Here is a 72,089-nt window from a genome sequence, read left to right as displayed (position 1 = left end):
TAGATGACTAGTCTTATGTATTTGTGCTTCTGTGTGCATATATATTGGTGATTTACTAAGAACTCGGTGTAGGTGAGGATCTACCCGCCAACCAGGTAATTTAGTTTCTGTATAAATCTCGGCATATGCTGAAATTCATATAGTACATATAGTGTCATATTAATGATCATTTCACATACAGATGACCAAACTGTATTTTGTATCAATGTATAGCATAGGCCTGTGAAGAGAATATATTACCGGTATAAAAATATACTCTTGTAACACCTGATTGATGTAGGTGGGAACCAAATACCCTGTAAGGTATAAATATTAATACATGACATGTATAATATACATTTGGTTGAATCCACATTACTAATGTGTGACCCTAAGAAACACTTTTATGTATTCTACCATATATCTTGTTTACATACTGGACATATATATATATATGTGTGTGTGTGTGTGAATTACAGTATATATATCGATTGACTAGCTTGATATATAGCAAGATGGATGATATGATCTGCCACACTAGGTTTCATTTTTGGTAACACTAATATTATAGTAGTACTGCTGACTTCCGGTTTCAATTCTTGATGTAATGAATGTGGTGTGGCACATTGTGAAAGTGTGAACAACTTCTCAATAACAAAGTTGTCCAGATGGCCCTAATGCATGCTAGGATGTAGTGTTACAAAATTTGTTTAAATGAACGACCTTGACCTTCATTTGTAGGTCATTAAATATGCTAAAATCAAAGACATTTAACACCTCAGGTGACCATTAAGGCCCATGTGCATCTTGTTGTTTTTATTCAAAAAGTATATTTGGAGCTGTATATAGTTTCTGTCTTTGAAAATGTTGATCAATATATATATAAATACTCACCTCATTACTTGTTCAATTAAATAAATACAATTGACTTCATCGTATGCCCCAATTTCAACAGAAACTACTTTTTGTATCAGACGCAGTCGAATCCCTGCTAGTTTAAAGTTCCTTGATATATCTTGTGCAATCTGATGCCAAGTAAGATGTATATACAGGTACCAGCAAGTGAGAATCTGAGAGTCATCGCTTTAGCTTGTTCAATGTATCTATTTCAATACATGTACTTAACTTTTCTGATAATAAATTGTTTTAATTGCAATATTTTAATTCATATAGATGTACATGTATTTTAAGTAGATCCTTGTTAAATGTCTGCTATATATAGTTTAGAAATATAAATTCAACACGACAACTGTATATATATACACACATATATATAGCTCCATATAGCTTGACAATGAAGAATCCTAAATATTCACAGGGATTTCATTATCATTCAATTAATTCAAAGTAATTAATTGTTCAAAATATCAACTGTTTGCATTATGTAACTGCCTGAATACTGTTGATCTAGGAAATCATTATCAAATGCCACCAATGATACTATATACACAGTAATCAAATAAATTGTCATATGTGGACTCATTAGCAATAAATAAGTGACAAAGATTTTAACTATAGTCTGATTTTTCCTTATTAAGTTATAATAACTTTTATGTAACGATGTTGCATTGGTGCAATTGAGTCGTCTGTATCAGGTAGTAGACAAGAGTCTCCTGTCCACATATTCTTTTGTATTGTTGTTAGCCATATATATCACACTGCGAGTTTCACCAATCATTAGTGTTGGTATGATTATTGATTATAATCAATAAGTTAATCCTGCTGAACCAATGGGAGGTGTTCAGGTGGCACATTGGTAACACATGCACTTGCCTTTCACCTAGGCGGCCGGGGTTCGATTCCCCCTATCGGATGTGGGAAGGTATGAGGTCACCTGTCCGACCACATGGGTTTTCTTCAGGTACTATAATGGTTTCCTCCCACAGCAAGACCTTTCGTGCGCTTCCATCCAGGCCAACAAGCGTGTTTAATATAAGTTAATATAAATTGTTTCAAAATTGTTTTAAATCAATTACAAAGGTTAATGATTGATTATAAATTTTAATAATCAATTATTTAAAAACAAAAAAAAAACAAATACCATTTTCAGATTGCCAGTGATTCTGTATTCTTGCCCTTTTCAAAGGACATGCAATTGCAAGATGTCAAAACATAAATATGACAGAATGATTTTACATAATAATTAGTCCTACATGGCATGGGTAAATACCAAGCTAAATAAAACAAGCATTCTGTGAGTATTGCTAGACCAATACATGTCCCCTACCGGTGCCCCCAAGTTAAAATTTTAGCCAAATTTGAGTAAAAAAGTTTAGCCACAACTGAAACATTATCATTTTATGAAAATAAGTTCATTCCAAACAATGTGTAAATTCAGCTCTATTGGGGTGAATAAACAATGTTTCCTGTCCATAAAAGATATTCAGGTATTTGTTTGGTATGTCTACTGTCCAGAGTAAAAGAATCTAAAGTGAATTTAAATTGAAATGTGTAATAACTGAAGTATCTTGACCACAAACAAAATTCAGTGATTCCAGATCTAACAATTGGTGATCGGGCAGTTTATATCCATCAGATCAAACAAATGAAACTGGTGTTATTGAATGGTTTCTCACAGGAAATAATCTCTGCAAAAGTGATCATGACATAGTGAGAGTGTCACTATACCTGGCATTAAATATAATCCCTGTGAACAATTGTCTTAAGAATCTACTTTATACAGCAACAGAATCCACAAGAATGATGTGTATGTCACTAGATGCAGCGAGTTGCTTAAAATTACACTTGACGTGAGAAATCATATATACAGTCAGTAACGACGAGTCATTTTCTGCCACAAATGGGGCAAAAATGTTCCTTTGGTCCTGAAAAAACAACACTTTCAAATCCAAAGTAATTCACAAGAATAATTCTATAACATGTTTCACTTTCACAAAACTTTCTCATTTCTTCCGTCATACCCATTCTGTTTTTTGCAATATAATTTTTGTTGTAGTAAAGAATTGCCACTGACGGTTGTCCAACACGTCCAGCACGACCGATTTCTTGTAGGTATTTCTCCAGGGTTGTTGGGGGCCTGCAATGAATGATACGTGAAACACTTGGAGCATTAAGCCCCATTCCCAGTGCAACAGTTGCCAAAACTAATCTGACTTTAGGGGTTTCTTTAGTCAGTTCTTGAATAGTGATTTTCTTCATGGACTCTGCATAATCTTTGTGGTATTGGGCATATATTCTATTCTGTGGAATTTCCTCACCATCATAGCTGGCACCCTTAAGTTTACACGAAAGAAACTGATAAAAATAGGACAATGCTTCCAAACTTTCCACATACATTATGGTTACTGGAAAATGAACTCCTTTTTCCAGCAATTCTGTTGCCACTGGTTGTATCAAGTCATCAAATTTGTCAAATTTATGAAAGTTTGGCAATCTGGTTCTAATGTCTATAAATATCTTTGGACGGTCCACATTCTCACTGATAACAAGTGGATTTTTCAAATTCAGCTGTTTAGATAGACTTGCAATTGATTTCGGTGTAGCAGTTGCTGTGAGAATTAAATGCAAAGCTTTCTCTAGAATGCACATTAACTCCCCAAGCTTCTGGAATGCAGGACGGAATTCTTCTCCCCTTCAAAAAAAAAAAGGAAAAAAAAGATTAATTGCGGTTGACATTAACAAATATAGAACAAGATTAATTCGTAATTGTTTGTCACCTCTTTCCTGCGCATGCTTTGTCGATAAATTTCCCAAAAACGGGCTATGATTAGATATTCATTAATGTGATGATATCAATAACCCTGCAAAGTTTTAATTCAATCCGACACCAATGAAATTATAACAATTTTAATTATAATACAAATTATCAAAATTTACCATTTTCTTAAAAATATATTGTTGAAGGCAAAGACTGGTTATTGCAACTTGATTTCTTTTTCAATAAGGACTGATTATACTCTAAAATATGAATTCTACCTCATTTTATTTTGCAACATTGCCCTTAATGCTGATTTAATTTTTTTTTTGCAAATTTGTATTTATACATACCATTCTGAAACCATATGGACTTCATCTATGACTACTGCACAAATGATCTCTTGGTACAGTTGAGACCTAAGAAGTCGACTCTGGATGACAATAAATTATGCAAAAGTCTCCTCTCTCCACTTGCTCATATGGAACATCAATTTCAACATATTCATGATCCTGTTCCTCATCGTTCTCGCAATCCGCATAAGTTGAGCCATGAGTACCTGTGAAATGTGAAACGGAGATGGGTTATTCAGGCTGATTTCACACTAGTCAGAACAATAGGTTATGTCATGCCTACTGGTGGTTTCAGTTGGTTTGGGTTATGTAAGTTTGAAAAAGGAAAAAGTACTGGTGAGCTGATAACAATTGTCAAAGCAATGAAAAATGAAAGGTACCATACATGTTACGGGAAAGAGTATTATTCAATATTCATCTTGCATTTTGGTACATGACATTTTAAATTTGGTTGTTTTTAAATACGAATGAAATTGACAATTAAAGCATTCTACTTTACAGAGATGCATAGCTAGCCAAACCAACAAAGCCAGACCATCAGTGGGAGGGGCTAAACTGGACACAGGGACATAACTTATCACTGTATCATGTGTATGAAAGGGCTGATATGTATTTCAAACATTTGTAGTAGCAATTGTGACAGTCACACGTGCACCTGTTTTTGTGTTTTAAATGACTATTATAAATTTTTTTATGGTTGGCTGTCTTAAGTATGTGCTTTTACTTACATCGTAAAATGTATCTAAAGATGTATGATCGATTCCCCGGTGTTACAAATTTAAACCTACAACGTTAACGATTTCTTTCCATACTTTGACCAGATCTATAACAGACATGAGGGGATCCAAACATACAATACATAAAGCATACAATATAACTGACACATACCAGTGAAGTTCAAACTGCAAGCAGTAAATCCCTTCTTCCTCATTGTAATGACTTGGTCCTGGATTAGGGAATTCAGCGGGGACACGACTATCACGCTCATTGGTTTCCGTTTCTCCATTTTCAGCTGATCATGACAAAACCACGGTAACAGCTGAAATATCACACTTTTGCCGTAGCCTGTGGGTAATACCGATACACAGTCATGATCTTCGTATAATGCTCGCAACGTTTCAATCTGTTTCTCCTTCAAAGTGATGTTGTTTTCTTTAAATAAAGGACAATTATCGAGAAAATACTTAAACACTGTTCGAACGACGCCATTTTGGAGATCTATATGCACAGCGGAGACTCATCCATAATGAGTGATACGGCGACCGCATCACAAATGCACGGCGTTTATACATATCAAATACCGTGATACATCCGAGGTTAGATGACCGTAGAGAATCGGCCGAGGTGTTCCGAATGATATCAGATGTCATTCCAACAATGTATCCAATAGAATTAATGGTCTTGCAACTTAATTAGAAAAATACAAAAATAAGTGATAATATTGTGACTAAAATAGATATACATGTAAGTGGTATCATTGTGGATAAAATAAACAAGACTTATCAGTGATGTTATTGCGACTAAAACAAACATTAGAAAGTACGTTCACAAGAAAATATACAAAAGACGTATAGCTGGGATGACATTATTAAATAAACAATAGACACTTCACTGATGACATTCAGGCTAAATTGAAATAAAATTGTCTTAACGGGATAAACATATCACCGCATTGCGCAAACGCCAAAGACATTGGTGAACGCTGTTTTTATGTACATCTTATATTGCATCAATATAGGGCTTACTTTCACTTTACAAGTTCTACTGTATTACCAGGGCCCAGTTGTTAGGATAATCACAATTTAGCAACAATTACAAAAAGCTCATAATATAATTTGTGGTAAAACTAACTTGAAAAGATTTTATGAAACTTTTAACACTCGTCAATCTCTTCCTACACATGCAATATTCCTTCACGTGAGAAAATTTGTGAATTTCACGTGAAGGAATATTGCCTGTGTACCTACCTATTTTAAGGAATAAACATCGAAGGTTTTGAAGCAAGGAGGAAATGAGTTTTTACTTATCACGTGATTAAGCTAGTCACCTTTTGACTTTTTGACTTTTGACCTTCTGGACCCTGATGTCATACTTGGTATCTGGAGCCTAACTGCTATACTATTGTTTTAGTCCTTTTTAAACTGCTATACCTATAATGAATTCACAAAACCAATTTGAAATAATACCTACATATGGTATATGAGGAGTTACGCTTACGAGATTTCTAATCAAGAATTTCTAAATGTCAAGTGTCTTAAACTCAGTGGAATCATCAAATCAAGTCCTTACTTCACGTGATGTGTTAAGTTACATTGTATAATGAGATTCAAAACACGTTGTAGGAGGAGTTTCATTTTTAAAGGTTTCAGGGACAAATATTCAAAGTATCGTAGGGCCAATTACCACGGGAGATATCATCAACAAGGAAATTAGTTTGTTCATAAAATCTGCATATGTTGTACTTTTATGGTGTAAAATGCCAATTAAAAATACTACTCACAGTATCCCGACTACTTGTTTGAGGGAGCAGGCGGAGAAGAGGTTAGTTAGGTCATGGAGTCAACGCCGTGAGACTTGTACAAAAAAAAAAAATTATCACTGATATTATTCAGAATGATAATACGATTTGGTTCTTATCTTTTGCCTTCTAAATCGTTCTGATTTACAGTTGATTATTCTTGTGTAACATTTCTGCCATGTTGTTGGCTCACACAAACGTTCCCTTTCTGGTAGAGTTGAATGTTACGCAAGAAATGATCCATTATTGTCTGTCTCTAGATTTCTGCCCATTATTGGCTGTCACGGTACTTGTGGTCCATTATAGGTTGTGGTGAGATTTGTGGCCCATTATTGGTTGTGGTGAGATTTGTGGCCCATTATTGGCTGTGGTGAGATTTGTGGTGCATTATTGGTTGTGGTGAGATTTGTGGTGCATTATTGGTTGTGGTTAGATTTGTGGTGCATTATTGGTTGTGGTTAGATTTGTGGGCCATTATTGGTTGTGGTGAGATTTGTCGGCCATTATTGATTGTGATGAGATTTGTGGTCCATTATTGGTTGTGGTGAGATTTGTGGTCCATTATTGGTTGTGGTGAGATTTGTGGTTCATTATTGGTTGTGGTGAGATTTGTGGTCCATTATTGGTTGTGGTGAGATTTGTGGTCCATTATTGGCTGTGGTGAGATTTGTGGTTCATTATTGGCTGTGGTGAGATTTGTGGTCCATTATTGGTTGTGGTGAGATTTGTGGTCTATTATTGGTTGTGGTGAGATTTGTGGTCCATTATTGGTTGTGGTGAGATTTGTGGTCCACGGTTGGTTGTGGTGAGATTTGTGGTCCACTTTTTATTGTGGTGAGGTTTGTGGTCCATTATTGGTTGTGGTGAGATTTGTGGTCCATTATTGGTTGTGGTGAGATCTGTGGTTCAATATTGGTTGTGGTGAGATTTCTTGACCATTATTGATTGTGGTTAGATTATTGGTCCATTATTGGTTGTGGTGAGATTTGTGGTCCATTATTGGTCGTGGTGAGATTTGTTGACCATTATTGGTTGTGGTGAGATTTGTGGCCCATTATTGGTTGTGGTGGGATTTGTGGTCTATTATTGGTTGAGGTGAGATTTGTGGTCCATTATTGATTGTGGTTAGATTATTGGTCCATTATTGGTTGTGGTGAGATTTGTGGCCCATTATTGGTTGTGGTGGGATTTGTGGCCCATTATTGGTTGAGGTGAGATTTGTGGCCCATTATTGGTTGTGGTGGGATTTGTGGTCCATTATTGGTTGTGGTTAGATTATTGGTCCATTATTGGTTGTGGTGAGATTTGTGGCCCATTATTGGTTGTGGTGGGATTTGTGGTCCATTATTGGTTGAGGTGAGATTTGTGGTCCATTATTGGTTGTGGTGAGATTTGTGGTCCATTATTGGTTGTGGTGAGATTTGTGGCCCATTATTGATTGAGGTGAAATTTGTGGTCCATTATTGGTCGTGGTGAGATTTGTTGACCATTATTGGTTGTGGTAAGATTTGTGGCCCATTATTGGTTGTGGTGGGATTTGTGGTCTATTATTGGTTGAGGTGAGATTTGTGGTCCATTATTGATTGTGGTTAGATTATTGGTCCATTATTGGTTGTGGTGAGATTTGTGGCCCATTATTGGTTGTGGTGGGATTTGTGGTCCATTATTGGTTGTGGTTAGATTATTGGTCCATTATTGGTTGTGGTGAGATTTGTGGCCCATTATTGGTTGTGGTGGGATTTGTGGTCCATTATTGGTTGAGGTGAGATTTGTGGTCCATTATTGGTTGTGGTGAGATTTGTGGCCCATTATTGGTTGTGGTGGGATTTGTGGTCCATTATTGATTGAGGTGAAATTTGTGGTCCATTATTGGTTGTGGTGAGATTTGTGGCCCATTATTGGTTGTGGTGGGATTTGTGGTCCATTATTGATTGAGGTGAAATTTGTGGCCCATTATTGGTTGAGGTGAGATTTGTGGTCCATTATTGGTTGTGGTGAGATTTGTGGCCCATTATTGGTTGTGGTGGGATTTGTGGTCCATTATTGATTGAGGTGAAATTTGTGGTCCATTATTGGTTGTGGTGGGATTTGTGGTCCATTATTGGTTGAGGTGAGATTTGTGGCCCATTATTGGTTGTGGTTAGATTTGTGGTCCATTATTGGCTGTGGTGAGATTTGTGGTCCATTATTGTTTGTGATGAGATTTGTGGTCCATTATTGATTGTGGTGAGATTTGTGGTCCATTATTGGTTGTGGTGAGATTTGTGGTCCACGGTTGGTTGTGGTGAGATTTGTGGTCCATTATTGGTTGTGGTGAGATTTGTGGTCCACTTTTTATTGTGGTGAGATTTAAGGTCCATTATTGATTGTGGTGAGATTTGTGGCGCATTATTGCCTCTGGTGAGATTTGTGGTCCATTATTGGTTGTGGTGAGATTTGTGGCCCATTATTGATTGTGGTGAGATTTGTGGCCCATTATTGGTTGTGGTGAGATTTGTGGTCCATTATTGGTTGTGGTGAGATTTGTGGTTCGTTATTGGTTGAGGTGAGATTTGTGGTCCACGGTTGGTTGTGGAAAGATTATTGGTCCATTATTGGTTGTGGTGAGATTTGTGGTCCATTATTGGTTGTGGAAAGATTATTGGTCCATTATTGGTTGTGGTGAGATTTGTGGTCCATTATTGGTTGTGGAAAGATTATTGGTCCATTATTGGTTGTGGTGAGATTTGTGGTCCATTATTGGTTGTGGAAAGATTATTGGTCCATTATTGGTTGAGGTGAGATTTGTGGTCCACTTTTTATTGTGGTGAGATTTGTGGTCCATTATTGGTTGTGGTGAGATTTGTGGTCCATTATTGGATGTGGTGAGATTTGTGGTCCATTATTGGTTGTGGTGAGATTTGTGGTCCATTATTGGTTGTTGTGAGGTTTGTGGTCCATTATTGGTTGTGATGAGATTTGTGGTCCCCTTTTTATTGTGGTGAGATTTGTGGTCCATTATTGATTGTGGTGAGATTTGTGGTTCATTATTGGTTGTGGTGAGATTTGTGGTCCATTATTGGTTGTGATGAGATTTGTGGTCCATTATTGGTTGTGGTGATATTTGTGGCCCATTATTGGTTGTGGTGAGATTTGTGGTCCATTATAGGTTGTGGTGAGATTTGTGGCCCATTATTGGATGTGGTGAGATTTGTTGTCCATTATTTGTTGTGGTGAGATTTGTGGTCAATTATTGGTTGTGTTGAGATTCATGGTCCACTTTTTATTGTGGTGAGATTTGTGGTCCATTATTGGATATGGTGAGATTCGTGGTCCATTATTGGTTGTGGTGAGATTTGTGGTCCATTATTGGTTGTGATGAGATTTGTGGTCCATTATTGGATGTGATACGATCTGTGGTCCATTATTGGTTGTGGTGAGATTTGTGTTCCATTATTGGTTGTGATGAGATTTGTGGTCCATTATTGGATGTGATACGATCTGTGGTCCATTATTGGTTGTTGTGAGGTTTGTGGTCCATCGTTGGTTGTGGTGAGATTTGTGGTCCAATTTTTATTGTGGTGAGATTTGTGGTCCATTATTGGTTGTGGTGAGATTTGTGGTCCATTATTGGTTGTGGTGAGATTTGTGGTCCATTATTGGTTGTGGTGAGATTTGTGGTCCATTGTGAGATTTGTGGTCCATTATTGGTTGTGGTGAGATTTGTGGTCCATTGTGAGATTTGTGGTCCATTTTTGGTTGTCCCGAGGTCTATCATTGCCGTAGGAATTGTTGAGTGAAACTGTTTCTACTCCATTTTTCTACTCTTAACTGTTGGTATGTTTTATGTAGGGACGAATTCTAGCTTTCTGTTAATAGTTCTTGAATATGTGTTGATGGAACCATTAAATATTACGTTATTTGGGAACACATAGGTGTGTAACATATAAGAAAAACTCCTGTGTATTGAACTTCAAATGTATACTAGTTGAACAATAATAAAATATGCAGTAGGTAACTAGAATTTCAGACTGAATAATAGTAAACAAACGTATGCATTTTGAGTGCTTTATGACAGACACGCTTGATTGCCACCTGCGCCATCTGTTGGCAATGTGACGTCACTGGCGATTATCTACCGTGAAGTCGACTTAGCCAGTCTTGCACGGTCGCGCGCGCGTTCTAGACAATAAAAGCCAGTATTTAAATGTTACCTTACGTTTTATCGCTAAGCTGTGACAGAAAGGCAATTTAATCAAGTGAAAGTAACGAATATTATTTCAAAGGAAGAGCAAAATTATTTAATGTCAAAGTAATGAGCAGAATAAAATGGCATTTTATCGAAAAAAAATATATAATTACGTCGAATATGGCATTTTATTGTCCTTTTCACTCCGGATAAAACAAATCCTAATTATTTAGATTAAGCTGCTGAGACTGAACACAGCGTGAACATAAATTCAACTACTCAGTGGCGCGTGAACCAATATGCTAGGAAACGGGTGCAGGATTGGTCGTTATGAGAAAAATGCGTTATGACAAGATATGAAAAATCTTAATACGAATTCCCAGAGGGATCTTGAGGCTCATAATCGTATTTATTATATGGTTTTAACTTTTACAACTTTTCTCTTCTTATTTTTTCTCTTCGTAACACGACTGTTTTTTTTGTTTTTGTTTTTGTTTATCTCTGATCAATTCCAATATTAAACGTGCACCGTGATATATTAATAGGAACTTAGCGTACAAAAAAAAAAAAAAAAAAAAAAATAAATACTTTTGAGAAAAGTCTTTGTGCACCTATCAGCAATTTCCTTTATCCGAATTGTCTAAAATACAAAACGTGCATTTATATTCAAGTGGAGTTTGAGACAGATCCGTTGAGTTCTTTAAGGCAAAATAGCGATAACGATCGAATTTCGAATGTAGGAAAAAAAACATGGGAACAAGAGGAACCTAGATTTGAAACTTGTGGAAGATCAATGGATACTTAACGAGAAAATGTGATAGCAAACTTCAACTACAACAATCATATATAGACATCTGTCGGCAATTTGACTTCTCTAATCAATCTCCAAATACAACACACACATTAAATTTGAAAAGATCAATATAATTTTCGAAGAAAATCAATTGCAAGCTTTGCCATCAAAATACAAGATGGCCGCATGCGAATATATGGCACAAGGGTAACACTTACATATGAAATTTAGGTGTAGTATTGTTTGTGAATACTGATAACAAACTTCAACTGTGAAAATTCAAGATGTCCGTCTTTCGGCCATTTTGTTCGTCCAAACAAACTTTAACAGTGAAAATCCAAGATGTCCGTCTGTCGGCCATTTTGTTTGCCCAATCAGTCAAAAACTAACCATTTTAACTAAAATCCCACAGTTTAGTACAAGATAACGCATCTTTCTAGAAACACTACCGAAAGCAAGTTGGGAATGAATAAATACAATTCATACTCAATATCTATCATTCATACCTTCATACGACATAAACATCTTTATAAATATAACACTCATTATTTACGCAACATTATCCATATAAGTAGGACGGGACGGTAAATTTAACCTCATCCACGTGGTCTGTTTACCAAACAAACCCTTTCACATTTCTGTTACATCGCGTCGGTGTTTATCACTCTAACAAAACTGTATAAGGAGGGACGAAAGAATCCAGTACTAAAAATTCTCTATTGTAAAAGATCTCATCTGCGATCGGAGGCGCGAAAGCTTATTCGTGATACTTTTTTAGAAGGAACAAAAATGTTTTTGAATGTGGTAATGTGTGAAGTTGCATACAACTATGGCAAAAGGGAGACCACTCTTACATTTACGAGATCGAGAAGGACAGACACAGCCATAACAGGGAAAGATGCTTTTGTGATGGTTGTAACCTAAGTTTTATTCTTCATAAAAACACCAACAAACAAAAAGTCCATACCAACTAAATATCAAATGAAGTTAGACTGTTCTCACACGACTGGTTTTAAAAAGTGTTCACTGTCATGTCATTTACTTTACCCATATATATATATAAGGAGAGTCATTTATCACAACAGGTAAAGTAGAATCAGCGTGAAAGATGACGTAAGAACATTTCAGCGACAACACAATTTTTACTCAGAGACGGATGATCAAGATGTAAATGAAAAGAAAAAGATTAGAATTATATGATCTAGATTCCATAGCAGTCTACATATTACTTACGCTGTACCTTCGCGCGGTGAATCTTTGTCACAGAACAACGACGGCTCAGACACAAAGATGGTATTCATATACCCTATAAATGTCAGCTGATGAATATAATGTACAAAGCTAAGCTGTATGTATCGGGAAGGCAATCTCCGGAGTAATATATCTAAGTAGACACTGTATCATTAATACGTTATATATTCTGATGCAGTGCAATGCATGTTAATTCTGGCTAGTTCATGATCAATCTCTATTCCCGGAATAGAAGCCACGGTATATAACGTTGCTATATAACTAGATATTTTGATACAAAATATTGTTGTCAAAATTTTCAGAAATATTCCGAGATTTCTTATCGAATAGGCAGATTTCAACAACGCAAAGAGTGTTTAATAGGCACATTTGTCAGAAATCTAACGAGCAATTCTCTTTTGTCGGTCGGAGATGTAGATTTTTTTTTATATAGCAGGTAACAATATAATAAGCATTCTTAGATGTATATTCATTTGCCTGTTTGTGTTTTGAATAATGTTGTCCGGTAGATTGAAATATGAAAGATCGAAACATAAGTGAGATTATTTCTATAGAATGGACACGTGTACAGGGCCGTTACAAATACTAAGTATTGCACAGTTCAGCGGAACTACACCATCACGATCCATTTTTTCCCGAACATCATTTAGTTTTTCAAACACTTTTTATAAATCCATATTGCGGGGCAGTCCAAATAAGTCCGACTATACCCGCTTTGATATACTACCCATCCGCCCCTGACAGTATATTAAGCGATAGATAGTCAGAATAATTCGGACTAATTACAGGAATGTGACGGAATTGTCCTAGAAGTGTTACACTATTGGACGACGCTTGTCCCTAAGGAGTCTTGTCACTGTCCCGTTTCTAGTGAATATAAAGAATATTTTCTAAGTGTCCGATATATTTTCTATAGCCATGTAAACTCTTCGATAAATAATAAATAAATAGAGGTCATGATGAAGAAACTCCAATTAAGAAGTTCAAGAATAGTAACAGAAAATAAATAATCTGAAAATACGAATATCCTTCCAGGTCACGCGAGTGATCCTGGGGACCGCAAGTTTGGAAATCCAGACGGGAAAAAAACGTGTCATCCTCTGGGTTCTCTCTCTCATTTGTCGTTAGCTAACCTCGTGGAGCAGTTAAATATGCACCCATTTCCGCAATATTCAGTTTTTTTTTTGTTTTTTGTTTTGTTTTTTTTTTCAAAATACTCACTTGACGTTCGCTTTCTGTGCAGAGATCATAGGGTAACAGGAGAAAACGCTAAAATTACGTTCATCATTCCTTTCAATATGGCGCCGTCTAATTGACGTTCCAGTAACGTCACAATTAGACGACGTCATAATAGTGTTATCGATCCGCTGGGTCTTTTTTTCACTGCGTATACGCTAATTTATTCGCAGTCAGAGTTTACTGAACTGAAGAAGGAAGAAATGTAATATATATACATATATGTATATATGTCAAGTAGTAATAACGACAGTACACACACACACACACACACACACACACACACACACACATATATATATATATATGTGTATTTATTTTCACGAACTGAAATCATAGCATCACAGTTGGACCCAACAACAAGAGGCCCAGTGGGTCTGTAAAGAGATGAATTTGCTGGGGCCAGTAATGCACTGGTTTGTTCAAATGAACAAGCTTGATCTACTTTCAAGGTCACAGGAGGCAAATACTTCAAAATCTTAAAACACATTTTTTAATTAACCAAAGGCCTCAGGGTCCTGATAATAGACTAGTACCATGCTAGGATGAAGGGCTGTCCAATTAAATTAATGACCTTGACCTACTTTTAAAGCAAATGATAGAATTCAGCAAAACTTCAATGAAAAGATATTGCAAAGATAATCAATTTGATGATTTGATTCACAAGTTGTCATACTTAAACTTAAAATATACAATAAAAAAAAACAAAACAAACAAAACAACAAAATAACAACAAAAAAAACACACTAACATATATTTTTAATATTTACTATTAGCACAAGATATCCTAATTACATAACTACTTTGTTATATCAGACACGTTTTAATCATTATATAATCAATCAAGAGACATAAATTTGGTTTGGTTGGTTGTTCAACAACCCAGAAGTTCAGAAAACTTGGCACATGGGCCGGGAACACAGGTTTCCAGATTAACACAGGTCCCTTGTACAAGTATTACATACATGTATGTTAATGCTTGATGCAGATGACAAACATATTTGTTGATTAATCTGATTTAAATGTTTTTCAACTCAATACAATCTTCTGTTGAAGATGATGTATAATGATGTATAGACATACCCTGTATCAGACAACAAACACATGTGTCACATGACGTTAGCAAGATTTCAATGGCACTAGTATGGACCCATTGCTGCATGTGTATTATAAACGAAATTCTACGAACATACCTGGATTCCAACCCCTGACTTCAAAACTGGATGGATCTTAATTACATATCAACTGAGCTACCTGGTTGTTATTCAGCAAAGTTTGCCTTCAAAGTAATGCTGTATGACAGGAAAATTTGATTCTAAAATCACATAAGTATTTAATCATTTCTCACTGAAAAATTATTTCATATGCTGCGTATCATACTGAATTGGTCCATATTTGTAGAAAATCACATTAAACAGTTTCTGTCCATCATAGTTTATTTCCATTCACATAATGTTTAGCCTTCACGTCGAAGAACCACATGAGTGCGTACATCATAGATACAGGTTTGTTGTAAGCCTTATCTGTGATGAAGGACTTCCCCTCACTCAGAGGTATCTCCACTACGTCAATCAGCTCCCCTTCCTCGGCCACACCCCCTCCCGTCCCTACCCTCATCTGGTCCGTCACTTCGGCAAAGTAAAGGTTCTGTAGCGACCCTGTTGTGCCTACCCCACTCCTGGAAAAAAAGAGGGAAGATATTAACAAGAGTTTCAAATAAGTAGATGTGAAGAATTTATAAATACTTGAAGATATTTTTCAAGATAAGTATTTAAGTTACATCTTTTACTTAAACAATAATTCCAGAATCATTACCAGAATTGCCAGGTTTATAGCTTTGATTGTGTTATATGACACCCTATCAACAGCTATGGTCATTATTTAAGGATGGCCTCCCCTGGTAGGTAGCAAACCCTTGAAAACAAGGTACATTTGAATTCGGATGACAATAGATTCATGCACTGAATATGTCACAACTATGGGTCAACTTCAGATTGGCAAACAACAAAAATGATCAATGTTTGGACACCTGGTAATTAGATTTACTTTTAGGAGGTGCAGGTTTACTTAGGGGCTCAATGTAAGTACATTTACCTGTACATTATCTAGTAACCATGTTTACCTGTATGAAATGACTTCCTGGTAACAACATATACATGTACCTGTATGTAGTGGGTAAATGGTTACTAGATTAACCTGTGTGAAGTAACTACCTGGTAAACATATGTACCTGTATACCTTAAGTACCTGAAAAAATTATCTTTACAAAGTGACTACCACGTAACCAAATCTACCTGAATAAAGAGACCAACTGATATTTACCTGTTTGATTTGCTAGTATTGATATTTACCTGTATGGAACAGCTACCAGGGTACCTGTTTACCACATTTACCTGTAAGTAGTGACTACCTAGTGACTATATTTACCTGTAGGAAGTGACTGCCTGTTAACCATATATACATACCTGTATGAAGTGGCTACTTGTTAACCATACACACCTGTAGGAAGCGACTACATGTTAATCATATTTACCTGTATCAATTGACTACCTGATAACCACATTTACCTGTATTAATTGACTAACTAGTATCCCTATTTACCTGTATTGACTAACTGGTAACCCTATTTACCTGTATTGACTACATGTAACTGGTAACCCTATTAACCTGTATGAATTGACTACCTTGATTTAAACCACATTTAACTGTATGAATTGACTACCTGATAACCATATTTACCTGTATAAGTAACTGGTAACCCTATCAACCTGTATGAATTGACTACCTTGTTTTAAACCACATTAACCTGCATATAGTGACTACCTGATAACCATATTTACTTGTATGAATTGACTACCTGATAACTATATTTACCTGTATTAAGTGACTACCTTCTAACCAAATTTACCTGTATGAATTGACTACCTGATAACCATATTTACCTGTATAAGTAACTACCTGATAACCATATTTACCTGTATGAAGTGGCTACCTGATAACCATATTTACCTGTATAATTTGACTACCTGATAACCATATTTACCTGTATGAATTGACTACCTGATAACCATATTTACCTGTATGAATTGACTACCTGATAACCATATTTACCTGTATGAAGTGACTGGCTCTATGCCTTCCAATGGAACCTTATAGCCACATTCCTCCATCACCTCTGCCTGAGCTATTCTCTGGTTGTCAATGTCCTTGTCCACGATTCCAGCACAGAGTTCATAGGTCACACCCATATTGGGTGGATTTTCACTTGTCTTTATCTGTCTACTTCCATTTTCTTCTGTTATTTTGGAACTGCTAAGGTACACGGCTGTTAAAACAAGGGAGATAACTCCTGTTTTGAGTATTTGTAAATATACAATGTATAATGAAAAAAACAAACCTGACACTTTTAGTGTCATTCAAAATACAATCTCAGTAGGCTTAACCTGAGTTTGAACATTATTTTTTTTCAGTTTTGCATAATATATTTATATGATACTGAATATGAAGGAATGATTCACCTACCTGGACGGAACTGTTTAACAAAAATGAAAACATTTCTGGTCTTGTTGAAGATAATGATTACAACACTGCAATGGAAAAAAATGCACTTTTTCTTTACACCTTAATGAGGAAAAAGATCACAAACACAAAGATTCTCTGATATTTTCAACTAAAGTTGTTTCCTTTCTATCTCTGTTTTTATCTCTTAGCTCAAACACTGCAGTTTTCTATTCATTAAACGACATGTACTCTTAGTAGCTATTACTGAAATCAAGTTAAAAGGACTAATCATTTGTGATGTTGTTGTACAATCCAGTTAAATATTTACCTATTACCGACCCTTGTGGTGTTGTTGTACAATCCAGTTAAATATTTACCTATTACCCACCTTTGTGGTGTTGTTGTACAATCCAGTTAAATATTTACCTATTATCTCCCTTGTGGTGTTGTTGTACAATCCAGTTAAATATTTACCTATTACCCACCCTTGTGATATTGTTGTACAATCCAGTTAAATATTTACCTATTACCCACCCTTGTGGTGTTGTTGTACAATCCAGTTAAATATTTACCTATTACCCACCCTTGTGGTGTTGTTGTACAATCCAGTTAAATATTTACCTATTACCCACCCTTGTGGTGTTGTACAATCCAGTTAAATATTTACCTATTACCCACCCTTGTGGTGTTGTTGTACAATCCAGTTAAATATTTACCTATTACCCACCCTTGTGGTGTTGTTGTACAATCCAGTTAAATATTTACCTATTATCTCCCTTGTGGTGTTGTTGTACAATCCAGTTAAATATTTACCTATTACCGACCCTTGTGGTGTTGTTGTACAATCCAGTTAAATATTTACCTATTACCCACCCTTGTGGTGGTGTTGTACAATCCAGTTAAATATTTACCTATTACCCACCTTTGTGGTGTTGTTGAACAATCCAGTTAAATATTTCTCTGTTACACAAAGTTGTAAGTATAACTCACCTATCATGCACCTCCATGGCATCCCATATCTTATCCCTACCATTCTACAAATAAAAAACTATCATGGATCAGACTACAGTAGATTAAGTACAATTTAGTACCATACAAATGGAAAATTGGGCAGATTCATAAGCTGACTCAAATGCTGGCCAAGCCTTGAGATTGTCAATTTAAGAGTCTTTATCTACAGCCGAGTACAGCAGGATACTAACACTTGGTATTAAGAGATCCACTGTCCTATTATAGTCATAAACAAGGAAATAATGTATAAATCCACAAACTTTAAAGAAGAGCTTTCTGGTATCAATATATAAAATACATATGATGACACAGTATTTTTTTTTTACAGCATGTAGAAGTGTTGGTATGAGCTCTTTAGGAATTTGATAAACCAGAATCAGGTAAGTAATGTGGTGAAAGGTCATTATCACCAACTCTCATGTGGATGATTTATATTTAAAAGAAAGAATGATGAAGCCGACATTCATAATTGTTTCTTATTGTTCACTATTGTCTGATATTTGTAAATACAGGGGTATAGAGGTATGTGGAAATTATCTTTCAGGTGACATTTTTATGTTGGGATAATGGTAAACATATTTACCAATTAAGAGCTACAGTTGGATTTTGGCACTGTGGTTCAGATAGATCTTTTAAGGAATTTACAGCGAGACTAAGGATGAATTCAACCATCAAAAAGGAAAAGCCTTACTGCTGTGAAACAGCCACAGTAGCTGTTGGAAGAATGGGATGTTCAAAGGAAGACTGCAAGCTATTAAGCTCAGTCTGATTCAAATACAGATTATTATTACCCACTTCATATTGAAAATCTTCATAATGTTGTGTAATGCAGATCTGTATTTTAATCAGATTGACCACAAATGTATATTTTATATATGTTTATAAGCTAGGAAACAGCTACTCTACTTATAATGAGGTAATGTAGTCAGTTGCGACTAAAATTCTCTAGTGCATATGTATACCTGAACTTCTATAATAGGTAAGTATGATTTGAGATAACAAAATATAAGGAGTCGTCTGAAAAGAATTGTTCTGCTTTTTGCATTTTATGTCAATGCTTTTTATTACCCTAGTTTGGTGAGGGCTTATTAAGCTTAGTATTTTATACTTACTGAATTATTATTCTACAAAAATAAGCTGGGCTTAAATTATTTGTGGGCAATTAAAAAGGAGGCTTATCTATTATGAATAGATATTTAACAATAAAATTGTTTTATTCTGCACTCAATCTGATTAAAATCATATCTTGATCTGCACTTAAATAAACTACACTCCACTACGTTAGTTTATCATAGAATTCTTATATTCTTAACCTATTTACATAGGTATAAACTTATTTGTGTACACTTATCAAATAACTTTTTTTTTTTCAAACAGAAACACTTTTTTATTATCAGTAATTCCTTAGTCCTAAATATGTAAATATTATTTATACTAAGAGTTTCTTTGGGATTAGCTTCTGTATGTACAGGCTTTACCAATAGCCTGCAGGGGCCGTCTTATTGAGTATATATAAAGAGTCTATGTTTTGTCCTAATGAAGCTGACTGTACGTACGAAACCGGTCGACAATAAATAGATGAAATTGAGGTCTCCATTGCCTGTTGTGATTGACCCCTCCTATTCTGCATTGTTTCGTTACTTCAATCACCCAATCCCTGCATACTTTGGAGTATCCAGCCTATAGGGACCAAGGAACCCAGAATTCCACCAATACATAAATATAACCTCATCGGCGTTGCATGGTTTTACCCCCTGTTTACTTTGTACAGTCTATGTGATGATATTCTATTTAATTATGCTTGCAACTCTAACAGAAATTAATTTATTTCTTGTTATAACAGGACATCCTAGGTTTAAACCATATGATGATATCATTATTATTATTAACAAAATGTATTTTCAACTACATGTATAATGATCACTAGATATTAAGCTAAAATACATATTGGTGACTTAGTTATATTTATTTATTATTTTGTGATATGATTGAGTTTTAAAAAGGTGTACCCACAGTATTAAAACAATGATGACGCACAAATGTACAGTCGGTATACATTGTAAACAGGCATACATGTATAATATGTACATGTAGCTTACAATGTACATGTATGATAATTGTATTGGTTTAATATTGAATAGAAATAGGAACATGTTTATTAGCTCCATTTTTATAATAATATCATATATGAAATCTTACTTCACAACATCTTAGGAAAACATGATAACTAATGCTGAATGACGAACAATACCCCATCTAATGTTTTGAGACAAAGTGAAAGTAGGTTACCTGTATCTTATTTTTAGCTTCCTTATTTAGACTAGCACGATGATTTAGCGATCACGTGACACATTCTTACCTGTTTAAATAGCATTCGCAGTGGTTTTATGAATCCTGACTTTTCACATGGAACAATTTTTACGTCAGATATATCTTCCATGATGCCTTCCTTCGAATTAAAATATTATTGCAAATATTGGGTAATGTCTGGAGAGAACCCTTGCATTACAAACATCTACAAAACAAAGACCAACGGTGTGAGGGAAAATTATTGTCGATACCCAGTAGTGATGTATCTAAAAATATATAAATTAAGTGATGAAAAGTTCTACATTTTCTCTGTTTCAAGAAAAAATTATTGAGGAAAGTCAGTACTGAATCTATGAACTAATGCAAAACTGAATTTATTTTGTTCCTTAATAATCCTAGTTGTCGTTATACGGAACAATAAAACTAGTACAACATCGTCAGCATGCACAATTCAGTATCAATGAGAAGCTTGAATTTGAAATAAGACTTCGCAAATTCGTCATGAAGTAAGACCTTTCGAAATAGAAAATAGAACATAGATGATGGCATGATGGCACTGAAATCAAATGCTCCAACACGAGCATTTATTCAACAAGTTTTAGTTAAGGTAAGTTGCCCAGTAAGCGTGAAAAAATGTTTAATGTTTCCAGGAATGACAGTAAAAATCAATGCGCATTCGTCTGCAATATTTCGCAGAATCAGAAAAATACTATTTATGGTTCCTTCGTAATCCAATAACTTCGTATATAATAACAAAAATATTTTGATAATAGTAGTGTTTTTCAACTGATTATGTTGCATAATTGTATAGATTTTTAATTATGTGTAAACATTAATGGAGGAGATATTTTGAGACCTTGAGCACGAGTACAGCTGGTATTCTAGTTTGCAATATGCTGATTATATATGGCTTTATTAAGATTCCCATTTGGTCTGTATTTCATTCGTGAATATATTCTACTATTTTGGTATAATATACAATAGGAACTGTGAAACAAACTAAACATGTCAGAGCCCTTCTTACAATGACAAACATAGGTTGTGTAATGTGTATTGTGTTTAGTCAGATGCACATGTACTAGAACCTTTCACCTACATATATATGTAGGCCATCAGGTTTGATAACATAATTGAACCACATGCACTTGTTTCTATTGATTAGTCAAATAATATTTAAATCCAATATTGGAGATATATACAACTAGTGTTTTTTACCCTGATTTTTGGGCCAAAATTCAGTCCCATTTCCAATACAAAATTATATTTTTTTCCCACAACTTTTTATCCTAAATTCCCAATTGGAAATGTGTGGGGGCATATAGTGTTTCCAATGTCCATCCTGTCTGGATGCAATGTAACTAGCTAATCCCAAGAACTGCTGATGCGATCCTCACAAAACTGTGGCAAATTGGCAGGCCTAGGGAGGTCATTTGTGTATTGCAGACATTTTCAAGTTTTATGTGCTCTTTATAAGGGTCATGTTCTCCCAGATCTTTATTTTGTACTTTTTTGCTGCACCTAACATTCTCAATTTCTGCCAGGTGGTAATAAGATATAGAAAGTCCAGGAAAAATACTGATGTTGTTTTGTTATAATGGTATAATTAGCTAATGGCTGTTGATTTGCACTTTAGTCCAAATTATGAATCAGAGAACAGGCATCACTTTCAGCCATTCAAATAAATATATGTTCACTGATGATAACAAGTTTCATATGATACTCACCATATATTTCAGTCTCAACTTGCAATTGGTTTAAATGATTGATGTTACACATACACCCGAAAGTCGCCAAGAATTGATTGTCAAATTAATTATACTTCTCTGATTTTCAGCAAATTTAATTTTAAGTCTAATTGTTCATAGTGATGTGACATATCTACACCCATGAATTGGGATAATATATGAATACATAAAGTATTCATTTTGGACTGCAATGAAAGAAGGGATATTCAAGTTATATTTTGTGTTCTTTTCCAATTGGCACGATATGTACTGGTGTCTTCATCAATGTTGAGAAGTTAAATCTAATTAAGCATTTAATTAAAAGTTTGTAACTTGGATGTAAAAAAGTGTTTTCATGACAAGTCACCGTACAACATTTAGTCTTATAGCTTGTATTGTGTTTAAGTATCTTATCAACTGTGTATACGTAGGCCATTGGCAGTGTTAGTTATAGAAACTGATCATAATCACGAATTAATCATGGATTTTTTTTCACACCAATTTTATAGGAATGGCTAGAAAGTTGCCACAAGGGGGAATTGCTGTCTGCTTTAAAGCAGCATTGGAAATGTTATGTGCTGGTTGTGTTGGGTCATGGTTATGACCCTGCCAAGGAAGACCGCTTGGCAGAAAAGTTCCTGTTTCGGCCAATGGAATATTTCCTTTGTAATGGTGATCCCGAGGTCAAGTTTAAGGAACTCAAGGAAAAAGACTGCCCAGCTCAGCTCTGTGGCAAAGTGTTTAAGTATGGCGAGCCCACATACTCATGCAGGTAAATTTACTACCATATTTCAAGAAGCAACTCTTGAAATCAAGTCCTTTAGTGACCTATATTTATTATACTATAATTATAAACTGATAGCAGTTTTTGGGATGCAGGTAATTGAGTTGCAGACTTGTGTTTTTCCTATAGAGACTCCCTCTACTGTCCTGCAGGTAGGGCGTAAGAATTGTACCTGCTGCCCCCATTGCATGATCGTAAGAGGCGACTACATTTGGGATCTTATCCTTTCTCTTCTTTCTGAACAACTTTCTTCTTCCTAATGTCTCCCTTGACAATGCCTCACTTTTGGCCTTTAGTTGAGCGTTCGCCGCTGTGAGGAAGGTTTTGGGTTCTGTACCCTGGCCGAGACATACCAGAGTCTTTAAAAATGGTAGTTGCTACTCCTGCTTAGTGCTCAGCATATTTGGAGTGGAACGACTGGTTCGCCCGTTGTCAGTATAATGTGACCGGGTGGGGTGTGCTGCTGGCCTGCATGGGTGTCTTCGGAAGTATGCTTCAGTGAGGTAGCACTATAAATCGGCAAAAGTTCCGGCCTATCACAAGGAGACTTAACACGAACATACAGCAGCCTCCCAAAACATGCATACGCACTCACCACACACATGCATGCCGCACGCACGGGAGGCTGTCCTTAAATGACCTTAGCTGTTAATAGGACATTAAACAAAATAAACCAAACCAAACCAAACCAAACTCCCTCTAATTTTGAGTACTATATATATCTCAAGGGATCAGGGCTGGACTCATAAAAATTTTAGAAATGGTGTTCTGGATTTGCTTGTAAAAGTCGTACAAAATAACTGATACATAATCAATTGTCTGCCTATGAAACATGGTCTCGTTCATTGTTAAGTGCTTATGTTTTGTTTGTTAAAAATGCCATGCTACGTTCAGTAGTTATTGATCCTATAATGAGAAATCTTTGGGACAAAATTAAAAACTCCCAGGAATAGAACTGTATTCTGGTGTCTTGGGTGTTAATAAGTAGTGTATATATAATTAATACTAGTTAATTATGAAATAATGAGAATTTGTGTATCAAGGTTCCTGTTTTTATGCACACTTGCCACGTTTTTGCTTAAAGAAAATATATTACTCTAGTATTACATGTGTATGTATTTTTCACAAGCATTTTCCAGGGTTCTTCTTATAGAAAATATTAATTCATTACATACATATACATATGTGTGTGTTTGTTTCAGGGATTGTGCCAATGACCCAACATGTGTCCTGTGCATAGACTGTTTCCAAAAAAGTGCTCACAAGAAACACAGATACAAGGTATAGGCCATTGTGGTTTTACAGTTCAACGCATTAGTTTGATATACATATGGAGAAAAGCTGATGCCATTGTTTCTATAATGGTGGTCATTGTTCTGATACTGAAATCACAAGTAGGTTGCATTGGTTGGAAGTTCATTAAGGTGCAATTTTACAGGTCAATCTACTACAACAAACCATTTTAATACTTTATACTCATTTGTACTCCACACTGTCTTTACATGTACAGGTTACGAGGTAATGTAGGATTTATGTGTAAATGTTTCACATTATTTCTACAAAGCAGACCTAAGCATATAATATTTGTTAGTTAAAGGTTTCTGCCTCTTTTGAAAACAATATCACTACCAGACTTAAAACATTCCACACTTTCTTTTGTTTAATTCGTATTTGTTTATCAACAACTGCATTTCTTATCAGAAGAAAAACAAGAAGCTTTAACTTTTAAGAAAGTTCAATCTAAGAAGCAATTGTATTGATATATATTTAAATAAATAGTATCGCGAGTACCTGCCATTAGGTTAACTCTTATGATCACGACAAGAGATGAAAATTCAGCATCACTGGTCCATTGGGACATTTCATGTTCAAACTTCAAAGTATTGTCCTAAAAGTAAAGTTATAACATAGTGGTCATTTATAACTGAATTAGTAACATCTTGAAATGTTCAACGGAAAAGGAATATATAAGAAGAAAATTTGCACTTGCCATTTGGGCAAGTAGTCACCAATATTGACTTGCCTGCAGATTAAATCTAATGGCCATCATACCGTGGTATATTCTTGCCCTAACTGTGATGATGACATGTTACAGATGAGTACGTCTGGAGGAGGAGGGTACTGTGACTGTGGTGACAGCGAGGCCTGGAAGACCTCACCCTTCTGTAGTAGTCACAAGGCTAAACAAGAGGATGGCGCTGGAGAGGTCGGTATCTTAAAATGTTTGTGTTTCTGTGGTCATATATACTCTATAAAAAGATGGATTTTGATTGGTTGGATTAAATTGTGGATATTTAGGATGATTTATGAAATGAAAAGTTTTATTTGGGCTGCTGTATCTAACAGATGGAATGTTTTAAGTGGCATATTCTAACAAATAGAAAGTCTTAATTAGTCTTCGTTAATACTTGGCGTATTTAATACAGGAAACGGAGAGAAATAGCTTGTTTTGTATGACATGCTGCGGTAATGGAAGTTCCAGGGTAGCACATTAAAAATCCAATTGTTGATATTTTTTCCAAGTTAAGCCAAAGGAAAACCCTTAAAAATCCATTTAAATCAACCATGATTCTCTGCATACATATTGCTATTTCCAGAACCCTATGGAGAAGCTGCCAGATGAGCTAACAGACCGTGCCAGTGCCCTTCTCATGGCTGTGCTACGTTACACGATGGAGATGCTGACATGGGAGCAGTGTGACAACCTGCCTCCGGACCTCCAGCCTGAGGGCGAACTTGAGGACAGCTACATCACTATGCTCTTCAACGATGAAGTTCACACCTATGAACAGGTTTGTCACCTTGCTCCCAGCAAGTGTGAATCGAACCTGATTCCACCCTGAATCCCTGTACCTTCCTCGTTATCTCCCTTATTTCTACACTTTATATGATTTTGATGAGGCCAGATTTTTCCGATTTTGTGTTATTACAGACCCAACCATGTTTAGTTTGGCCCTCATTCCTAGATTGATATTCTATACAACTATTTAGGAGGTTTTGGACATTCTGTTCTGATATCACAAATTAAAAATGATATTGCAATTAAAACAACCCAGGTAATAATGAGACGGTTTTCTACTTGCCTAATTACCAAATATTACTTAAATATATACATGTATACTTTATAGACTATCATTGTCTAAAAAGAAAAAAAATGGAGATTGCATTAACATTCATTATAACTGTGTAACAAATTGTATCTGTGAAGCTGTGCTCTGATAATGTATACAAGCAGTTCTCAGGGAGCATGTATAATAGTGATTCCATTCACAAAGTAGCTGTTGTCTGAGAAAGTGGTTATTTTTGCTATAATTTGTTGTTACTCATGCCAGACCTTGCTCACATTAACCCAGGTGATCGTCGCTCTGCAGAGGGCCGTGGATTGTACGCAGAAAGAGGCGGTAGAGTTTGCTACCACAGTGGACAGAGAGGTAGATTTACATTAATTATTTTGCAAAAATCTCAGAAAGTTAATGCGTTTTAATTAATGATTGATAGCATGGATGATAAACAAAAATGTGTTTTGGTTGTAAATGTGTTTTTTTAAAAGAATTAAAACTTATTCAAGTTGTAGTTTCTAAATGATATCTCACTGGTCCGTCATTGGGCCCAGCTAGCAGGGGACAGAGTTCTTGTCGTTTATTTCATAAAAGAAAGTAGTTTATTTCATAAAAGACATAAACAATGATACCAATTTCTCTCACATTGTCTTATTCATTAATTACTTCTAATTAAAAGTAAGATAAATTATAAGTTTGGTCTTCATTATTCCAGGGGAGAAGTAATGTAAGAAGTGGCAATTTTTCTTCATGTGAAAAAGCACGGAATGTAATAGAGGTAAGTAATACTAGGGGCAGGCTAATACTTCACAACAGATGATTCAATACTTCTACTGTCAAACTGAATCTTCAAATTTAACCTGTTTCATAGCACTACTGGTACAGTATTACATTTCAATATTAAATATTGATTTTAAAATATATAAAGGCTGAAAATGTTTTTATTGTGATTTTGTTTCCAATAAGTAAGTTTTGTTTATCTGGTAACACAAAGAAATTTTTATTATAGTCCTTAAAATCTTCCATAATATATAATACTATAAAATAACATGTTCAAATTGACTGCCTATTAATGACCAGATTTCATTGTCTACAGCATAACACCTCTCGCCATGGTAACAAGCCGCTGAAGGTACAGGTGATGCACACTATTGTAGTAGCCCACCAGGCTTTTGCCCTGAAGGTCATCCAGTGGCTGCAGACCATCATTGGAAAGTCAGGTAATACACAACCACACAAAGAAAGTACAGGATTGAAACTTATGAATTTAATAGCTATTCAAATATACAGTCTATATGTATTATACATCATACCTACAATGGGCATCACAGCTCTCAGAGGGGCCCCTGTGATGAGTGGTTAACAAAATAAGGTGTCCCTACAGTTTATCACTAGCCCCCCACCTCTGGGTCGCGAGTTTGAAACCCACATTAGGCAGTTGCCTGGTACTGACCGTAGGCCGCTGTTTTTTCTCTTGGTACTCCAGCTTTCCTCCTTCTCCAAAACCTGGCACGTCCTTAAATGACCCTGGCTATTAATAGGGCGTTAAGCAATATGAACCATAAACCAAACCTACAATGGTTTTAAGAGTGAAATGTCTGTCAAACATCAGTTGGAATGTAGTATATTATACTCAACATGTTCTGTCAAACAAGATTATATATCCAGTATCCATGATATATATACTGATTGTAGAATGATAGATACTGAATTAAAATTTAGTTCTTTGATACCCTGATAATCTGGTATTCGTACACTCAATTGCTATATAGAAACCATTATGGGGTAAAGAATTCTGAAAATCCATTGAAGATGCTCACAAATCTAGCATTCTATGGGAATAGTACCTGCTGGATTTTAAATTGATGCCTGTATTCTGTCCCCAGATGGCTTACGTCACCTGTTCTGTGTACTGAGCATGCAACCCCAGGAGGATGGCCAGTCTATCATGGAGAAACTCCTTCTGATTGATACACAACTGTGGAAGGGTAAGCTCAGTTTTCTAGGGTGTCACAAATACCTCAGGAGTCGACATCATGGAACAACTCATTCCAACAATGAAATTTTTTGAAAGTCTGGATTAATTGGTTATACTTTTTTTTGTTTTTTAGCTGAAAAAAATTGTTACAAATCTTGAAACCCAGTTCTTGATTTGTTAAATCGTCCTTTGTAAGTTTGTTATTTTCTGTTTTCATTTTGATCTGAAGAAATTAACATTTATTTCATTGGCTAAATTTTGTTATTGTGTTGATTTAGGTGTGACATATTATTAATATGAAAATTTTAAATGCAATAATGAAATTTCCGTGTCATATGAAGAATTATAATAGAAAATGACTTATTTTATTGTAGTGGCGAGAGTGAACAACCACCAGCTCATTATGGCAGGGTAAGAGTACTTTAAGTATCGATATTGTATGCTTTGTTTGTCTATCTCTAAGAAGATGGAAAATTAACTTGGAATTTGAATAACTGTTTGTCTGATAAAATGTCGAGATGTCATTATTTAAACCTAATCATGTAATAAGTGTTGATATCATGGGTAAAATTATACATTATGTATATGAAATATATGTTTCAATTTATTGAGAATTTATGATAATTTTTTACAGTAAAAAATTAATTGAAAACATGTCTAGCTGTGTAGTTTGCATACCCCCAACTTTAAACGAATCAGTACAAATTTAAAAAAAACTGCAAATTACATGCCGGCTTTTACGATACCGTGTACCGAGAATCTATGTTCAATCACTTAGAAGTATACTGTTGCCTTTGAACAAAGTAAAACCTGGAAACAATGATACATGTACATTCTAAATGTAGGAGTTCATAATTATAGTGTGTCTTGATGCTTCTCGTAATCAAATACATATACATGTACATCCTAGATATTTGTCTGAATTATTAGGGTGGGATGTAGATATACAAGATACAAGATATTGGTTAAAAGGTCATGCATGCAGTGCTGTTAGATCCAGCACCATATAAATATTGTGCTATAGAGGAAGGATTAGGTTTGAAAGAGTCTATACTTCTATTGAGAAATCTTTGTTGAAATAGAAATGTTTATGTTTAACAGTGTGTTGATGGACCTGGAGTGTAAGAAGCAGTTTGCTATTCTCTTCACCAAGGTAAACTATTCTCTCATTCCCTGCAACAAACTTATTGTTTTATATGATTTTTCACACCATATAAAGTTTATTGTATTAAAAATTTGTCAAAGTAGAATTCCTATATTTAATATGATAGATATTATGAAATTTATTTTTGGATTTGCCTATTAATATACAAATCTGCTTTAATTACCAATAAGTATTAGTCTAAGAACAATGTTAGCAGAACATTGCTTTGTTACAGTAAAACATTATTTCACTCACTGATATCAAAGTGTTTACAGAATATTGTTGTAAATTTTTTTACATACCAGTTATAACTAATGTTTTCAAAATTAATGTTAATTGTCTCAAAGTCAAATTAGTCAGTCTTCTCATATTTTTTTTTCATTTTTTCTTAATTGATTTTTTCCTGAAAAATTTGCATATTTAAATCATTTTCTGTGTTATGTAGTAAATGTATTTAGATGATGTATAACCTAACTCATCTCTTCTTGGTTTGAAATTGACTTGAAACCAATTATCAACCATTAAAAATGTTACTGGTGCATTGGTTACCATTTGTCATTCACATGTTATGTTTGATATTGGAATTTTGTTGCACTGGTGCCCATTATTTTGGGTGATTGATAAGTTTGGTACATGATTTTGTTGGACTCTATTATGACTAATTATTATTTTTTCTTCAAAATAAATGACAATTTGTGTAAAATAAAAAAAAAAATAAAAAAAAAAATAAGATTAGATTACATTCAACAGCAGTCTTGATTTTCTTGTAAGGAAATGATTTTCTGGAGCCAAGACAAAAAAAACCAAGTTTTCATATCATATATTCAGAAACAAATCAGCTGGATGAAATTTTACTGAACTAGACCAGGGATTCTTATGTTGCACGACAGATCATGATCATGTGATGCTAGTTATTCTTTGTATTAAACACTGCATATTAGTCTTGGTTTTAAACTAACCAAAAATGCTTGTTGCAGATTAAACATATTTTGTTTGGACAATTTGAAAGTTTAAGTAGGAAGCAAATTACTGTCATTCAGATTGCGTACATAGTTTTTCTAATGTCTTGTTTTGTTTGCTTTGATAGCTAGCACAGTTAAACTAATAAGAGTTGTACATTTACCAAGGGTGAACACTTAAAATGAATAGCAAGACAACGTATTGATGCTGAATGATAACTTGCTGCATGTACTATACTGCGACAGATTCCTGAAGCCTGTTAGATAACCTTTAGTGATGATATCTGGTTGGTTACAGTGAGTAGTGATGCCTGGTTAGTTACAGTGAGTAGTTATGCCTTGTTGGTTACAGTGAGTAGTGATACCTGGTTGGTTACAGTGAGTAGTGATGCCTGATTGGTTACAGTGAGTAGTGATGCCTGGTTGGTTACAGTGAGTAGTGATGCCTGGTTGGTAACTGTGAGTTGTGATGCCTGGTTGGTTACAGTGAGTAGTGATGCCTGGTTGGTTACAGTGAGTTGTGATGCCTGGTTGATTATGGTGAGTAGTGATTCCTGGTTGGTTACAGTGAGTAGTAATGCCTGGTTGGTTACAGTGAGTAGTGATGCCTGGTTGGTTACGGTGAGTAGTGATGCCTGGCTGGTTACAGTGAGAAGTGATGCCTGGTTGGTTACTGTGAGTAGTGATGCCTGGTTGGTTACAGTGAGTAGTGACGCCTGATTGGTTACGGTGAGTAGTGACGCCTGGTTGGTTACAGTGAGTAGTGATGCCTGGTTGGTTACGGTGAGTAGTGATGCCTGGTTGGTTACGGTGAGTAGTGATGCCTGGTTGGTTACGGTGAGTAGTGATGACTGGTTGGTTACGGTGAGTAGTGATGCCTGGTTGGTTACGGTGAGTTGTGATGCCTGGTTGGTTACGGTGAGTAGTGATGCCTGGCTGGTTACGATGAGTAGTGATGCCTGATTGGTTACAGTGAGTAGTGATGCCTGGTTGGTTACGGTGAGTAGTGATGCCTGGTTGGTTACGGTGAGTAGTGACACCTGGTTGGTTACAGTGAGTAGTGATGCCTGGTTGGTTACGGTGAGTATTGATGCCTGGTTGGTTACGGTGAGTAGTGATGCCTGGTTGGTTACGGTGAGTAGTGATGCCTGGTTGGTTACGGTGAGTAGTGATGCCTGGTTGGTTACAGTAAGTAGTGATGCCTGGTTGGTTACAGTGAGTAGTGATGCCTGGTTGGTTAAAGTGAGTAGTGATGCCTTGTTGGTTACATTGAGTATTGATGCCTGGTTGGTTACAGTGAGTAGTGACGCCTGGTTGGTTATGATGAATAGTGACGCCTGGTTGGTTACAGTGAGTAGTGATGCCTGGTTGGTTATGGTGAGTAGTGACGCCTGGTTGGTTGCGGTGAGTAGTGATGCCTGGTTGGTTACGATAAGTAGTGACGCCTGGTTGATTATGATGAGTAGTGATGCCTGGTTGGTTAAGGTGAGTAGTGATGCCTGGTTGGTTAAGGTGAGTTGTGATGCCTGGTTGGTTGGTTACTGTGAGTGATGCCTGATTGACTGCTATGAGTGATGATACCTGGTTGGTTACCATGAGTGATGATACCTGGTTGGTTACCATGAGTGATGATGTCTGATTGGTTGTCGAGTGATGATGCCTGGTTGGTTACCATGAGTGACGATCCCTGGTTTGTTACCATGAGTGATGATGCCTCGTTGGTTAGCATGAGTGATGATGTCTGATTGGTTGTTGAGTGATGATGCCTGGTTGGTTACTATGAGTGATGATGTCTGGTTGGTTACCATGAGTGATGATGCCTGGTTGGTTACCATGAGTGATGATCCCTGATTGGTTGCCATGAGTGATGCCTGATTGACTGCTATGAGTGATGATACCTGGTTGGTTACCATGAGTGATAATGCCTGGTTGGTTACCATGAGTGATAGTGTCTGATTGGTTACCACGAGTGATGACGCCTGGTTGGTTACCTTGAATGATGATGCCTGATTGGTTGCTATGAGTGATGATGCCTGATTGGTTGCTATGAGTGATGATGTCTAATTGGTTACCATGAGTGACGATCCCTGGTTGGTTACTGAGAGTGATGATGCCTGGATGGTAACCATGAGTGATGATATCTGGATGGTTACCATGAGTGATGATGCCTGGTTGGTTACCATAAGTGATGATATCTGGTTCCTAATGCCTGTATTAGGATAGTCACTATTTGTGATGATACTGTTTGAACACCTGCTGCGTGCCCTAGGAAATGTTGCCTGGCCGTCTATGATACTATGTGTTGCCTGTGTTGACAGTGTTACAGACAGTTGATGCGTGACTTCACGCGGGACGATCATGACCACGATGTGTGTGTTGCCTCCCTCTCTGTGCAAATCTTTACAGTAACCAGTCTGGTAGGTTATGTGTCGCTGTCTCCCTTGGATTGTCTACCTTTGCTGATGTAGGTTGGCTGTCTCAGTCTGACTTACACAACACCAATGTCCATTGCACCTTTTCTACCAAAACAAAACAATGAATCTTTCATTTATTTTACTTTTTGACTTTGAAAAACCAAACCTGTGGTAGGATTAAAATAATGAGATAAAGCTGCATTTGATTTTACCCAGAAATCCTTGAAATAATATGTGACTGACTATTTGTTCTTCGTTTGATGTTCAACAATTCTGAGATAACAACATACTGTGTGTTATGTGTTGACAATGGTTTGTGTAAGGTCAGAACCACAGGTAGACCAACCTGCATCACTGAGATGTGGTTTTGTTTTTCAGTCCTGAACAGCAGCATTTTGCCAGTAACATAACTCTTTATACAGAAAAATATTCAAATCCTTATGAAATGTGCTCTGCTTTTTTCTTACTTTTAGCATTACGCAACGTTGGTGAGGGATTTTATACGGGACGACCACTATCGCTCAGTGTCCATTACTTCTCTCTCTGTACAAATATTTACAGTTCCAACATTGGTATGTCTATTCAGCTAGGCTACAAACATTCTTGTTTGTAGGTCAAGGTGCTCTGTAATCATATCAATCATTTCTTTTATCATCATTGTGAAAAGTACCATGTTTTAGACTACACATACATTGTAGATTAGTATTTATGTTATATCCTTGTCTGTATTTGAATGCAGTTACAGTTTTGTCTACAATGAAACCTGTCTAATTTGACACCCTGTGGAACACAACATATTGGTCAGATTAACCTGTCTAATTTGACACTGTGGAATACAACATATTGGTCAGATTAACTGTCTAATTTGACACTCTGTGGAATACAACATATTGGTCAGATTAACTGTCTAATTTGATGCCCTATGGATCACAACATATTGGTCAGATTAACTGTCTAATTTGACACACTGTGGAATACAACATATTGGTCAGATTAACTGTCTAATTTGACACTCTGTGGAATACAACATATTGGTCAGATTAACTGTCTAATTTGATGCCCTATGGATCACAACATATTGGTCAGATTAACTGTCTAATTTGACACTCTGTGGAATACAACAGATTGGTCAGATTAACCTTTCTTATTTGACACACTGTGGGACACAACATATTGGTCAGATTACCTGTCTAATTTGACACTGTGGAATACAACATATTGGTCAGATTAACTGTCTAATTTGACACTCTGTGGAATACAACAGATTGGTCAGATTAATTGTCTAATTTAACACTCTGTGGAATACAACAGATTGGTCAGATTAGACAGGATGTCAGAATATAAAAGTTTTAAATACTGTTTTTGGATTATACCACTTGATGTTGTATTGGACAGGTTGTTGAGATACTCAGGGTTTGATTAAACAGGTTTCAGTTTAGATAGTGGTGAATATTTCCTTAATCATGCACATTAAAGCAGGTTGATAATGAATCCCAGCTGATGAAATACTGAAAAAGTTTGTTTACTGGTTCAGAACTAATTGTTAAGACTGGCAACCCTCATTAAAAGTTTGTTTAATATTAATGACTACATGTAAGTATAATTGTACAAAGAGAAACGAAATTGAACTGTCAGTTGGACCCCACTAAATTACAGTTTACAGTATAATGGATATATATTAATGATTTATTCCTTCAAAACATACAGTTTCTTCTGTTGAAGATGCTACATTAAGTTAGTAATATTTCATAAACTTATTTTCAGTATTGTCAGTTGTGGGCTTATTTTGTATCATTGTTGGTACTTGTGTTTGTAATGTAATTATGGATAAAATATCGCTCCACAATAAATGTGTATGCAGGGATCAATCTAGTCTAGTTATTGATGTAAATATGCTATATAGAAAAAAAATCACCTTTTAACCATTGTTTGCAGAAAATGTAGAGCTGAACAATGGACAAAATTTCAAAGGGGGCGTTAAATTACATTTCACAGCATAGGAGCATTACATTACTAAAAATGCAAAATTTCTGATTTCCTTTTTTTTTACGTAAAATCTTCCAAACATTAGTGTCTGCTTGAAACAATTGAATCCTTACTGTTTCTACTTATGTTAACGTTCCAGTCCATGTAAAAAACCAAACAAAAAACACCCAATTTTTCTTCAGATACATGTATTTAGACAAAAAATGTACCTGGGGTATAATACCCCTTGATATCTGGATTGATCCCAATGTAGTAGTTTTTAAGTGTTTTGTAATTTGTAAGTCTTAGATTTTATTTTGTTCATAAATATTAATTGTTCAGCCATCCTTTTAACCTACATTATGTATTACATTTTACTGTTTATAGAAATTACTGGAATTTTTACCTTCAGTTTGTTTGTTTATATTTCAACATAGTAGGAAGGTCTTTCACTTGATCGCTAGTATTGATATTTGTATTGCTGTATAAGTAATATATCTTATGATTTTGTCTTGTTATGTAAGTAAAAAGATAATTTTAGAGATGTAAACAAGGGAGATAAATGATGGTTGTGATTGACAGGCGAGGATGCTGGTTACAGAACATAATCTCCTGGACGTTATTATGCAGTCTTTCCTCAAGTGTTGTGAAGAGAAGAAAAATAGTGAGTTTTATACATCAAACATTTCATATTCATGGTACATGTTTAACATATAACCTCAAAGAATATTTTTTAATATTGTTTCTTTTTCTTAAAGGCAATAAAAAGTTTTCTTCATGAAGCATTTTCACTTGAAACAAGTGTCATTTCCAAACAAAAATGTATTTAAGGGTGTAATTTTAAAGAATTCAAAGCATGATTTTTGGGCATAAATGTCCTTTCCAATTTGTATGGTGTTGAATCTTTGCCAAAATAGAGTATTAGAAAATCTTTAAGTGAAATCAATTTAACATCATAAAATTAAGACTAGAGGTGCAATATAGGTAAAATTTGAACAGAAAAATTCTTGTCTTGTTGCAATTAAATATTGTACAAATACTGATTGTGAAGCCAAGATGTTATTGTGCTTGATCTGTGTCACAGATGAGGGGAAGCTGGCCTTTGACAGAGGTGATAGGAATCAAGCTTTTAAGAGAGCCTGCTACATGTTGTATGATATGAAGTAAGTGTTATATCAAGTTCCTGTCTCTTATAAGGTCAATTAATATTTTGATGGTAGCCATTGTATTTGTGCCATTTTGGATTGTTTTTAAGGTTGATAGTTATATATTTATATATAATGACACCCATTCATTGAGTATAATTAATTAATGGGCAATTGAAACATCTAAATATCAAGCACAAAACTATCCTTATGATATTAACTAGTAAAAATGAAACTCTATTATCACAGATATGCCCTGACTTGTAAACCATCTGATCATGAGTGGACTGACAAGCTGAGGGAGAATTTCCTTTTGGGTTTACGATCATTCCTGTCTCTCCTCAAAATGATGCAGGTAAATAGACTTCATGCACAGTCCTGAAGTGGTATGATGAGCTCAAACTAAAAATTGTTGAATAATGTATTCTATAAGACATAAATATAAAAAAAAGTTCTACCATGATAGTACCACTTAGTTGTTGACACAAAGTTTGTTTCACATTCTTATGATTATAATAAAACATATTTATGGAACAAAGATTTTGTGATCTAATAGCAATTTACAGAAGATTAATACAAACAAAAAACATATATTATGTTCGACTTTAAAAATATTGAAGAATCAGAAAAGCTGTTATGACATAAAATCTTACCAGAAAAAGAAAACATGGCAGAAAACCTGAGCCTTGACAGCAATTGGCTGTCAGTAAATGTTATGTCTGACTCAGTAAATGTTATGTCAGTTAATGTTATGTTACAGGGTATGGATGCCGTCATCAGACAGACAGGCACACATCTGGAGTACGAGCCTGAGTGGGAGGGGGCCTTTAACTTACAGCTCAAACAGGATGATATCATCGCTGAGTTCATCAGCTGGTGTGGCCAGGATGTAAGTAATGTTCCAATTTATATTGTGGTTCTGTATTGACCGAGTTTAGGGAACCATGGCCGGTATACTGAGAAGATAAAGTGGTGGGCTGGGCTTACTTCTGAATAGACATGTAGTCAAAATGAAAGATGAAACCCCTTTGAACTCAAGGCATAGAAACTCATCATAATTCATCATTATTATTCATTCCACAATTTTTATACATGAGTCATCAAGACAAGCCTGAAATCCCTTTGGCAAAGTTCTGGATTCACCCCTGATGTTTACAGGCCCTCAAAGGTTGCTGAAAGTATCTTTGACATTGCTGAATAATTCTTTTTACCTGTCACATAAATATCTTTAATAATAGATTGATTAGAAATCAAAAATATCAATGCAGATAAACATTGTTCAAGATTTAAAAATTTAGTTTTTATTACAGAAACAAACCCTGATAGGTGCATACAAGATCACCATGGAGATTTTGTCACAGTGTAAAGATAAACCTGCAACAGTGAAACGTGAATTCAAATCAGGTATGGAAAAATTATTATTATCAATAAGGAAACATACCTTACACCGTATACCTAATAGAGCCACAAGGCTTCATAGGTTCCTGTTGTTAGAAGTGATTAAAAGGAAAATGAGAAAGAAGGGAGAAGTAAGGAAAAGATCAGTCTGACATAAAACTAAACATGATCATTCAATGGTCGGTGCCAAGATCGTTCATAGATCTCATTTTATTGAATATAGAACTATTGTTTGGGGGGAAAAACATTAAAATGGTTTATAACCAAGGGATGACACACTGTAAGTTGGCATGAAAATTGACGAGGAAATGTATAGTTTTGTCATGATATTTATTTTAGTGGCGGGATTTAAGGCTAGGTGTGTGCGGTATGATGTGGCCAGTCAGCACGTGTCCATACACCTCCCACTTACACGGTTTATGGCAGGTAAGCCAAGCTCCTCAAACTTACTCAGTTGCTTAAGGAATTCTTATATGATGAAGAAATATTTGTTGCAACTAATTAACTGGATGAATAAATATTGTTGTGCTAAATTAATCTGCTATTATAATAATATAATCTGTAGTTAAATGTAGACCATTATATTATACTAAATGATTGAGGACCCTAAATAGGACTTATGTTACACATACCATATTTATCAAGCTGTAAGCCAACTCATGTCTATTGTAGTTCTGCAATAAGCCCCCCCCCCCCCCCCCCCCCCCCCCTCTTTGAGTCAAATTAATTATATATGTTGACCCCCTTAGGTTTATAACTAAATACAATATGTTGTAAAAGAGTATGATTTTCTGTGTGTCCAATTTCACTGAATTTCCTATATGTTAACTGTATGTGCATCCTACAGATCCCATGTATAAAGATTTATGTTTTTGTAGGTCTTTGTTTACATCTTGAGAAGCATGGCCTCAACTTAAACTCACCAGAGCTGGCTATGGATGTACATGTATGTATTATGAGTTATATAATTATATATATTATGAAAAATGTATTCGCTTCAATGTGTGAAAAAAGAAATCTGAATCCAACATGATGAGCTAAATCTTTCATTTAGGTGTGGTGTGACTTGTGTTGATATATCAGCTAAATCTTTCATTTAGGTGTGGTGTGACTTGTGTTGATATTTCAGCTAAATCTTTCATTTAGGTGTGGTGTGACTTGTGTTGATATTTGAATAGATACTTATGGGGTTCATGTACATTTACAGTAATAGTTGAGAGTTAGATAACTATCAGTCATCAAGTTAGGGGAAATTTTTCTCTTATATATAGTATATATGTCTGTAAAATGCACTTGTCTAGTTTTCCTGCTGAGACAAAGCTGTATGATGTTGAGACACAGCTGTATGATGTCGAGTCACAGCTGTATGATGTCGAGACAAAGCTGTATGATGCCGAGACAAAGCTGTATGATGTTGAGACACAGCTGTATGATGTTGAGACACAGCTGTATGATGTTGAGACAAAGCTGTATGATGTTGAGACACAGCTGTATGATGTCGAGACACAGTTGTATAATGATGAGACAAAACTGTATGATGTTGAGACACAGCTGTATGATGTTGAGACAAAGCTGTATGATGTTGAGACACAGCTGTATGATGTTGAGAAACAGCTGTATGATGTCGAGACACAGCTGTATGATGTTGAGACACAGCTGTATGTCGAGACACAGCTGTATGATATTGAGACACAGCGGTATGTCAAGACAGCTGTATGATGTCGAGACACAGCTGTATGATGCTGAGACACAGCTGTATGATGTCGAGACACAGCTGTATGATGTCGAGACACAGCTGTATGATGCTGAAACAAAGCTATATGATGTTGAGACACAGCTATGTGATGCAGAAACAGAACTATAGGAACAGATAGTCACAGAAATAACTCAATTTAGTTGAATCGTCTTGTGTGTAATACATTTAATACCATTGTACTGTTACAGAGTTTGACCCCTGTTGATCTGATAGAACCACCCCTTCGAGTATTGGTGATGATAGCTCAGTCTCAAGCTAACATGTGGCGTCGCAACGGCTACGGACTTCTCAACCAGGTAAAATTGGCTGTACACTATATAGAGCTAAAGTATAAACATTGATTGAGCCAATGGTGCTAAGTGAGGGATAATCTTGATTTCATTTTAAAATTCATATCTTAAAGTTGACTGTAAAAATATTTACTTGTCTCTAAAATATTAATTAATGTTAAAACTGCTTATGGTGATATTTTGAATTTTCCTTTTCTTGTTTCAGATATTTTTCTACCATAATGTGAAATGTAGGAGAGAGATGTATGACAAAGACATTGTTATGCTGCAGGTAAATATAAGATAACTAAATAGACTTACTAGTTATAGTAGGTAGTTATTGTGTACTTCACTGTTATAACATGATATATACTGAATCACATATACAGGTGTAAATATTCAGTATCACCCATACCATCTACATAACTACTGTACCAGATAATATACTGATGTTCTGTTACAGGTTGGAACCTCTGTGATAAACAGCAATGAATTCCTCATTCACCTACTCAATAAGTTTGGCCTGCTGGCCTGGGCCAAGTAAGTCAGGTTTATTATTATCAGGGCAAACATCAAGAGGTTTGTGAGATAGAAAGCAGAAGGTAATGGCGTGCATCTGTTCTCTATCAGAAAAAACAAAATGCTGATGTCACTTCATTTTAATCCAGTTTCAGGACATCTTTTCACTGTCTTCTGTTATTAAATGTCAGTATCATATTTTCTAATTTACAATAATTTAGAAAAATATTAAGGTTGGTTGTCTTAAATGAGTTTTTCCTTTTTGTGATCAGTGTAAAATATCTTTACTTTTGAGGAAAAACTGATGAGAATGATATGGAGATAGAGATTAGAATAAGGAAAATAGAGGTTGAAAGGAGGCAGTTGTGTCATACAAAGAGAAACATTGTAATGACTATCTAATGTGTTACAGTCCGGAGTATGATGTGCCAGGGACTCAAGAAGATATGATCAAACAGACGGTGACATTGGCTGAGGAATTCCTGAACCTACTCATCATTATCATAGGTACTGTATCTTGGGTACACTGTCCAGTCTGTCTATAACTACTGACCATCCGACCCACGTATAACTTATCTCAAACTACACCTGTCTAATCCGACCCAAGTACAACCTGTCTAATCCGACCCACGTATAACTTATCTCAAACTACACCTGTCTAATCCGACCCAGGTATAACATGTCTAAAGTCATCCCTGTTTAATCCGACCAAGTATAACCTGTCACAAATTACACCCGTCTAATCCACCCTCAGTATAACCTGTCTAAAGCTACCCCTGTCTAATCCACCCTCAGTATAATCTGTCTAAAGCTATCCCTGTTTAATCCCTGTCTAATCTGACCCCAGTGTAACTTGTTTAATGCTATCTCTCTAATCTGACCCAAGTATATAACCTGTCTAAAGCTATCCCTGTCTAATCTGACCCCAGTATATAACCTGTCTAAAGCTATCCCTGTCTAATCTGACCCCAGTATAACCTGTCTAAAGCTACCCCTGTCTAATATGACCCCTGTATAACCTGTCTAAAGCTATCCCTGTCTAATCTGACCCAAGTATAACCTGTCTAAAGCTACCCCTGTCTAATCTGACCCAAATATAACCTGTCTAAAGCTATCCCTGTCTAATCTGACCCCTGTATAACCTGTCTAACACTATCCCTGTCTAATCTGACCCCAGTATAACCTGTCTAAAGCTATCCCTGTCTAATCTGACTCCAGTATATAACCTGTCTAAAGCTATCCTTGTCTAATCTGACCCCAGTATAACCTGTCTAAAGCTACCCCTGTCTAATATGACCCCAGTATAACCTGTCTAAAGCTACCCCTGTCTAATCTGACCCTAGTATAACCTGTCTAAAGCTACCCCTGTCTAATCTGACCCCAGTATAACCTGTCTAAAGCTACCACTGTCTAATATGACCCCTGTATAACCTGTCTAAAGCTATCCCTGTCTAATCTGACCCAAGTATAACCTGTCTAAAGCTACCCCTGTCTAATCTGACTCCAGTATAACCTGTCTAAAGCTACCACTGTCTAATATGACCCCTGTATAACCTGTCTAAAGTTATCCCTGTCTAATCTGACCCCAGTATAACCTGTCTAAAGCTATCCCTGTCTAATCTGACCCAAGTATAACCTGTCTAAAGCTACCCCTGTCTAATCTGACCCTAGTATAACCTGTCTAAAGCTACCCCTGTCTAATTTGACCCAAGTATAACCTGTCTAAAGCTATCCCTGTCTAATTTGACCCAAATATAACCTGTCTAAAGCTACCCCTGTCTAATCTGACCCTAGTATAACCTGTCTAAAGCTACCCCTGTCTAATCTGACCCCAGTATAACCTGTCTAACACTATCCCTGTCTAATCTGACCCAAGTATAACCTGTCTAAAGCTATCTTTGTCTAATCCAACCCCTGTCAATACCATTTATACAATGTTAACATCTAAGTACATTACTGGTCCTCGGGTGACAGGGTGGTAAAGCACTTCCCTTTTGCCTTGGTGACCAGGTTCATTTCACAGATTAGATTTGAAAAGGTAGTTTGGGTCACTCTGATTTCCTCCCACAGTAAGACCACTTGCATACCTCCATCCAGGCCAAAAGAGTGATTGATATAACTTGATTTTCGATTGTTGTTAAAATAGTCTACAAGATAAAGCATATAATTGATGGTTATGATTTATAATATATTGATCAAATAGAAAAATATATCAACATCTGTATTGATTATTCCTATGCCCAGTACAACAATACCTATTTATATACATAATGTACATAACTATATATGTATAAAGATATTTAGTATAAGGCTATATGTACACTAGATACTGATGATTTCGGGTATTGATAGGTGAGCGCTACGTGGAAGGTATCGGTGATGTGACAAGTGAAGACACAGTCCAGCGTGAGATCGTCCACCAGCTGTGTATATCACCAATGGCCCATAGTGAGCTCGCCAAGGCTCTCCCAGAGGATGTGAGTAGGCAAAATATGTGATCTTCAACAGTCTGTCCAGTTCAATTATTTAAAGTTCAAGAATCTTACCAAACAGAAACCATGTGTTGTCACATTAACTTATCAAATGGATTAAAAGTGAGATTAAAAATGAGGTCACTGTAAATGCAATTTTCAATATCCTTTATAGTCTAATAATTTTAATTTCACAACCATCGTCATTTATAATTTTATACATCATACTTTAGTTCACGATCATTATCTCTTGTACGAGTATACGTCTCGGTCCACCCTACTGCCATAAATGAGGACACTGTTTCCATGATAGAATTATCACATCCTCATTATAAAAACTTAATTTCATATTTTAAACTCATGAAAGAGCACACAGTTGTTTTCATTACTACAAGATATAAGTCTCCATCACCTAATTATGCAACTTAAGTACCTTGTTACATTTTCAATTAGTTCGTGGTGCAAGATGACTTACATCGTCTGTAATGACTAGGTTTTTTTGTGAGAGTATACTTATACTTATACTTAATTTTCTTATGTGAGAATTAGGGGGATGGCGACATAAGTAAGTTAGCATTTAATTTACGCCTTACTTTAATGTACAATGGTACCTTCTTTCAAGCCATTACAACCATCAGTTTAAGAGAAAAGGTATATTGCTGCAATTTTATTGAAGTTGAAAGTATCATTCTCAGTCAATATCACTGCTTGTCATCACCTACCTGAAGCTGCAGAGTTTTTGAAACAATGATATTGCAGAATAATTTCCATTCAAATGTTGATGTGCATGTGAACTGCCTCTATATCATGAAATTTAGAAAAAAAAGAAGAAATTAAAGAAAAAAAAAACCAAAAAACAAAAATCAGCTCTCTGAGTTAATATTTGTATCAACTGTAAATGTCCATTCTGAGACAAAATATCAATCTGAGCTGTATGGCAGAGATCTTCATAAATTTACACTGCATCTCCAGCAATAATTAGCTTCTCTTTTCTCCATTCAATGCTTACTTTTAAAACTGTATCGGCTTCTTTTCTCTTTGTTTACCAACAAACATGCTCTATAAACGTTTTATACTGTTATGATGTTAAGGACTGGCACAACATAAATGAAAATAGTTTCAATAGAGTAATAAATTCTTTCTTCAGGTAAAACTTTCATGGTTATAGATTACCTTGGTAATAAGAACACAGTTTCATAAGATAATTATTTTTGGCATATTCTAAAGTTGTTGTAGAGCTATGAGAGTGGGTGGCACTTTTAAAACATTGACCTGGGGACAATATGCTTGGACCTATAGCTTATCAAACTGATGGCTAGCGATAGATTGTTCTTATAAGAAACCATGAGTCAGTTTACTCATCTACTCAAACAGCCAAATAAAGAAAATAAGATTAAGGCATTGCTGTGCTTTATTTACTGTTAAAGGGCATTCCTTTGTTTGAATAAAGTTTAGGTCGTCAAAATGAAATTTACTGGAAAATATGTATTTTTTCCAAGTTTTAAAAGCTATAATCTTTACATTAATATGGCAGTTTTTCTCTCAAGATAAACACATTAATATGGCAGTTTTACTCTCAAGATATACCAAAGTTCTTCGAGTATTAAGTCCTAAAAATTCTTAATTCGACCCGAAGTATCATTAATTACCGCAAAGACAACATATCGTATTTGTATACGATAAGCTTTTTTCCTGTAGCTAGGCACAAACACTAATATTATCATCGTTCGGACATAGATTTCATCAATAGAAATTGTGCATGTTTCTGATGTCCAAATTAAGGAATGTCGCTTTAACATTTGCTACCGTTTCCCTTTACAGAGTAATCACGAGACTGGTATTGAACAGGTCATCAACCTTGTTTCTACATTCAAGTAAGTCCCTGTGGTTGTCATATCGTATAATGGAGTCCTTCTGATTTTATTGTCAAGTAAGCCCCTGTGATTTTTATGCCCGATAAAGTCCTAGAATTGTGTCAAGAAAGCCCCCATGGGTTGTTATACCTCTACAAACATGTTTTTTTTTTACAAAACTTCTTTGATATTACAGTGAATATTTTATCCTTACAGGAAGTCAGCATCGAGCTCCTCAGGGCGATTTGAACTGAAGAAAGAGTCCTACAAAGAATATAACAAGTACTTCTATCACTACAGTCGGGCTGAGCAATCAAAGGTACAGAACATATACATGTATAGAATTCCATGTCCATTGATATGATAATATAGACGATAACAGGTTTTCTTAATCTCTTTAATGGCTGAATTTATGATATGTCTCTTTAAGACAGACAAGTTTTCTCATTTCAAAGCATATTAAATTGTAATAACAGAGTATGTCTCTTTTTAAGGCAAACAATATTTTGTTCCTTGTTTAAATTCTGAAATATTTTTGTACTTGCAGTCAGAGGAAGCCCAGATAGAGAGGAAGAAGCATGAGAATGAAGGTCAAGGTAAATTACTTACAGTGACATAAATATTTACTATTATTAGATATTTGGCCATTTTTGTGTCGCCTTTGAAAAAGGAGACATATAGGTATTACTTTTCGGCGGCGTCGGTGTCGGCGTCGGCGTCGTCCGGAAAATGGTTTTCGTGCGATAACTTTAGTAGTTTAGAACGAATTAATTCGAAACTTCATGGGAAGGTTCATTACCATGATAGCTCGGACAAGTTCGATAACCAAAATTATTCGCACCTTTTTAAAAGAGTTATAGCCCTTTAATTTTTTGCAAAAATGGTTTCCACTCAATAACTTGAATAATTATTACAGGATTAATTTGAAACTTCATGGGAAGGTTCGTTACCATAATACTGTGGACAAGTTCGTTAACCAAATTTATTCGCACCATTTTAAAAGAGTTATGGCCCTTTAATTTTTTGCGAAAATGGTTTCCACTCAATAACTTGAATAATTATTACTGGATTAATTTGAAACTGCATGGGAAGGTTCGTTACCATAATACTATGGACAAGTTCGTTAACCAAATTTATTCGGACCTTTTTAAAAGAGTTATAGCCCTTTAATTTTTTTTGCGAAAATAGAATGTTCGTTACCATAATACTGTGGACAAGTTTGTTATTGTTTTTTTTTATTCAAGTCCTAATTTTAAAGAGTTATGACCCTTTAATTATTCGCATACACAGGCGACACCTCCACTTCCGTGGAATTCTTGTTTAGCTGACTTCTAGAATAGACAAAATAAATTTGATGGATATTACATTGTATAAATTATCTTTTCAGCTCTCCCACCTCCAAATCCACAGAAATTTAAACAGAACTTTCAGCCAATCACCAACCTCCTGCAGTGTGACATGATGCTGTATTTGATGCATCTGTTGCTGCAGCGGACGGCTGCCAAGAGGTCAAGGTCATGGTCCGAAGGACAGCTAGACAGGGTAAGATCTTGTTTATATCAACACTTGTAAGAGTAGTAACAGTCTATCTCAGTATCTCAATAAGTTTGATTCATTTTCTACTTCTTGGAATATTTGATACTTTTTTTTATCTCACTGGGATGAAGTCCATAAAACGCGTCATGTCTATAATAATGAGGAAACAGCTTAAATATTTGACACATGTTCCGTTTGACAAGACCTTTCCATTTGTACTACATTGGTGGACCTGGGACATTGAACATTAACTTTTACCTATTTTTTGAAGAACTAACTCTGAATTTAAACCCACTCGGCAAGATATGTTGTCTTCTGAAAACTCTTGTTATTGTGTTGTGCTCGTAACAGAAAGTCTATAGATATGAAATAAGGAGATATTAAATGTAAAAACAAGTATTTGTACAGTGTATCATATCATTATATCCAGAAAGTGTTGACATATCTTTCATGGTAAGTCAGTTTCTTTTGATTTCTGATTTACTGACCTGGATTATGGTGTGATAATTTCAGATCTTACACCTCATCGGCCTGGCATTGTTGGAACAGAAGCGAGCTGTCAATGAAGGAGACCATTCTTTCGACTTCTTGTCTAAAGCCCTTAGTGGTAAGCTGTTCTATGTTTCCCCCATAGTTGTAGGTCTGCCCTAAGTGGTAAGCTATTGTCTGTTTCCCCATAGCTGCAGTTCTGCCCTTCGTTATAAGCTTTTCTATGTTTTTCCCATAGTTATAGGTCTGCCTATTCTATGTTTTTCCCATAGCTATACGTCTGCCCTCAGTGACAAGCTATTCTATGTTTTTCCCATAGTTATACGTCTGCCTATTCTATGTTTTTCCCATAGCTATACGTCTGCCCTCAGTGACAAGCTATTCTATGTTTTTCCCATAGTTATAGGTCTGCCTATTCTATGTTTTTCCCATAGCTATACGTCTGCCCTCAATGACAAGCTATTCTATGTTTTTCCCATAGTTATACGTCTGCCCTTTGTGGTAAGCTGCTGAGACCAGCTGTCGTTTTGCTGTAGTATTGAGTTATGAGGGAGTTGTGGTTGGTCATAGTTGTAATCTACCAATGAAAACAACATATAATTACTTGTTTTCACATTACAGCTTTAAGACCTAATCTTCAAGTAAAAATCCTGTACATATACACCAAAATTGAAAGTAGAAACTGAAGTTCTCTACTCATATCTTTTCATTTGATGTTGAGAAAACTTCTTTGGGTGTTATTAAACCTTATGTTGAGAGAAGTATCTCTGGGTGTTATCAAACCTGATGTTGATAAAAGTTTCTATCATAATGGGTGTTATCAAACCTGTTTCTCTGCTATTGGGTTTACTTTGAATTCATAACTACAATGTACAACCTTACATGTGATGGAGTTTCCTTCTCGAATCAATACATGTACACATTGAAGATAAGTCTAGTATTCTCTAGTGTTCTTGTTAGAGTTGCAGATTGTCAGTTGTATAAAGTATAGGTTTTCTATAAAATTGCCTTTTTTGACATGATCACAAAAAGATCATGATTGATATATATTCCAATGAGAGCCTGTCCTATATGTTATTTATTAACAAGAACAGTGTATTTTGATGAATTCCTTTCCAATATACTCTAACATTTACCTTACAGATGACAAGAATTTAATGGCTATATTGGAAGGTCTGGTCGGTAATGCCAATCTGACTCACGAATCAACCAAGGACCTTCTAACATGGACACTTAAGGTAAACACTGAAGTGGACATTTTACTGATACAGATATAGCTAGGTTACCTTATAGGTAGATTTATAATTTTGAAATTAAGAATTGCAAATATTCAAAAATAGAAACAAAATACCAAAATATAATATTAAATAATTCTTAAACCCCTGCCATCAAATATTATTGTTCATCTTGTTGATCTAAAATGTTGATTCTTTAATTCAGCTGTTTTTGGAAGTGCGTAAATTGAAGAATGATCCCGTCAGTATGGACACGTTGGATCAATTGTCTAGTTCTACAAGCCGCAATCATGATGAAACAAAGAAACAAAAGGCCAAGATGGCTGCGAAACGACGTGCAAAAATCATGGCACAGATGTCAACGATGCAGAAAAATTTCATCAAAGAAAATGCTGAGTTATTCCAGAGTGCTGATTCTGAACTTAGTCGGGCATCGTCTGATATGGACATCAGGTGAGTTGGATTGTAGCCTGGAGATTCTGTTCAATAGCATTTTATCTTGGAGTTACGTTGTAATATACAATAGCGTCTTATCTTGGAGTTTCGGTGTAATATATGTTTTATGTTTTTGGTTTACAGTGATCTTCAGGGTGGCGGGTTCCCTGTGGCCCTCGGTAGAAAGAGGAGTAAGATGGCCAGCTCTGTCCCCTGTAAAGGCATGTGTATTCTGTGCCAGGAGGAACAGGAAATCCTACACAGCAGTCGTGCAATGGTCCTGGCAGCATTCGTACAGAGGTAGTGTTTTAAAGTCTTCTAAACAGTCTCGTAACTAGTTCTTTCATGATGAATCTAAATTCTCATGATTTTGTTTATGAGATGATTTTTTTAATGGAAATTTAAAATTGCTCTTTAAGAGAATGTTATTTCATTTATGAAAAATTTATTAGTTTAGGTATATTTTCAAGGATGTTTGTATATGAGGAATTTAATATTGAGGTTATTCCACTTAATATGTGTATATATCTCCAAAAATAAAGAATTCTTTTGGTGAGCATGTTTGAAAAAAGTGCTTGACTCTGTTCACTTATAGTAAAATCACTTTTACTATGGTTTCTCTTTGGCAAACCTTGAGTCTTCCTGTAGGGTAGATATTCTACTGGAACAATGCCGTCAAACGTTTGTTTTATAAACGAAATAGAAAATCTACCTTCTGACGTGATATAAAGAGATAGGAAATCTACCTTCTGATGTGATAGGAAATCTACCTTCTGATGTGATATAAAGAGATAGAAAATCTACCTTTTGACATGATATAAAGAGATAGAAAATCTACCTTCTGACTTGGACTGTACACTGTTAATGATTAGTCGCTAATTGACTTGACGTTCTGTTCTAAGTCTACCTTCTGTCATCGACTGCACACTGTGTTAATTAGTTGCTAATTGACGTGACGTTCTGTTCTAGGTCCACGGTACTATCACAATGTCGGAGTAAAATTCAATCGAAGGAAGAGGACTGTGATTACCTATTTAGTCCCTCTGACCTCAATACAGGCGCCTACACCAGCTCCTGTGGCCATGTGATGCATTTCGACTGTTGGCAGAGGTAAAGTGTCAACATGTATAGGCAGAGGGTGCCCGCCTTCATGCATCTTCTTATCTAGACAATGTACACTGTACATATTATATACGAAACCTCAATTCCATATGATTTCTATATTACATAGTATTATATTTACCATCATCATAAACCTTAATTTGTTTAAAGAAGAAAACTACAGGGATACACATTTTTTGTACCATGTATACTCATGTATTTTAAGGTCCAATTTTTAATGTGAATTTGACTTTTACAGGTTTTTCGATGCTGTGGTGATGAGGGAGCGACGGCGGCCTATACGGTTCCGTTCTAGCCTCAGCTATAGCATAGAGCATAATGAATTCCTGTGTCCCTCTCTGTGAAAGTATAAGCAATACTGTGATACCTGTTGTTCCTTCTCTTCCTTCCCTAATCCCAGACAGGTACGTATACAGTAATACGTCAGGGCCCTTGATAAACACGAAACACTGACTGTTAAGTCACCTCAGTAGAACATATGAAAATAAAAGGTTACTCACATACAAGTACCTGTGGAATGTTACTTTTGTGTTCAATAGATAAAATTGATGTTTTGTATTTACTATAATTGAAAAGGAATCTTAAGTTTAAGTAAATGAAGTTTAAGGTTAATAGAAACATTTATTTGTGAAAGGAAGATCATGGATTTAAATACATCATTTACACCTTTTGAAACCGTTTCACTACAGTTGGTATGTGAATAACGCACAGTGTAATAATTTGATGTGTTTTCCTATGGTGTGTAGTAATGTGTAGTTCTATGACGTGTATAGTGCAGTGTAATCATATTGAGAACATTTAATTTTCTATGATGTCATGTATATCTGTGGTGTGGTGTTTTATTTTATTTTAGTTTTATTTTGGATAACATAAAACTCCAAGGTTATTTGTGACTGGTTTTACAGCAATAAAGACGATGTTAACCTGACTTTCAATGACTGGTTGGACGGTCTACATAAATCTGTCCAAAACAGTAGAAAGGAGATGGATGACAAAGAGGCCAAAGGTAAGATTGTCATCATAGCATAGAGGTAGTCTTGTAACTGTAACTCATAGTAATACATTGTATCTGTGGGCATAGAAGGAATAAAATATTAAGGGTAAATTTTGGTCCTCAACAATGAGGTCGTTTATAAGGTCCTTAAGTCTATGTGTGATGAATTTAAGGATCAAAGGCAGGATTATATTATTTCATTGTCAAGTCATTGTCCACAAAAGACTGAAAATAGAATATTATTGTGATGTTATAATTATTAGAATCAGTTTCATTTAATATGATAATATCGTTGAATATAAAAATAGAAAAAACAACAGGGAAAATGAAAAACATTTAGTTATTCTGTAAAGTGCTTTTGAATAGAAATGAAATGAGTTCTGACTCCAAACTGTAAGGCTTGAAAAAGTATTCCTCTCATACATAAAAATCATAGAAATAAATCCAGGAAAGAGAAAAATGTTATGGTATTTCAAAGATGTAACTACTTGTAATCAGTCAACAAATTAAAGCTTCACATCAAGCATGCTTGATGAATTGTTTGTTTCTATGGACTGATGATAAGGATGGGAAGATGTTGGTCAAAATGTCAATGAAGATTTCAATTCTTTCCACAGACAAGATCGCCTATAAGTTTGATCCATCTCCCTTGAATGCAATAACAAAGATGATGGCTGAGAGTGTGGCCAACAACTTCAGGCTTCTATGGCAGTCATTTCAAAGTGATGGGTAAGCTTGGCAGGGACGGTGCCTGATGTTATTTATTTATCAGTAGATGTTGTGATATGGCAGGGAATCAAATATATTGTATACATGTCATCGCATTGATTATTTCATAGCCAGTAGTAGTCATGGGTTTTACCTATGTTCTTCAATCTGTCATGTTTTCACTTTGTCACAGAGAATTTGTTGCAGATACCGGTAACTCTTTTGAATTTTCATTAGTCCCCTACCAGTGAAACCAGGGGGACTATAGGTTTCTATTGGTATGTAACATCAGTATGAGTAGCTGCAGATCAGGTTCGAGTTTCAGGGTTTTGGGTCAAGGTCAAGGTCACTTACTATTTTTAGTGCGGGCGGGTAAGGGACATGTTTTGCTTCAGCAATACCCAATATGCTTGTTGAATGTATAAGTGTAGTTCATGAATGATGAATGGAATCATTTGTTTAATGACATATTTCATGAATCAAAATTCTATTGAAATAACATAATACATGTTTACTTTTACGTATCTATTTCATGTCTTGAAAAAGAACAAAAATTAAGATATTTGGTTAATATTTGATTTTAATCCATAATGTTATTAACTCTCTCAAACGATGTCCAGGGGATCTATTGCTATACCTCCGGTGCCGTCAGCATCCGTAGAAAGCTAGCTTAAACTTTTTAATGAAACGGTGTTGTGTCAGTACTAATGAGGATACAGCTTAGATGCTTAACATGTGTGTTCCTTGTGACAAGATCTTTCCATGTGACTTGCTGACCTTGACTTACTTTTTACTTACTTTTAAAAGATTTTTACCTTCAGCCATTGTGTGTTAACTGTACCAGATAGGGCTGTCATAGTTTTCATTGTGACAAAACCCTTCCATTGGTACTACATTTTTTGACCTGATGACCATAACCTTTGACCTACCTTTAGATAATAATTTCAAATTTCAACCCACTCTGCCAGCTATATTGTCTTCTGACATTCTTCTTTCATTCTATTGTTTATCTTTGTTTTCTTATCTATGAGTATCATATTTATGCCTGTCTGTAATTATGTTACAATTAACTTATCTATGATTTTATTTCAGTACCCTATTTGCTCAAAGTTTGACTGATATGGTGAAGAAGTTTGGCAGAGATGTCTACTCTGTATGTATAATTACTCCAAAATTATTAATTTTTAATTGTCTGAATTGAAATAAATGTAACTAACTGCATTTTTCAAATGTGTAAAACAATGCAGTAACTTGGATATCTTGGTAAATAAAAATCTAACAAAGGAAACATTTCTGATCAAATTTTATAGTCGCCTCACAAGATACAAGAATATATATATTGTATATGGAAAGCTACATGTCATAACTAATATACATTTACCTCAGTAGCACTATTATTGGGACAAAAACGACCATCAACCACCTACACTGATTGTTTCACACTTTTGTGCCTGCACCTTAGCATAAAACCAAGTAGGAATAATAACAGGAAAATATATATCACTAGATTTTTGATTGACTTGTTTCAGTTTGGCTTGAATGTTGAACCTGACGATGGAAATGTGAGAGTACCTTTCATGGCCTGGTCGACCTGTTCCTTCACTTTACAGTCTATAGGTAAGGTTGGAATGATAGAATCTCTCAACCCCTTGGGAGTGAGACGGGGGGGGGGGAATCCCAATCTCACCAGACGGGGGAGATTCTTAAGTTGCTTATTATATATATATAATAAGTATCTTACCCTGAGGGTTGAGACCCACTGTCTCATTCCATTGCAGTGAATAATTATTTTTCTCCTACCCAGTTTACCCTCTTATGTATCTAATATTGACGTTACATAAATGCAAGGGAATGTTGATGTGACGTGATTGAATTGTCGACGTGACGTCATTGTACTGTTGCCGTGACGTCAGGGTATTGTTGACATGACGAAATACAATTGTTGAGAACATGCAAAGGCATGTGTAGCTTCTCTTAACCCTAGGGTGAGAAAAGAAAATCTCACACTGGTAAAGTTGTGGATATCCTTGTCCAAGGTATTTAAGAGAACAGTGGACCGTCCACCATTTCTTCTATATACCTCTTCTGCCAGTGAAGGAAGACATAATGTGATATTGGTTATTCAACCATCTTGTCTGGTCATAACTTGAACTGTTAGAGATTTTGTTGTAGTTGGAAACACACACAGAATGGTAATATTAAATTTGATAATCACTTTGACCTTTACCTTTGGATGAAAGGTTAAATAAGTACAAAAATCTCAATGAAATAATGGTGATATATGGATAGAAGTTGAAAACTTGCCAGATGTAAATTTCATATTAGGAATTTATTTTATTATCCCCTCGCGACGAAAGTCGGGGAGGGGATATAGCGTTCCGTTCGTACGTATGTTCACTTTTTGTCAGCGCTCTTGCGACTTCATTTTTGAACGGATCCTGACCAAACTTCATATATGGGTCCAGCATGGGAATACCTCAAACGAGTTCGTATTTCAGGGTGCCAAGGTCAAGGTCAAGGTCACCGTTACTATTTATAGAAAATCTTTGTCAGCGCTCTTGCGACTTCATTTCTGAACGGATTCTGACCAAACTTCATATATGGGTCCAGCATGGGAATACCTCGAACGAGTTCGTGTTTCAGGGTGCCAAGGTCAAGGTCAAGTCACCGTTACTATTTATAGAAAATCTTTGTCAGCACTCTTGTGACTTCATTTCTGAACGGATCCTGACCAAACTTCATATATGGGTCCAGCATGGGAATACCTCGAACGAGTACGTGTTTTAGGGCGCCAAGGTCAAGGCCAATGTCACCGTTACTATTTATAGAAAATCTTTGTCAGCGCTGTAATGCGACTTCATTTTTGAACGGATCCTGACCAAACTTCATATATGGCAATACCTCGTTAGCCCTTGCCTGATAATAAGCCCATCCATGTCTATTGCAGTTCAGTGCAAATGACCACTGATGTTATTTCAATGTCCTGCAATAACCCCACCCTCCATTTTGCGTCAGAGTTCATGTGTTAACACGCGAGGGGATTTGTATCGTTTGCGATGCCTTGTTCCATATTAATTTAATTATCAAACAATTTTATAAAACAAGGGAATGTTGGGAGATATTACAAAGTAATTTGTCTTGGCATTTGACTTGTTTACAACAAGATACACATTGTGTGTTGTGTAATAACACTGAAGTTAGATTTGTTCACTGTGCAGTAGTACAATCTTTTTTACCAAGAAAGAAGTAGATTGAGGCCATGACTGAAGTCGCCCACTACATAACCTGATAATGGTATCTTCCACAGAACAACAGCTGAAGGTGGAGGAGAAACCCCTGTTTGGGTCGCTGTCCTCGCGTCAGTCGGACTGCCTCGCTGCTCTCATCAAGTTTGCCTGCATTTTCAGTCAGGTGACCCCCCAGAACCTAGTCAAGCAGCACTGTCTACGTCTCCTGTCGGGTTAGGCTTACATTCATATCTATTAAAATATTGCAGGTCATTCATCATTACAGCCGTTAAAAGAAAAACAGAATATATCAAAATTCAATTTGTAATTACACGCATTGTCACTTTGATATCAAGAAGATAATGCATGGATATCTAAGATTTCATATTAGAAATTATTAATAGAATTGAATGCTTCATAATGTATAGTTTGTGATTTACATGCTTGTGAATAGGTAGGGGTGAGGCGGCATTGGATCGCGTACCCTGGTACTCACCTTTCACTTAGGGCCTGAAAAGGTATGGCGTCACCTGCCGATTGTGAGTTTTCTCAGGATACTCAGGTTTTCCCCCACAGTAAGACCTCTCACGGCGCTTCCATCAGGGGTACATGTAACAAGAGCGATTACTGATCAAATTTGATAAAACTTCTTTTGCTATTGTTGTAAGATAATTAAAGTTGATAGTTTATAGCGTTTATGTGTTAAATTTCTATTTAACTAGCTCTAATGCCGGAGACTCATCGGATAAGAAAGGATATCCAGAGTATATTGGACATTGACATGTTCGGCTACCTTCTAACCTTGACTGTGAGCCTGCCATCACTACATGCGGAGAGTCAGACTCCCTCTATGGGTACTATACCTACCGGAGGGCTCGGGGATCATCACTCCCTTCAGCTAGTTCTCACCGCTCATATTGTCCAGATAATGCTTACCTGTGATATACCCTCTCAAGGTAAGATGATGTGGTGTCAGGGATGGAAACTGATGAATGTTTGAAATCAATTATAATTTTGATACAGCATTTTAAATAACAATATGTTACTTTCCCAAATATCATGTAATTGTGTTACTTAGTTGAATTATGAAAATGTTAAAATTTCAATCTGATATATAGAGGATAACTTATAGTGTCTTCAGTGATACCTAATATATTTCACCAGTGGGCAAATATTTTTATATTTTTCATGACTGCGCAGCACATGTGAAAAATATTAAAATATTTGCTGCACAAGCGAAAAATATTTGGTATATATTACTGAAGATACTGTTAGATATTCTGTGTATTACATTTGTATACCAAAATATACTGGATCAGCTTTTAATTTTTCCAATTGTTATTTGTAAGCAGTGTTTTGATAGGTCAAATCAGAAAAGTGATATTTCACTAGTAAAAAATATCAGAAAAAGTGATTTTTTTCACTAGGGAAAAATATCACTTTTATAGAATGAATAATTTTTGATATTTTACTGGTAAAAATGTAATAATTAAATCTTTTGGCTAGTAGCATAAACTGTTACATATTAGATGAATGACTTAAATATTTGTTTTCATACATTGTATGATTTGTTTTGAGTAGGGATGATGGAGTTAGAAGCTGACAGTGAAGGGGAAGCCTTACTCAGGATCTACACTCTTATCAGGAAGGAGGCAAAGTAAGTATCTTACATATGGTTCTTCTGATGACGACTCGCCTAGAACAGAAACATGTTAACAACTGATATACAGATGAATTACGATGTGTTGGGCTCACTCCATATAGCTTATAACCGGTATTTTTAGTGAGACCTCTTGACAGTACACTGTCATATACATGGCAGGGTCATCAAGATTTCACAGATTTTTACCTTCTGGGACATTTTGTCTCCAACCCCCTATGGTTATATGGCTAAAATAATTGCTCCACTAATAAATAATTAACTCACTAAAAAACAAATAATTGGCTGACAGGTTAAAGGTAGTTAGATTATTCAATGACTGCTTAATGCCTAATGAGGCATTGTTGAGTACCCCAGTGATGTAAGGTTGTGAAGTATCTCAATCAACATTCAAAATTGAAAACCTTTATTTAATAAGGTTGAACACTCTTTAAAAGGTATTTAATAAGGTTGAACACTCTTTAAAAGGTTAGATGTCTAATTCATTCAAATTTACTCAACTTATATATGTATAAGAAAGTGCTAATGGAAGGTTAAGGTTGGAAAAAATTGAGTTGTGAATAAGGTGTAGAATCACAACATTTTCATATGACGGACATGTCTCGGCTTACCTTGGCAGTACTCACCTGTATACAGTAGTTAAGATACTTTATCATGATATTGTGTACCTCATACAAAAGCCTTCAATGTTATATATAGTAGCGTATTGTTTCTCTGTGATAGGATGGAAGGTGAGAACCCACCTCAGCCATGGCAGCTGAGCCAGTACCTAAGGAAAGCATGTCTACCATTCCTTCGGTGTGCAGCCCTACTGTACAGGCAGATCACAGAGGTACCAGCCCCCCGCAGTCTTCAAGGTAAATACACTGGTAAAATAGTTAAATGTGTTGACATTATGACAAAGGTAAACCCTAAGGCTTGTATTGTGATAGTATAATGGTTGTATGTACTGAAGGTCTTTAAGGTAAACCCTTGTACTGACAGTAAAATGGCAGTGTGTACTGAGGGTCTACAAGGTAAACCCTTGTACTGTGATAGTATAATGGTTGTGCGTACTGATCGAGGGTCTGCTAGGTAAACCCTTGTACTGTGACAGTATTATTGTGATGTTCTGAGGGTCTGCAAGGTAAACCCTTGTACTGTGGCAGTATTATTGTGATGTTCTGAGGGTCTACAAGGTAAACCCTTGTACTGTGATAGTATTATTGGGATGTTCTGAGGGTCTGCTAGGTAAACCCTTGTACTGTGACAGTACATTGGTAATGTCTGCAAGATAAACCGTTGTACTGTGATGATGCATGGTTGCATGTACTAATTTGTTGCAATAATTGTGATGATATTGTGTATAATTATAGAGTTGAATGATGACGAGTTTGAGCCTCTATGTCGTTATCTGGCTCTCCCCCTCCAGCTTTCTACGCTGTTTGAAAATCAGGGCGACGTCATTGACAATCTCATCAAACAGTAAGTCTTTATCTTAACGTTTTATTGTCCAATAACACAAGATTTTATAACAGACTTACTACTGCTGTATATAGGTACCCACACAATCTATGCGTATATCCCTACGCAAAAGACCAGAATGAGATTTTATAAATAAAGTGAAAATAATGTTTACATTATATCCATCAAACCCTATATTAATCAAAGTCTTCCTACAGGCCTAATTGCTTTGTATAAAAAGTAAATTGAACATTCACATATATTAAGTACTAGAAATATTCCAAATGTATAAAAAGTTAATTTAACATTCACAAAGAGTACTGGAAATATCCCAAATGTATAAAAAGTAAATTTAACATTCACAAAAGTTTTGGAAATATGCCAAATGTATAAAAAGTAAATTTAACATTCACAAAAGTTCTGGAAATATTCCAAATGTATAAAAAGTAAATTTAACATTCACAAAGAGTACTGGAAATATCCCAAATGTATAAAAAGTAAATTTAACATTCACAAAAGTTTTGGAAATATTCCAAATGCAGGTCAATGTAAAAAAAGGCTTCATAATCTGAATAAGAAGCAGAATTAGAAGATGTCTTCACAAGAGACCTGTTTGTGGAATGTTTAACACCTTTCTGATATTGTAGGTGGTGCCACAATGACAATATTGGCAGTCAGATGATGACAGCGAGTAGTGAGAAAATTATATGTTACCCACGAAAAGTCAACCGGCTTGTCACTTTACCAGAGGATTACAGTGAACTCATCAACGAGGTCTCGTCCTTCACGTAAGTTGGTGAAACCTGTGACACATTTAATAACAATGCATTTATTTACCCTTGATCTCTGTGTCACCCAAAGGACCAACAATACCACATATAACTGTCCCAAGTACCTGTAGGGAGATGACATCTTAATCATTGTTACTGTTTATTGGTCGAAAAAAATCAAAACTGCTATAAGAATAAGGATCTCCATACAATTCAGTTTCATACGAGATATTCCTACCTATAAATCTGTCAACATTGGGAATGTATTTAGTAAGTGATTTGGATTGAGAATATCGCATAATTATATCATTATTTACCTGAAAAATTTAAAACAAAATTGACTTCTTACATAATTATATAAAAGCATATTCATTATGTATGAAAGCAAATTCATTATTCTGATTCTGCTAAAAGAATTCTTTTGAGGAAAATGACTCTTTCTCCCTACCAAATACAAAACACTGGGGGAAAAGACACTGACACTATCTTCATACCAGTTAGAAAGAAATCTTCTTAATACTTAATCTTCTCACTTGTCAAATGTTTGAATTTGTGTATGATTTATCCTGTGATTTGATGTCTACAGCTGTCCCAAATCTGATGGTGATGAGAGTCGAGCCCCTACAATGTGTCTGGTGTGTGGTAAGATGCTGTGTTCTCAGAGTTACTGCTGTCAGGCCGATGTAGACGGAACCACATGTGGTGCCGCCACGGAGCACACCATTTGCTGTGGTGCTGGTATTGGAATATTTCTTAGGTGAGTATATATTATTCTTTTAGTTCTACTTTAGTCAAATCTACTGCTTCAGCCATCTGAATTACAAAGATGCCATCCAAAATTTCCCTTTCACATTGGGACATATTGGAGGATAAGTCAACTCCCCTACTTTTGCCAGTTTCTTAGTGTACTAGCCTCCTGGGCTTCATGTTCGTTAGCCAAGGTTTCTTATTACGTTACACTACACGAACCCTTGGCAGGTATAGTCGTGTTTAAATCGTCGTGCCCTGTAATCCCAGGGCATCCAATCAAATCGCTTTTTACATTCAGGCTTGGTTTCGCTGTAAACAAAAATTACGGCACCAAGTACATGCAGAGCTACCTTGTCAACTAAATACAGAGACGTACAATATTTGGTAAAACATTCAGGGGTGCTCTTTCGATTGATAGAAGTTATTGATCACACATCTCATCAAAATAACACAAGCCTCCATGTGGTAATGCTCATTTTGATTTGTCTAAAACTTCATGCGTGAAGGGTGGTAATTTTGAATCTTCGCTAGAAAGCCAGAACTGACGACTGTATCTGCCAAGGGTTCCTGGAGTGTAACGTAATCAGAAGCCTTGGCTAGCCTAGATGCCTTGACTTATACCCAGTTATATACACTAAACAGCTATCTTTCCACTTGCTACAGAAGTCTTATTGGAAAAACTTAAAGTTGACTTGTGTAATAGGAAAATTATAAAGGTTGAATTTTTTTTTCTACAGAGTACGAGAGTGTCAGATACTACTTCTAGCAGGCAAATCTAAAGGTTGTTTTGTACCACCTCCCTACCTGGACGTTTATGGTGAAACAGATCAGGGACTCAGGTAAAAAAAATTAAAAATACATAATGTATACAAAAATTCTGGTAACAAATGCTAATATCAATAAAAATGATTTTAGTGTTTATAAAGGCATTAGACTGTTGTGTGATGGATATTTTTGTAAAGAGATTTAATGTCTATGGTGAATACTGTTGGTCACAGAGGATAAAAGATATTTGTTTAAATGCCCATTCAGTAACTATTTTGATGGTCCTTCATTTTCAAGGATTTCATTTTGGAGGGATCGTGACTACACATAAATGCTATGTATAAATGTGATAAGGTGTGTGTCTGATCATATTTCAACTGCAATATGTGAAGTCACAAAAATCCTGAATAAATGTGTATATCAGGTGAAAGAAATGCGTGATAGTACTATGTACATATTATTTTTGCAGGCGCGGGAATCCTCTGACGCTCTGTCAGACGAGTTACAAGGCGCTGGAGAAATTGTGGTTCACCCACTCCATCCCACAGACTATAGCTCACAATCTGGAGTCGCACAGCAACCTCCTCACCATCGACTGGCAGCATCTATGACGGCTGTGATTTATCTAATCTTCTCCAATATACTTCTGCTCAGGATTCTATTGTTAAGCTACAGCTGAAAACCTGTGATCGACTTAGTATATTGGTTAGTTGAACTCCGCAACTGATGTGGAAAATCAGAGACCCATTCTCTAGGGTTGATTTCTCTCCAATGTACCGCTCAGGATTGTACCAGTGATCTGCCACTGTGATTTACTTAGTCTATAAGTTATACTAAGTATGGGATTTCTGAGATCCAGTACACTCTAGGGATGTTTGGCCGATTCCTGCAGTTCCCAAATTTATTAACAACTTATATCAGATTCTTTATTATCAGAATGTCTGCCCATTGATATTTTGCTGGTAATTTCTACCTCTATTTAATGAGACAGTTTTGCACTACCCAGTATCATCATAAGGTGATCGCAGATAGCTGGTAGATGGTCAGTGCATTTTATGCATATTATTTACGCTGTGATCTATACCTGCCCTGGTGGGTAAATATGCATTAATGACTGTAATATGTCTCATGAAATCGTAAGAGATTTGATAAGATAAGTGCTATGTACTTTTTGTTTAATGTTTTACTTTTAACTTTTTTTGAAAATATACCACAATTTATATCAGAATATATACTGTGACTTGTTATATAAGTTAAGTCTAAACAGTTATTATGACAGGAATTAACAGAAGGCATTGGTTTTATATCTTCTGAATATTTATTATGACAGGAATTTAGCAGAAGGCATTTTCATACCTACTCATATAACAGAAGGCATTGGCTTTATATCTTCTGAACATTTATTATGACAGGAATTTAGCAGAAGGCATTGTTTTCATATCTACTCTTCCTTGTTCTTGAATTGGAATAACACACAAAGCATAATACATGTATATGTTCTTAACTGTTTAACAGTGTTTAATACCATAGAAAATGGGTATACTAAACACCCAATGGTACAATGATACACTTTAACACAGGTAGTCAGTGTTAGGATGTTAGGAGAAATGATATGTGGAGTTTTTCTGTTATTTAACTCAAGTACCGGTATTGGAAAATTATCACAGTAACTGTCCTTATAACTTCTAATTTAAGTTGTTTCCCATGGAACAGTGCTTACGGGCAGTGTACAGCCAGGGAACGATAGCTGTAACACAGACAGTAGAGGGACAGTTCAAGGGAATGCGAGAATAGGTTTATATGGATGGACTGGGAGTTTCGAAACATGTGCTGGATTTACAATAGGCATCAGACAGATACGTTTTAACGGGGAATGACGGACAGAGAGCTTTTATACAGACAACATGCCATCAGATACATTAAGTAAGCATGTACACCCAGGGGTAGAATATGGTACTGCTAGGCATGAGTACTCTGATCGTGTAGAATTTAAATGCACTCTAATATTCTATATTGCACGACTTAGAAATCGTCTTTCAACACTAGTGTGGTTGGAGTATATTATATTGAAACAAAATATTGATAATGATTTAAGTTGTATTCATGCATTGTTATCATGAAACGCCATCTTATTTACTCATATCTTTACTTTATAGTAGAGCACTGTACTGTTTCCGTTCAAATGTTAATACACATATTTAATAAATTAATGCTAATATATGGAATATGTTTTGATACGGAGTCATGTAAATTATGAGTACTGTATTTGAAGGATTAATGTTTTTGTGTGAATGCCAGCATCTTAATTTTTCTGCGAGGAGCTCAAACCCTGGAATGTTGCATCTCATTTTTGCCCGAGTTTGCTGCTAAGATTGTCAAAGACACAGTTACTCAAGATGTGTGTGTTATGCGCTGGTACTGTGAGGTTTTGACATCACTCAGGAATCGTATTTATTTGGCTTGGTTCTATGGTAGGTTTGGCCTCAAAGTAACTAGATTTGTTATTTCTCAAAGACACAATTTCTCCGGATGCGAGTGTGCCGCTCTTGATATTTTCATTTTTCATTTTTCTACAATCACCTGTAATATTAAGACACAATCACTTGAGATGTGTATGTATTTTTAGTGCTTGATTTTCTGACCATAGTGAAGTATTTGAGTTACCTCCCCTTGTACAGAACACGGTCATATATGTTGGATTTCAACATGTTGATCAGTTTGACATCATAAAACTTCAGTGTTTGATTTCATACATATGGACACATAAAATCTGTTGGCCTTTGAGACACTAGAGCACCCCTTCAAAACATCCTTCAGCTGTTTGGCAAAATGACATAAAAATCAGAGTAGAGGATTATATTCTCAGAAAAATTAGTGCTCTTCAAAACCCTATATTTCCAGTTAATCTCAGATGGAGTTTTCCAGATTTGGAGAATTGTATTTTCTGGAAGGAAAGATAGGGGTAATTCAGTGATTAAATCATGGAAAGGAGGGCTGGCATTGACTCCAGTTTTAACTTTCCAGTAAATAATATCCTGTTACGACATAGTGCTGTTCTCCACTTGTTTTCTCAAAGTGGATTGTATATTTATGTGCCAAATTGAAAGAAAAATAATTTATAGCATCGAAGTACACTTGGTTCAAGTTACCAAGGATAATGTCACTTCTTGGTTTTATTTTAATTGACTTTTAATCATAATGTTCAGTGAGTCTATTGTAACATGATAGTATTAATAGGAAAATATCACCTCAGTATATACTCATCCTTAACAAGCCGTCTTATGACATGTAGGACTAGAAGTAGGTACATCCAGATTTGTTTGTGATTGTACATCTTATGAGATTATCAAGCTTGAATTATAAACATGCTTTAATTAATTAGTAATTAATTAGTACACCTACAGGGCTTTTTTGTATCGATGATTTACCTGCACTGAGATCTGGATTTGGTTCATTTAAACATATGTACACTGTTTTAATAACTAATTAATTACCATCAGCACATTAATATATATATATATTTTGCTGTTAACTATTCTACTGATAAAAGGGATTGAAAAGCACACACTTTGTTATTGTATCAAATTTTACAGCCGAGAAATGTTGCACATTGTTAAAGATATTCTGTTTTGTTTTAATTATGCTTTGAAGGCATATCTGCATTAAAATACAAGATAATGTTCCTGTCTAACTTTGACACAGGGTTGATTCATTTGATCACATACCCTGATGTCTCGCAGTTTGAATTAGAAGTGGGATTAGGCATCCCATTGTGTGCGATTTACCTGCCAACTCTGCCAGTAGGACCTTAGTGTGTTACTTCTAGGATTGAACTACATATGTTAAGATTTGTTTACTTATAAAAGCCTACTATTATTATAATTATATGTGAATATGGTGTTGTAGGATACATGTAAATATTAAACTATGCCTTTTAATGGCTTAATCTGTCTGTGTTTGTCAATCTTTTCTGAAGTGAGTTTGTTGTTTATAGAGTACGGCTGTGGTGTCGTATCAGTCTGTCGTCTGTCAAACTGTTGTATGCCCGTTGTTAAGTATAAGGCCTAGGGTTATGATAAGGAACCAGTGGCATTCTTGGATGAAGGGATTCCAGGTTTGTTAAAAGAATTTGACCATGACCTACTTTCGAGGTCATAGGGTAAAATGTATTGAAGAACTTCTTATTAATCCAGAAACCCAGGGTAATGATCTTAAGCTAATATCATGATGAGATGAAAGGCTACAGAGCTTGTTTTAATAAATTAACTTGACCTAAAGGTGACTGGGTTCAATTACTTTCCAATGGGACATGAAAAGGTATGGGGTTACATACCCGGCCACCAGGGGCTTATGTTCATATGACCAGGTATGAAAAATTAACCCCAGGGTCCAAACCCTATAAGTCTGGGTTTATTTTTCATTTTTAGTCATATGAATGTGTAAACCTCTGTGGCCCAACACATATAGATTTTCACTGGGTACTCTTTGTTTCCTCCCATAGTATGACTACTTCCTTGCTCACTCCATCTGAGTCAGGAAGAGTAATCTAAGTTGATATAACTTGTTTTGCAATTGTTGTGAAATAAATGAAGTTGATAGTTTTTGGCTCTCCGGCCAGTAGGCTTTTGCTGCAGTGCAGCATTCGGCGTTCATCTGGTGTCAACCATATCAAGTTCATCTATATCAGGATTGAATTAGAAAGAAACCATGATCCTGATATAAGGGTAAGCGTCTATTGGGCAACCAATCACCCAATCACAAGAGAGAAAGGAAAAGATGAAGGCGTCAGGTGCGTAAGTGGATGAGATAGCAGATTTTATTACTTGCATAAATCACAGATGAAACCATACCTACCTATAAGGTTTGGGGTATGTCGTTTACATCTCAATGTATATCTTTAATTTCTATTACTTCACGATTGTTCCTGCGCAAAAATTGTTTGCAGGAATTAAAATTACGCGCAAAACCGTCATGTAAACAATTGTGAACACTTGCGTGTGTAAATACATTCATAACCGAATTTCGTGCTACATTAAATGACCGCTAATATAGCGAAAATAAATATCTCGATATTTCGATATATACAGGATATAGTGTGATACAGTAGGTCTTGCTTCAGGTGTCTGCAATTAAAAGAGGGGAACAAACTCCTTATAGAAAATACACTCCGATCCCCGGGCATTGTTTGGGGGAGGGTCTTTAGTGCCACGATAATAACCAAACCTAGTCTCAAAGTCACAAGGTCGGGAAAACAAAGCCATTGATGTATTTTGTTAAATATTAATTACAACTGAACAGCACGGGTCAACTTGATAAAACTGTTGATAAAGTTTTCGATCTCCTCCTTGAAAGGACCACGTACGTCGACCCAAGTTATGTCTTTACTTAAGGAACAATTTGGTCAAGTTTGTTTACTTTCTTTATCATTTCACAGATTATTTCATTAAGTTGTACTTTGCAATATATTGAAGCAAGCTTTTTCATACTTTTTTAACTAACTGCAAAGGGATTCTTAATCGTATAACCATACTGTTTACATGCAAATGAGCAAGCGGTCTCTGCACACTTTGACTTGTGAGCATGTCCAAACCCGTATCATGACTACAAACGACATAGTGCTTGAATTTGGTGACAGTAAATGAATGATGGCAAGCCAAGTTGTCATCTATTTGCTGAGCAATGCTGAACCAGTATTTCACCAAATTATATAAGATATCTTATATATTATATGAGATATCTTATATGTTTCTGATATATCTGATATGTTTATGAGATATCTTAGGTGTTTATAAGATATGTCATTTAAAGTTTATAAGCTGTCTCATAAAAAACGAGACTCTCATAAGAACGGCAAAACCTAAAAGTTCGAGAATGACTGTTCTGTGAAGTTACTTCCGTTTTGTTGAAAGGCACGCGGAACATACACGATCAACCCTCTGTCGCGACCACGATCGGCTAGGCACAGAGCAGGTGTCGTGTTCGAGCAAACATGAATATATGGCAATTATAAATCTGTGTCAAACCATTATATGTAGTTTCAGCTTCATCTCGGCTCCTTCATCGAGTGGAGGAGAATTCATTATCTCAGATTCAAATCTCGTTCTTTATAAGATATCTTATATACTTTCCTTTAAAAGATATCTTATATAATATATAAGATACCTTATCTAATTTTCTTTATAAGATATCTTATATCTTTTATGATATTTCTTTTATATTATAAAGATATCTTATATCTTTTATGAGATATCTGATATATTATATAAGATATATTATAAAGAAAAGTATATAAGATATCTCATTTATTATATAAGATATCTTATTAAGTTTATAAGATATGTTATATAATTTGGTAAAATCCTGGATCAACGATGCTCCGTGAATTAATGACAACTTGGCTTGCCGTACATGACATTAAATAACTATACAGAAGTATCTAGGAAATTAATATACGCACTGAAAAGCGTGTTGCACACGGGAATGAGTACCTCTTCTAAAACTCCAGAGCCCCGTTCGATTTGCACTCTTCTAAGAAGAGAAACCTTCTAAGAAGATCGTATTCCGTTATATGTAAATCGAATAAACCGGAAGAATAAAACAACAATTGGTCTAGTTCATAGGTTAAAGGTAAAGTCATGGAAACGAGGCTAACATACGAGAAGGTGAAGACAATAGACAAAGGATTCCATATCGATCCTATTTATATAGATTTCCACAAAGCTTTCGATACTCTTCCTCACAGGAAACCACATGAAGGAAGTACGGACTGTTTGCCATAATTGTAAATAGGATTTGAGGTTTTCTATTGAGCTAAGAGCAAAGAACTACAATAGATGGGTACTTTTTTCTAATTAGTAATATCCGGTGTTGTTCCACAAGGTTCAGACACACGCCGTTTGTCGTTTGTATTGTAAGTTTTCTGGCACCAGAAAATAATTGCCGAAGAATCCGATCGAATAATTATTTAAGACAATCTTCACAAAATGGTACTACATGTGCTTGGGGCATCTAAGTAGAAAATCAAGTGGTGTCAGTGATATTTTACAAGCCTATAAACCCTTACTATGCAAGTTAACAGAAGTAATTGACCAATTTTTAGTATGTTGCATGACTACATGTACCCATGGGCCTTGCTGTTGACATGTAGTTTGTTAAGGTGATTTTAAATTTTATCAAAACACCCGAAAAATGTTTATTTCAGGGGGACACAATTAGCTCATTTGTATATCATATATTGCACAAATATCCATGCCGTTTTGCTCACAAGAGTCTAAAGCACAGATTAGTAACATTGATTTGACCAGATTCGACTTTATAATACGTATGTGTAAACACTGATTCCATTTTGACATTGAAATGCCAATGGCGGTTGTGAATAATATCACAAATAATTCTATAGCATATAAGGAGGCATTACAAACCTCAACACTGTCTTATTAGACACTATCAAGAACTCTGGACATGGAAAGAAGACTGTTCTTAGGGGAAACAAATCGCTGAGTTTGAGGAGGCCCAAAACTCACCAGTTTGACGATTTGTGTTGAACACATCCTTCTTACTGTGATCAAATTATTCACAGTCGCCTGTTGCATTTCAAGGTAGACAAAAAGTGTTAAAGACTGACATAAAGTCAAATCCGGTCAAAAAATGCTCCTATCGTGTGGTATAGACATTTGTGGGCATAATATCTTGCTATGTGCACGGGATTGCTTGTTGTAGGCGATACTTGGAACGTATTTACTGTTGTAAGGGAGGTAACTGCAAGATTTACGGAAATCAAAAATAAACCAATTTGATTGGTCGATTCTTCCTTCACTTTGGCATGGGGTTTACAATCGAAGTGACAGATAACTACGGCAATATTCAGATGATATCAACAATAACATTTTTGGATACGTGTGGTTGGCAGTTGTTGTCATGTTTAAAATGAACAATTATATAGCTTGTTTTTATTTCGGCAAAGACGAGAATATTTACTGAAACGGACCACACGTGAAGCAGACTTGGAAATACCGAAACGAAGAAAAATCGGGCTTAATATAATATAAATTGGCATTATTTTCAGAGGATTGACCAAAATATATGTTCTGCAATGCCTGATTGTATCATATATAAAATATTAGAGGTTTATTTGACCGAATTTTCAATTAATTATTCATTTGCGAATCACGGCCCGATTGTCGTTGGAGTTGAATTACCGAAATGGCCGATAGTCGACCCAAAATCGATATTTTTACGAGAATTTTTGTTTTCTTTTACCTGAAAGTATTTTGAAATAATTTGCAAAATACAGAATTCACGACCAAATTTTCGATTGCGACGAACTTCTGTGACGGTGTTAAGTTCATGTTAAGTTATATCTGATTAAAATCAACTGTTACATGGCTACGTTTACTATGCACTACGTCTACTAGGTATTTTTTTTAATGACGGAAATCCGGATTATCTAAAAACAAATGCAAAAATACTTGTGATATTCACTTAATTTGATATTCATTCGTTAATTGTTATCTGTAGTTTGATAACTTCTGATATATTGTGATTGATACTCTATATAATATTGCTGTGGAACTTGTGTTATTTTTCAAGCAAATTCATTTTAATAATTTGTTAATTTAGAATTTTCATCAAGTCATAATCAAGACTTGAAATTCTCACTACACCATACTTCAAACACAGAGTAATCGATGAATTGATAAACTGAAAATTTAAGTCAAGCAAATGAGTTAATATTTACCTTAAATATTTTTTCAATATACAACAAATGTTCAGATGACTATTTGTGCCATGCTGTTGCAAGATTTCAGTTACAATTCTAAAATTGAATTAGTATGTAAATATATGTTATCCTGTCAATATCCACAAAGCGAGTGTAGTCTACTGTACTCAAAGTCATGCCAGTAGATAGCGGTACATATACTTGCTGCTTACATCTAGTGCTTACTTGTGTGAACTATTAATCAATAACAAAATGGTTCATATATTTCTATATATGACTTCACAAATTATGTGGTGTCTGAAGATCTGAATGAAGTGAATAAACGATGTATTAAATTATTTTTATGAAATATTCAAGTCACAGATCATTCTCTTTTTTAAAATATTGCTTTCAGGTCCATTTTGGTAATTAAAATATGACGGCAATCAGGCCTCGAATGGCGAATGATTACAAACATTTTAAATACGTCTCGGTCAAATAAACCCCTAATATTTTACATATGGTTAATTTTGACATTGGAGAACATATAATTGTGTCCATTCTCTAATATAAGCACTGGTAGAAAGTACAGAATAGAGCTTGATAAATATATAATCAAAATTACTAATTACCCCGGTAAATATAACATTTTACGTAAACCTCCCATGACTGATGGTGAACTTAAACTTGCAAATCTCCTGTGTCATTCCAATTTTGATATGTGTAAATATATACACGAACGGTATATATATAGATATAGATATGGAATGATTCACAAATTTGCATACAGTTATGGAATCTTATAACACCCCGAAAACTGTTCTCACCACATAAAGGATGTGATTTGTGCAATTACATTGCTGAACTGTGTGTGGTTCACTATGATTGGATGGTCAACATTGGAAAGGGACAATAAATAGGGAATGTGTCATCCCATCGAATGGACTGTAACCTTTATCAGTTTGAAGCTTGAAGTTTTCTTTTCCTGTTTGCTGAATTATTTGATGAAGATAGTCTTTATATGGTTGTTATTCTTTATCACATTGTGTACAATGCTGTAATTATACCAGAAGTATATCTTCTCATATCAAGATTTTTTAACATCAAATGATTCCTGAACAAAAGGAGTCAAGTTTTTAGCCCACCATCTGATGATGGTGGGCTATTCAAATCGTCCTGCGTCCGTGGTCCGTCGTCCGTCCGTCCGTCCCTCCGTCCGTCCGTAAACAATTCTTGTTATCGCTAATCCTCAGAAAGTACTGAAGGGATCTTTCTCAAATTTCATATGTAGGTTCCCCTTGGTGCCTAGTTATGCATATTGCATTTTGAGACCAATCGGAAAACAACATGGCCGACAGGCAGCCATCTTGGATTTTGACAATTGAAGTTTGTTATCGCTATTTCTCAGAAAGTACTGAAGGGATCTTTCTCAAATTTCATATGTAGGTTCCCCTTGGTGCCTAGTTATGCATATTGCATTTTGAGACAAATCAGAAAACAACATGGCCGACAGGCAGCCATCTTGGATTTTGACAATTGAAGTTTGTTATCGCTCTTTCTCAGAAAATAATGAAGGGATCTTTCTCAAATTTCATATGTAGGTTCCTCTTGGTGCCTAGTTATGCCTATTGCATTTTGAGACCAATCAAAAAACAACATGGCCGACAGGCAGCCATCTTGGATTTTGACAATTGAAGTTTGTTATCGCTATTTCTCAGAAAGTACTGAAGGGATCTCTCTCAAATTTCATATTTAGGTTCCACTTGGTGCCTAGTTATGCATATTGCATTTTGAGACCAATCGGAAAACAACATGGCCGACAGGCAGCCATCTTGGAATTTGACAATTGAAGTTTGTTATCGCTATTTCTCAGAAAGTACTGAAGGGATCTTTCTCAAATTTCATATGTAGGTTCCCCTTGGTGCCTAGTTATGCATATTGCATTTTGAGACCAATCGGAAAACAACATGGCCGACAGGCAGCCATCTTGGATTTTGACAATTGAAGTTTGTTATCGCTATTTCTCAGAAAGTACTGAAGGGATCTTTCTCAAATTTCATATGTAGGTTCCTCTTGGTGCCTTGTTATGCATATTGCATTTTGAGACCAATCGGAAAACAACATGGCCGACAGGCAGCCATCTTGGATTTTGACAATTGAAGTTTGTTATCGGTATTTCTCAGAAAGTGATGAAGGGATCTTTCTCAAATTTCATATGTAGGTTCCTCTTGTTGCCTAGTTATGCATATTGCATTTTGAGACCAATCGGAAAACAACCTGGCCGACAGGCAGCCATCTTGGATTTTGACAATTGAAGTTTGTTATCGCTATTTCTCAGAAAGTAACGAAGGGATCTTTCTCAAATTTCATACATACGTTCCCCTCAGTGCCTTGATATGCATACTGCATTTTGAGACCAATCAGAAAACAACATGGCTGACAGGTAGCCATCTTGGATATTGACAATTGAAGTTTGTTATCGCTATTTCTCAGAAAGTGATGAAGGGATCTTTCTCAAATTTCATATGTAGGTTCCCCTTGGTGCCTAGTTATGCATATTGCATTTTGAGACCAATCGGAAAACAACATGGCCGACAGGCAGCCATCTTGGATTTTGACAATTGAAGTTTGTTATCGCTATTTCTCAGAAAGTACTGAAGGGATCTTTCTCAAATTTCATATGTAGGTTCCTCTTGGTGCCTTGTTATGCATATTGCATTTTGAGACCAATCGGAAAACAACATGGCCGACAGGCAGCCATCTTGGATTTTGACAATTGAAGTTTGTTATCGCTCTTTCTCAGAAAATAATGAAGGGATCTTTCTCAAATTTCATATGTAGGTTCCTCTTGGTGCCTAGTTATGCCTATTGCATTTTGAGACCAATCAAAAAACAACATGGCCGACAGGCAGCCATCTTGGATTTTGACAATTGAAGTTTGTTATCGCTATTTCTCAGAAAGTACTGAAGGGATCTTTCTCAAATTTCATATGTAGGTTCCCCTTGGTGCCTAGTTATGCATATTGCATTTTGAGACCAATCGGAAAACAACATGGCCGACAGGCAGCCATCTTGGATTTTGACAATTGAAGTTTGTTACCGCTATTTCTCAGAAAGTACTGAAGGGATCTTTCTCAAATTTCATATGTAGGTTCCTCTTGGTGCCTTGTTATGCATATTGCATTTTGAGACCAATCGGAAAACAACATGGCCGACAGGCAGCCATCTTGGATTTTGACAATTGAAGTTTGTTATCGGTATTTCTCAGAAAGTGATGAAGGGATCTTTCTCAAATTTCATATGTAGGTTCCTCTTGTTGCCTAGTTATGCATATTGCATTTTGAGACCAATCGGAAAACAACCTGGCCGACAGGCAGCCATCTTGGATTTTGACAATTGAAGTTTGTTATCGCTATTTCTCAGAAAGTAACGAAGGGATCTTTCTCAAATTTCATACATACGTTCCCCTCAGTGCCTTGATATGCATACTGCATTTTGAGACCAATCAGAAAACAACATGGCTGACAGGTAGCCATCTTGGATATTGACAATTGAAGTTTGTTATCGCTATTTCTCAGAAAGTGATGAAGGGATCTTTCTCAAATTTCATATGTAGGTTCCCCTTGGTGCCTAGTTATGCATATTGCATTTTGAGACCAATCGGAAAACAACATGGCCGACAGGCAGCCATCTTGGATTTTGACAATTGAAGTTTGTTATCGCTATTTCTCAGAAAGTACTGAAGGGATCTTTCTCAAATTTCATATGTAGGTTCCTCTTGGTGCCTTGTTATGCATATTGCATTTTGAGACCAATCGGAAAACAACATGGCCGACAGGCAGCCATCTTGGATTTTGACAATTGAAGTTTGTTATCGCTATTTCTCAGAAAGTGATGAAGGGATCTTTCTCAAATTTCATATGTAGGTTCCTCTTGTTGCCTAGTTATGCATATTGCATTTTGAGACCAATCGGAAAACAACCTGGCCGACAGGCAGCCATCTTGGATTTTGACAATTGAAGTTTGTTATCGCTATTTCTCAGA

At 35.7% G+C, this 72,089-nt stretch overlaps 3 protein-coding genes across 3 annotated transcripts; 1 reads left to right on the top strand and 2 right to left on the bottom strand.

Annotated features, from left to right (window-relative positions):
* Positions 1-2,022: 2,022 nt before the first annotated feature.
* LOC117323377 (ATP-dependent DNA helicase RecQ-like) lies at positions 2,023-5,326 on the bottom strand. Its single transcript, XM_033878555.1, has 3 exons — positions 4,876-5,326; positions 3,988-4,193; positions 2,023-3,571 (listed from the first exon to the last, which is right to left on the bottom strand). The coding sequence occupies exons 2-3, from the start codon at positions 3,999-4,001 to the stop codon at positions 2,764-2,766; spliced, it is 822 nt and encodes a 273-aa protein (XP_033734446.1). The 5' UTR covers positions 4,002-4,193; positions 4,876-5,326; the 3' UTR covers positions 2,023-2,763.
* Positions 5,327-14,695: 9,369 nt separating this feature from the next.
* On the bottom strand, positions 14,696-20,976 carry LOC117323376 (uridine diphosphate glucose pyrophosphatase NUDT14-like). The gene is made up of 5 exons (XM_033878554.1): positions 20,825-20,976; positions 18,445-18,488; positions 17,476-17,540; positions 17,065-17,278; positions 14,696-15,631 (listed from the first exon to the last, which is right to left on the bottom strand). Exons 1-5 carry the CDS (start codon positions 20,903-20,905, stop codon positions 15,382-15,384), a joined length of 654 nt encoding a protein of 217 aa, XP_033734445.1. The 5' UTR covers positions 20,906-20,976; the 3' UTR covers positions 14,696-15,381.
* Positions 20,977-21,248: 272 nt separating this feature from the next.
* Positions 21,249-63,295, top strand: LOC117323375 (E3 ubiquitin-protein ligase UBR2-like). Its single transcript, XM_033878553.1, is given in 48 exon segments — positions 21,249-21,382; positions 23,009-23,271; positions 24,486-24,564; positions 25,379-25,489; positions 25,881-26,075; positions 26,637-26,714; positions 27,058-27,120; positions 27,439-27,562; positions 28,229-28,330; positions 28,695-28,731; positions 29,422-29,473; positions 32,742-32,840; positions 35,385-35,466; positions 35,887-35,965; positions 36,197-36,302; positions 36,708-36,836; positions 37,258-37,351; positions 37,685-37,771; positions 38,224-38,291; positions 39,290-39,397; positions 39,597-39,662; positions 39,834-39,910; positions 40,302-40,396; positions 42,242-42,366; positions 44,182-44,234; positions 44,430-44,532; positions 44,761-44,809; positions 45,601-45,755; positions 46,263-46,356; positions 47,382-47,476; positions 47,679-47,926; positions 48,053-48,208; positions 48,878-49,018; positions 49,269-49,362; positions 49,364-49,434; positions 49,936-50,036; positions 50,642-50,753; positions 51,825-51,885; positions 52,262-52,349; positions 54,040-54,192; positions 54,682-54,915; positions 55,541-55,616; positions 56,343-56,476; positions 56,975-57,083; positions 57,710-57,850; positions 58,419-58,589; positions 59,320-59,421; positions 59,817-63,295. Coding segments are annotated over 48 exon segments (5,262 nt in total). The 5' UTR covers positions 21,249-21,322; the 3' UTR covers positions 59,959-63,295.
* Positions 63,296-72,089: the final 8,794 nt, after the last annotated feature.

Source organism: Pecten maximus, chromosome 3 (genome assembly GCF_902652985.1).
Source record: "Pecten maximus chromosome 3, xPecMax1.1, whole genome shotgun sequence".
NCBI lineage: Eukaryota > Metazoa > Mollusca > Bivalvia > Pectinida > Pectinidae > Pecten > Pecten maximus.
This window is presented reverse-complemented; position numbering and strand designations above follow the sequence as displayed.

Excerpts from the sequence above, each read along its gene's own strand:
- LOC117323376 (XM_033878554.1), bottom strand. The coding sequence starts at position 20,905 with ATGGAAGATATATCTGACGTAAAAATTGTTCCATGTGAAAAGTCAGGA. Across the intron at positions 18,489-20,824 it reads TGCGAATGCTATTTAAACAG|AATGGTAGGGATAAGATATG; the intron begins GTAAGAATGTGT and ends TTTTATTTGTAG. Across the intron at positions 15,632-17,064 it reads GAGCCAGTCACTTCATACAG|GAGTGGGGTAGGCACAACAG; the intron begins GTAAATATGGTT and ends CTTTTTTTCCAG.